This window comes from Biomphalaria glabrata, chromosome 1, assembly GCF_947242115.1.
Source record: "Biomphalaria glabrata chromosome 1, xgBioGlab47.1, whole genome shotgun sequence".
Lineage (NCBI taxonomy): Eukaryota > Metazoa > Mollusca > Gastropoda > Planorbidae > Biomphalaria > Biomphalaria glabrata.
The window spans coordinates 16,926,038-16,998,126 of NC_074711.1; the positions used below are offsets into that span (position 1 = coordinate 16,926,038).

At 33.7% G+C, this 72,089-nt stretch overlaps 5 protein-coding genes across 10 annotated transcripts in view; 4 read left to right on the forward strand and 1 right to left on the reverse strand.

Moving 5' to 3' along the window:
• The first annotated feature begins 26,131 nt into the window (after positions 1-26,131).
• Positions 26,132-37,213, forward strand: LOC129925600 (uncharacterized). Its single transcript, XM_056025200.1, has 4 exons — positions 26,132-26,274; positions 26,444-26,564; positions 28,921-29,087; positions 35,108-37,213. The coding sequence occupies exons 1-4, from the start codon at positions 26,229-26,231 to the stop codon at positions 35,353-35,355; spliced, it is 582 nt and encodes a 193-aa protein (XP_055881175.1). The 5' UTR covers positions 26,132-26,228; the 3' UTR covers positions 35,356-37,213.
• Positions 37,214-40,854: 3,641 nt separating this feature from the next.
• On the forward strand, positions 40,855-44,655 carry LOC106062848 (uncharacterized). The gene is made up of 4 exons (XM_013221158.2): positions 40,855-41,162; positions 41,445-41,565; positions 42,766-42,899; positions 44,010-44,655. Exons 1-4 carry the CDS (start codon positions 41,108-41,110, stop codon positions 44,393-44,395), a joined length of 696 nt encoding a protein of 231 aa, XP_013076612.1. The 5' UTR covers positions 40,855-41,107; the 3' UTR covers positions 44,396-44,655.
• Positions 44,656-47,370: 2,715 nt separating this feature from the next.
• Positions 47,371-59,339, forward strand: LOC106062843 (endonuclease 8-like 1). Of its 5 annotated transcripts, none has more exons than XM_013221151.2 (8): positions 47,371-47,430; positions 54,232-54,823; positions 55,165-55,284; positions 55,467-55,539; positions 56,767-56,947; positions 57,391-57,561; positions 57,779-57,834; positions 58,704-59,339. In XM_013221151.2, the coding sequence occupies exons 2-8, from the start codon at positions 54,285-54,287 to the stop codon at positions 59,103-59,105; spliced, it is 1,542 nt and encodes a 513-aa protein (XP_013076605.2). In that variant the 5' UTR covers positions 47,371-47,430; positions 54,232-54,284; the 3' UTR covers positions 59,106-59,339. The 5 variants fall into 5 exon arrangements, with proteins under 5 accessions (XP_013076605.2, XP_055881208.1, XP_055881183.1 ...); XM_056025233.1 differs by lacking the exon at positions 47,371-47,430 and adding an exon at positions 51,711-51,968 and having other exon boundaries at positions 54,245-54,823; XM_056025208.1 differs by lacking the exon at positions 47,371-47,430 and adding an exon at positions 51,712-51,968.
• LOC106062844 (uncharacterized protein C3orf38-like) lies at positions 59,333-66,266 on the reverse strand. Of its 2 annotated transcripts, none has more exons than XM_013221153.2 (4): positions 66,119-66,266; positions 63,560-63,696; positions 61,895-62,124; positions 59,333-61,718 (listed from the first exon to the last, which is right to left on the reverse strand). In XM_013221153.2, the coding sequence occupies exons 2-4, from the start codon at positions 63,678-63,680 to the stop codon at positions 61,095-61,097; spliced, it is 975 nt and encodes a 324-aa protein (XP_013076607.1). In that variant the 5' UTR covers positions 63,681-63,696; positions 66,119-66,266; the 3' UTR covers positions 59,333-61,094. The 2 variants fall into 2 exon arrangements, with proteins under 2 accessions (XP_013076607.1, XP_013076608.1); XM_013221154.2 differs by lacking the exon at positions 66,119-66,266 and adding an exon at positions 65,425-65,882.
• A 241-nt stretch (positions 66,267-66,507) lies between these two features.
• LOC106062847 (metaxin-1-like) overlaps positions 66,508-72,089 on the forward strand; it is a 10,508-nt gene continuing 4,926 nt past the window's right edge. The window contains exons 1-5 of the mRNA XM_013221157.2: positions 66,508-66,662; positions 70,234-70,303; positions 70,725-70,801; positions 71,346-71,438; positions 71,846-72,025. Of these exons, the coding sequence (XP_013076611.2) occupies positions 66,579-66,662; positions 70,234-70,303; positions 70,725-70,801; positions 71,346-71,438; positions 71,846-72,025 (504 nt within the window). The 5' untranslated portion in view covers positions 66,508-66,578. The remainder of the gene's footprint in view (positions 66,663-70,233; positions 70,304-70,724; positions 70,802-71,345; positions 71,439-71,845; positions 72,026-72,089) is intronic.

Below are 72,089 nucleotides of genomic sequence, written 5' to 3' on the forward strand. Positions count from 1 at the left end.
CCATAGGAATTTCTCCATCTGGCATGCGGACGACAAAGAGCATAGATACTGTGCATATTGGGCAATTTTAAAACGTCGTGATTGGAGACACAATCCCTCCAGCAGTTGCAGGTTATGGTCGCAGGCAGTGCAAGCGAAAACTGTTTAATTCATGCTCTTGATGCATGTATGTTCACCAGTTCTCTCTAACATAAAGAAGAGTTATCACTATATCGGGGTTTTAGATGAGCATTTTGGTTGCCATGGTAAAATTTAAGTTCTCCTTTCAGACCTTGCAATGGCCGATGGTTAAGTAGGTTGTCATGTGGCCAGCACAACGACCACTTTAATTTACCCAACTAAGTTCAGGTACCCATTGCAAGGTCTGAAAGTGGAACTATAATTTGATTTACCTTCATTGACTTAAGACTATTAAAAGATCAAATATTGTACTTACCAATGAGTGATTCAGTGCTAGAAATAAACAAACGAATCAAAACAAAGCTAAACATAATAGTTTTTCCTGTATGTGTCTTCATTATTAACTTTCACAATGCAATTTTTACAAATGTACACTCTGGGATGTGTTATTGAGCTAAGTGTGGCTAAACAGGATCAGCTTGGCTTGTTACTTCATTTACAGCGGATACTTACTGTGAAATAAGTTCCTTCAAGAAATGTTTATCGTCGATGTGTTGTAGTATGTACCATAATAAGACTTGGCGCCTACTTGTTAACACAGGTAGTGTGGCGTCTTTTGAAGAATGGTATTGTAAGAATCTTTTCAAAAACTCCTCAATTCTAAAGACGTATCCGCTTCTTCAACGGGGGATTTTTTAAAAAATGTTTGTGAAGCTTAAAGATTGTTAAGAAAAGGAACATTTTAACATTCTCAATGAAGAACTTATACATTCGTATTGAATGAAAGATGTAAACTTATAAAAAATCATAATAAGAAAAAAAATTAGATCAGTTTGTCTTCTTTGTATCTCTCACTGACTTTCTTTTAATTGTATATATTTATTTACTAATTATTTCTCTCTCTCTCTCTCTCTCTCTCTCTCTCTCTGTCTCTCTCTCTCTCTCTCAGTTTGTCATTTTTATGATGCCTAAAAATTGGAATTTGTAATAACTGCTTTAAAAAAAGGGGTAAAAATATATCCATGCAATTTTCGATCATTTCATTTTTTAAAATAAAGTATCTGGTAACCGAGCCTCGCTTGGTTGAATGATTTTTGAAGGAAAGTTAATATTGACCCCAGCTCATTTTGAAAAGATTTTTTAATGACGAAAAAGATCAATGGGGTCAATACTTCAATTCCGATAAATTGCATTTATGTTCTGTTAGTTTTAAATGTTATTGCACAAAGAAATTTGAGTAGAAAATATTTATAACACACCAGAAGTCAAATAAATACGAATATTCTTATGTTGCTTTATTTTGACAACTTTTATCAATATATACACAAATTATATTTGATAATATCATTAATAACATAGTCCCCGCTAACTGTATACCTTGTTTTAAATAGTACATTTTTAATAGAAAAATAGGCTTGCATAATAAATATTACATATAAAATTGTTGACATAATTAATTTTACAAATAAAATGGTTTGCATAATTAATTGTACAAATAAAATGGTTTGCATAATTAATTTTACACATAAAATGGTTTGCATAATTAATTTTACACATAAAATGGTTTGCATAATTAATTTTACACATAAAATGGTTTGCTTTCCGAGACAAAAAGTAATCATTTAACTTAAGCTTTGCAAGCCATAAAATTGGACAAAATAAAATTTTCAATGGCTCTTTTAGTTTTAGGAATCTAAACGAGACAGATGGACATACAGATTACAATAAAACTACTAGCGACCTTTACATCATCTGCCCCTATAGACCACAAGGGGAAATTGTTTTTTTCTATCTCTTACCGGAGTCTCAAAAACAAAATTGAAATCCTACCGTGTTAAGGGTAATTTGGATAATATACACGGAAGATACAGGTTTGCATTATTTTGCACTGTACTGGGGGCACAGTGTCGTTAGATCTTATCGTTCTTCTTGTCTTTGACATTTTTTATTGAAATGTGGGAATCGATTTTTACGAGCTATTTGAAACCGTAGGAGAAAAAATATAGAGAGCCAAAAGGAAGCTCTGCTGAGTATAATCTTACAATAGTTAGGGTTACAAGTGAATACAGCTAATAGTGTAAGTCCCTTCTCACTGAAATGTGTCTATAGACTACAACAAAGATTGATAATGTGGCATTAGTTTTATCTTGTCACATTTAATTAAATAACTTGAGTCTCTGGGTGGCTGCCATACTTTGGGCATAGATATTTTTTAGTAGTTATCGATTGACATTTTTAAAAAATGCATGTTCAATAAAAGTCTGTATCCTGTATTTTCTCAACAGTACCTTGATAATTTCTACCGTTTGAAACAAGAATTTAGTAAGTATTATTCTTGAGTGTTTTCTAGATGTGCTTATCCTCTTGCATAACATTTAGTTATAGCTGTTTACCGTTTGGCCAATGGTTACTTATTTCTATTTTAAGGCTATAATAAAACTATAAAACTAAAGAAGAAGTAATATTTTTAAAATCTATTCCTATTCTATAGTCAGCTTAAACCCTATAATCTTAAGGGAGCAGTTCTTGTATGTAGGTATGTATGTATGTATATATATTTATATATATAAACAAATCACTCATATATAAATTTTATTTTAAAAACGGCTCTAACGATTTTCTTTAAAATTTCAAGGTATGTGCATATTAGTGAGAAAAAAATTCTCAACATCGGGAAAACTCGAGGTCGACCGTTATATCGGTTTGAAAATGCCTCATTATTGAAAAATTAATTTTGGCTAGAATGTTTTATGAATGAAAATTTTCCAAGAGGTAAACGTGAAAAACGCTGATTACGTCACTAGGCTTACCGCAGTATACTAAAATATTTCTTTGCAAACAAGAACGAGTTTTAAAGAACCATTAGACCTAATTAAACATTTGCGCACCATCTTACTGAAGATTGATTTATTAAAGAACTATGTAAGAGAAGTAATGAAATTAAATGTACCAATGCATGATAAGTTATTGTGTTTTAAGTGCGTAATAAATTGTTTACTCTTTAATTGCGTAGAGCGGTGTAGATACCTTTTACTTTGTTGTTTATTTTGCTGGTGACCTCCAGCTGTCTCGTTCTGAGGCCGCATGCAACCATGTGCTCTCTTCTATGTCAGCTAAGGCAAGTTGGAGCCTAAGCTGGTCTTTTAAGCGTTTCGGTGTTACGTCGACCACTTTTTAGCTGACCAAAAAAGACTGCCTTTGGCATGCGTTCGTCTGAGATTCGTCTTCCATACAGGATACTGCTCTGTCCAGCGTAACTGTCGGACTTAAAGAATTTCCTCTATACAAAGGCGCGGATACACATTTGAGACCAAAAGAAAATCTGCTGCCGAGGACAGACGCAGACGCTAAAAGAAAATCTTAATCGAGCACCACGGACAATGGTTATGCTTGCCCTGGGTGTGGCAAAATATTTAGGTCACAGCTGGGGCTGCGTTCCCATGGGAAATATTGCAATCCTCATTCAATTCTCATTAATTTTCAAACTCGAAGACAAGCCTTATTATTATTATTATTATTTTGCTGGTGAATTATTACCAAGTGTTCATGATTCGGTGTCTACTGTCCCGTACCAAAACAAAGGAAATGGTCATAACACAGCTTCTCTACGCCTTACTTGCTCACACTAAACATGATATCCATCTAGCGGTCAACGAGTTTGCGTACGCTGCAGCCTCTTTTGATTTAATTATAAACCTCGGTAAAAAGTTTGGAGTTAGGGCCTTGATGACGGAAGGCCCAGGAGAGATCTGAATGGAGGGATCTGTAAAAGTAGGCCATATCCCTCCACGGGTGTAGCACCACTGGGATGGATGGATGGTAAAGTCCGGTATGAACTTCTTATAGTCCGAGAGTCAGGCTGGGCAGGACACGTATCCTGTATGGGGGACGAAAATATTGTTCGGCGTAACAGAGGTGCCCCACGGAAACGTTTCTTTAGAAATCTAATGCAATGATTATATCTATTAAGAACGAATGCGGCCAGTTTACTTTGTCACAAAGTGCCTGTTTTACGCTATAACGTAGAGATTTGCTTCACTTGATGTTTCGTACTAAAGCCATAATGAGTATACTAATTCCATAATTAAATGTCTGAACGTAACCATCTAAGAAATTACACTGCAAAGACTCTCTTCCAAGCCAATAATAGTAGGCCTACAATAGTTTTACGCAACAAATGGATTGTAAGACTATAAGTGAGCTGTGATTTGTCTAGACTGTAGGATGACTTAAGAGACTTTATATTTAATTGCCATGTACAATTACATTTAGAACTAACAGAACACTAAAGCAACTCTTCATATTTGTAGTCTTTATATGATCGTTCATTTTCGTAATAACAAAAATATTCCCAAAATGACTTCGGGCATATAAACTTTCTTAGAAAATTATTTAACCGAGCGAGGCTCTGCCACCTGATATAAATTAACCAAACGCTCAAATATATGAGCAATATTTCCAAGCTACTAACTGCGAAATTTTAACTTAAAAAAAATAGAATTCTATAATTTTTGTTTTGAGTTTCCAAGAAACTTCCATTACTACATTTCCATCCATGAAAAAAGTTTATAGTGGGCAATGTAACAAGCAACAGAAAAAGTGTATCATATTGTGTTCAAATAATAACCTATAAAAAGTACTAAACATTCAGATTTTTCGGTCATTGAAAAATAATAGAAAAATATCGGCCAGTATGGAAATGGAACCCACGACACTCGCGTTATTAGCACGACGCTCTATCGGCTAATGCTCCAATTATGATTCCAATCATCTGTGGAATTTTAGTTTGAAATAAATCATTCAATCTTTCGCTTCCAAGTCTCAATGTCTACATTTTGTTTACAATTCCATTCGTTAAGAAATTTTAAGTCAATAGTGTTAACTTTTGGCTTTCTTTATCATTGGCCAGGAAATATTAATTCTATTCACTTTTTATAATGTTGCAAAGGCTACGACATAATAATCTTTTATTCTGAAGGAACATCCGAAACATTTCAATAAATCAAATCAATAACGTTTTTTTTTTTGTCTTCCCTAACTGAAGAGGATGCTTTTTGCAATACCTCTATTCAGCTCGTAACTTCGCGAGAACTGTGTGGAAAACCTGGGTGTGTGGGACCTGGACACTGCTCTAAAAAATGGTCTAACGATTTTCTAGAAAAAATTGACAGTTGCTGTATATCATTGGGAAAAGAATTATTAACTCGTTGGCCACATTGGGAAAACTCTAGTTTGACAGTTATAATTTTTTTAAAGTAAAAAAAAAAAAAAGAAAATATTTTTAATTTGGCTGAGAACTAGAAAATATTTTTCTTGAACGGACTATAGTCTGCGGGTATTTCCGTATGTAGGCATTATATTACTCAAGAGTTCAAATAAATTACTGTTCAGGAACATTTTGCGCATCGTCTTCTATGTCTAGATCATTTATGTCTATGGTCTAGATCTTAAGGCCTATCATATTCATTAGAGTACTATAAAGTCTAGTAGATCTATACATTCGCTTGACCAGGATTTTTCCGGGAAGACGGATGACGGGGGAAAAAAATAATTTATCTAACATTCATTAGTTAATAAAAGCAAAACAATCGCTCTATAAGATATTTAAAGGAGTTATTGTCTTTTTTCTATATATATTTTTAATTTTTTCTTGTTACAGACTAAATTTTCCCGTTTTAGTTTTCATAAAAATCTCGATATCCAGAATAAAGGTAATAAAACTTGTTGTTTCTACAAAACTTATATCAAGTCAGTCTGTCTGTCTGTCTGGTAAAAAGTTTGAACATGTTTTTTTCTCCCACTTTCCATTCTCGGATCGAGTTGAAATTTAGCATTATTATACATAGTCGATAACAATTCATGCATGAAACAAAAAAAAAGAATAAATTATTTTATTAATTAGTGTTACTTAATTTTGTTTTATGTGACAGAAAGGGAGCTAAACCGTGCCATTTTGAGATAAATGGCAGTAATTAACGGTTCTTTCTCTTAGCTAAGCTTTGTTGTTGTTTTTTAAGTATTTTTTCCTTTTGCTTGTTTTTTCTGAACTTTTCCAAATATCAGTTTTTGAAGACATCGGGCAAGGAGTCTTAGGTTTACAAATAAATTTATTAGTTTCCATTTGTTCATCTAATGTTATTTTTATATTATTAGCTCAAAAATGTCATTTTGTAACATTTAACTATCTCTTATAATTCTGAGTGTGGAAAGAAAATGCAATCTCATAGTCAGTATTGGTCCTTACAGGCATTTCAGCTTTATAGTACGTTACAAAATAAATTTCATAGACCATTATACCACAACATTAATTTACTTATTCATAAATATGCAACAATCAAATCTGGATAATACTACAATATACTCTCCATTAAGTAAGCGCATTATTTTTGTTCATAATTATGTATTGCTTTTTATTAATTTGATTAATACATAACTATTACCCTTTTTTTTTAGATATCTCGTATATAGTCAGCATGTCAGCCTACGTTCGAATTGGATACTTAGGTTTGAGACTTTTGTGTTTTCTATGTGACAAGCTCAACTCCAAGAATACAGTACTGCCCAAAGAAGATAACGAGGGTATGTTAACTTTAACTAGATCTATGTTAACCTGGGTTGAAGAAGGCAGCGAAAAATAGTTATAAAATTTTAAATGTTTAAAGTACGAGGAAAATTACAACCAACTGAGTCTGTATGTTTTTTTGTTTTTTTTTACAAAGCTTCTATCAATTCACTTCGTCTTACTCTGTCTGGTACACATTTTGTACACCTTATTTGTTCCACTTCCCATGTTCCGATCAAGTTGATACCTTGCACAACTATTGATTGTCTCTAACAAAAAATTAATCCATTTTAGAAATTAAACAATTAATTAATTAATTAGTGGTAATAATTAACTGTAGTTTGATAAAGAAAAGGAAAATAAATCTTACAGTAATAGGAGATATGGCTGTAGATGTGCAGTTCTTTCCCTTATATAAACATGTGTTGTCTTTTAAAGTGTTTTTACAAAGCGTATATCAACTCACTCTGTCTGTCTGGTAAAACGTTTGTGCACGTTATTTCTCCCTCACCCAATCTCGGATCAAGCTGAAATTTTGCACAATTATTTCTTTGACCTGATAACACAAAAATCAAACAAAATAATTAACCAATAGATAATTAAGTATTGGGAATTTATTATTTTGTTTGGCATCGAACAAGGGAAAGAAATTGTACTTGACTGATATGGTGGTGTAAGTTAATTTAACCCCCTTTAGACTACGTCTAAAATAATTTAAAACAGCATTCAATTAACAGTGTTTTATACTAGACACTTGGAGCACATCATTAAATAGTGACATACTCTTTTAGAGATTTTACCAAAAGGGAAAGTCTTTTTTTTTCCTTAAGGACTTTGATGAGAGATTGGCTCTCTAAAAAAACAATCATTTAGATAATCATTCAATAACATCAGCTATGCCAGATTCACATTAAACCATATCTTTATAACAATGAGTTCATTAAATACATATGAATATCAACAATGTAACAATAATAACATTAATAAATCTTCGAATCTTGTGGTGTCAGTCGATCTAACAATACAACTAAATTGAAAACACTTTTGTTGTGTGTATTCTTCAGTAAAAGAAGTAAGAGACAGGCGGAAATCATTTTAAAATTTGGTTTCATCGATCCACGAATCTTCAAAACGTTTATGAAATAATTTGATTTCTCTCCTCTAATTAGGAGGCGCGGTGGCTGAGTGGTAAAGCGATTGGCGTCCAAACTGGTGGTCACAGGTTCGAATCCTGGTGAAGAATGGGATTCTTTTTTTATTTCGGGATCTTTAGGGCGCCTCTGAGTCCACCCAGCTCTAATTGGTACCTGACATTAGTTGAAGAAAAGGAAAGGTGGTAGGTCGTTGTGCTGGCCACATGACATCCTCGTTAACTGTGTGCCACAGAAACAGATGACCTTTACATCATCTACCCTATAGACCGCTTGGTTTGAAGGGCAACTTTTTCTTTTCTCCTCTAATTAAATAAATCGATTTCTTTTATTGCTTTTCTTTGACGCAACACCAGCAGCAATTACTTAACGCTTCATCTTACTAAACAACTCACAAGAAATGAAATTACTAGTTGAGCTAATAGCTAAATAAGACAAGGGAAATTTCCCGTCCAATGTGAAAGTTACCCACAACACGGGAACAAGTCAATGTTTTTTCCCTTACGGCGAAAATTGTTTAGTGTGTGTGTGTGTGTGTGTGTTTGCTTGTGTGTGTGTGTGTTTGTGTGTGTGTCTATGCACTATGGACTGAAAATTATTACATTACAGCCAATAACAAAACTGCAGGGGATGGCAGCGGGCAGGATTCGAATTATGGGCCATCATGACGTAAGTCTGAAGAACATACCACCCAACCAGGCATTCTTAAAAGGCTGAAACTAAAAAAAAACAATAGTCTTTTAATGAGATCATACAATTTTATGTTCTTCTTCTTCACAGCCACCACTTGCGATTCTAAAGATGAAGACACTCCAACTAACGCTGATACTCCTGATTCTGTGCGTACACAGGACCCGGACGAAAGCCAAGAAACTTAGCGTCTGTCAACTTCTGAACAAAATGTTTCAGAATAAACTCTCAAATGGAAAAAAAAAAGTTGAAACATTGTTGCAGAAATGTGCGACTAAAAATAAGTTCAAGGCGCAATTAACAGGAACTATGGTCAGGCTGCATCTCAAACATAACACACATACAACTAATAAAAGACAAATTATTTTTTAAATGTTTTCTTAATGTGTTGATGCCTTTGTTCCGTCTCGACTAATGAGCAGAGAGTTCCAAAACTTAGGTCCTAGTATTAAAACGAAATAGAGGTCAAAGGTTTGAAGGAAAACTAAGTACAGTTAGTAGAGCGGGGGGAGGGGGATCTCAGACTGACATTGAAATGGATCAGATTACAAAGTTACGGGGGTAGATTATATTAACTGACATGTACAGTAGACAATTTTATATCTATGTGATTAAGGAAGTTATTGGGCCTATGGTAAGAGAGTATTTAAAAGAAGTGCTGTAAAAAAAAAACATCCTTGTTTGTCAATATAATCGATAGACAGGAATATCTATTATTGACAGGTGTACAAATATGCCAATGGATCCTGACTTGTAATTTATTACAATTGCTTGTATCAGACTACCGTTATCTCAATTGGACATAACAATGATAAAAAAAAACTACCAAACAACAAGAAGACAGGCCAACCAGGAACACAAAAAAATCCTAAATAAAACTGTGAAGATGTTGTTAAGATAAGGAATGAATGGAGTTGTGTTTACACACAAACTCGTAGGCGGTCCAGTGGTTCCATCGCAGATTAATGACAAGGTTTTGACTGAGCTTTTGCCATTCTTACTAATTTCTATGATAATTTATTTTTTATGCCATTGAATAGAACACAAAAATACTAATACGCAAACACCACACATTCTCCAAAAAACGCATATAAAAGGTCACCAATATCCATCGTAAATGTACCAACGTTTAACTACTTCAATGGCATGTAAACGATGCGTGAGGGGAATACCTCCCTTCTCTTTCCATAGACAATAAATGCAGAAATAGGAATACAGGTGGAGCTGAGAAACGCCAATTATCAAATTACCAAGAGTATAAAAAAAACACTATATATTCATCACTCATGGTAAACCAGTAGCTCTGATAATAAATCCAATATACCAAGATGTGATAATTCTAGAAGTTATTGTATATTGACGAAATATGTCTATTATGAAATCAATTAAGATATTTAAAGAAATTTCTACAAATCAAACCAGAATAGAAAACTAAAATGCTATTTAACCATTGTTAGATCTGTATGAATATGTGAATATGTGTCCTCTGTTTGAATCTCTAAGCTTATGAAAACAAAAGAACAAAAAACACGTGAGGCTTATCACAAAGAAACACATTTAACCAGTGTAATACTATTAGTAAAGTCACTGAACTTAAAGACATTCCATAATACAAAATTTAAATTGGAACTAGCTATAACAAATAAAGCACAATACGATAACTTAGAAATACACAAAATACCTTAGTTTTATACCCTAGGACCTAGGACAAATTCATATAAGTACTCGTTTTTCATTAGTCATTAGCGATCAAAATCAATGATAAGACAATTTTAGTATTAGATTATTGTGTTTGTTTGTAGTGTATAAAGTTTTACATTCTTCGGATGCTAATTCAGATTTAAAGATAATTACTAGCTCAAACCTGCCGCAGAACGACCGGGAGAGGGGGGGGGGCAGCAGGCAGGGTTCAAACCCGGTATCATCGAGACTACTGAAAGAAAGTTTAGAGAGACCAGGCAGCCATCCATATATAATGAAGATTTGTCATTTAATTAAGAAGATAAGAATAAGAAACAACAAAAGCTGAAAGGATGCTTACACACTTAATGACTAAACTTAGTCAATGAGATAACACAGATATAGTTTGTTCATCGTAATTTAATGATGACCACTTTCATCATCCAGGGGCTTAGGGCTTTGCACTACGGTTTTGCGCATGTGGCTGGTGAGACCTACGTGAGCCCGAAATGTTCGGCTGCACACTGGTGCCCGAACTACAGCCCGCGGGCCGGATATGGCCAGCAACGTGGTTCCGACTGGTCCTCCAAAACATCGGAACAAAATGTAGAGAATTAAAAGAAATTGAAAAGGTTGAAAAATGTAATTTCTTTACGTTTTCACTATTTCTTTGACGGATTGTATTGCATTGTATTCTAGTGATTATAATTTTATATTCGTGGACGATTCCGCTGCTGCCTTGAGCTAGCCGTGTCATTGACATCTTGTATATGCGACACATGGTGTCATTTCTAAATCATTCTGTGTCGATTTATTTTGATATGAAAGCAAGTGGTACAGTAGCATTCAACCTTTGTGTGCTAAGAAATGGGAGAGCCAAAGAAACGAAAAGAAGACTGTGAATGTAGGAAAAGTAGATAGATCTTTACTTTTTTGTGGAACTACAAAAGCCAATATGTTTGATTTGTACGGAAAATATTACTGTTTTTAAAGAACATAACATAAAACAAGGTTACAAAGACAGGTAGGAAGGCAGGTTTCAATATTTTCAGAAAGAACATCAGAATGAAACTCTATTAAAGACAAATGACAGAAGAATGGATCAAAGAAGGTTGACAGATCTTGTGTGGTGCCCCAGCGGTCCAGCAGATCTAAGGATAGGTGAAAGTGAATGTGTTAGATGTGAACCTAGCCTAATTGATGTCTTATAATGAATATCTAAATGATCTCATTGTTTTATAAAGGGTCATTCAAATACAAATCTTCAGGATAAAACGATTTCCGTAAAAAAAAAAAATTGTTTCTTTAGTTAGGTGTTCTATGGTAATTGCTCAGCCCTCCAGTTCACGCGATAATATGAAAAACTACTTATTAATTGTTGTTTTAAATTATGCCCAACTTATATGTATATTAAATAGATTTTTACTTTAAAAAAAAAGGAAACATTTTTTGTTTTTGCAAATGTAATAGTTATTATGACAGAACTTATTTAGATTAGCAATACAAATGTAAAAACAATTGTTGACAAAAATTGCAAAAATATGTTAAAAATCTGGCATATAGTTATCTCCCCTACTAAAGAGCCAAATGTGTTTTGTTACTATTAATATTAATAGTTGTAAAAGTGTTGTATTTTTATGAAAAAAAAACTGCTTGCATAAAAGATTTTAAAAATTAGATAAAAAGTAGCCGTTGCATCAGAGCTTTGAATGGTCAAAAATATGATATCAGATTTTCACTATTTTTTCTACTTTACGAGATCTAAATGTGACGGTCAGACGGAAGGACGGACAGACATTCCACATAAAACTAATAGCGTCTTTTCCCCTTTCGGGGGCCGCTAAAAATACTTTCAAAAACAAAGCTTATATTAAGCTTGGTTGTATTAATTAGTTTGGATAAGTTATGTGCTAAAATTTCTAATTGATTAATAATAATAATAATCTAATAATTAATTAGAAATATTTTTAGCAATCTTTGTGGTTTTTAACTCAATTTCATGCTTCTAGCTTTCTCAATACGCTATGATCCTATCATTTGTCTGGACCAGTTGAGAATGGGTTGGGGGAGAACGAAGAGCTATACTTGTGAATATTACCGTCATCGATTTTTAAATGTATTTATAAAAAGAGAAGAAAAGTTGAAAGACCTGTATTAGAACTCAAGGGTTCTAGACTCCTCAAGCTTCCTCAGGTTGAAATATTTGCCACTGCATAGGGAAGTGCTTATGAAAATAGAAGGTTTTTAGTAACAAGAATTATTAGAAAAGTTGTCAAGCAGGACACATTTACTTCATCGCATAACTCGCCAACAAAATCTCTGTGGCAAGGTGCTGGACCATTTGATGATGTTTGCGCTTAGTTCTGTTCATCTCATCAAGTCACTTTCAAAGATTCTCTTACTGACAGTCCGCATGACGCGTAGGACGTAATCATCTTCTTTTTTGAAGTAACGTCTGTATTATATAAGATAAGATAAGATAATATGAAGACGTCCTATTTCACAGTGAAGTGCGCTGGTTAAGCTGAGGAAAGGAACAAAAACGACTTTCTTTTTGAGTTATGAAATAGAAATTTTAATGATGGAAATATATGAAGCAAGTTCCTCAAGTGAAGGACCTCCTATGGTTGCTGGATTTGGCTATTTTTGTGACCAAATTAAAAGTAAAGACCAGTTAACTTTGCATGCTTATGCTGACATGTGTGATTTCCAAACAAAATTGCAACTCTTCATTCAGCAGGCGGAAAGGGTGCTCCTTATCCTTATCAGCCTGTGCGGCTCTAAAAAAACGACCAGTAGCTAAATGTCTTTCCCAAAAGAAAAAAAATCGAATTTCTGAGGCTCTTAAAAGGGTAAAATCGGTGAATCTTTGTGAATTTTCATTTTTTAAAGAGTAAAATATTTCTTTTCGGCCGAGGTGTCAAGAGACCGACAGATCTCCAACTGGAAGTAATTGGTTTTTACGCCGTGTTGCCTACAAATTTCCGAAAACAAACGTCAAATGATCACAATAATTATAAGCACTTAATTGAGTAGTCAAACTTTTTCAGTAATAAAACTAGTCAAACCCATGTTACCTAATCGTCTTACGGGTGTTAGTAGGCTTGGCTTATTATAAGATGGTTTATACTGTTACGTATTTTTTAATCTTCTGGCTAGATGTACTAGTAGGCACACAAATAAAAACACTGCAAAGAACTTGACGACTAAACTTTCAGCTTCATATAACTTTATTGACTATTAACTCTAACAATTCGTCACTGTAACATGTAGCGTAGAAGACTGTACAATATCTGTCAGTTTACAGTTAGCTATACTTCGTTGCAATTCATCTCTTCACTTCGTTGCAATTCATCTCTTCTCAACTTGCATCGAGACGTATTCCATAGAACAGACCAACGACACACTTCCCAGTGTCGCTCCAGGTCTCACAAAGCTGAACCAAGTCGTACTCAAGTCTACTGAATCAGAGCCGTACATGTCTTACATCGACTGTATCGACTGTAACGGCTCAAGTCCACTGTAGTTCGCTGTATTGACTTTAACGACAGTAGTCCACTCCAGTTAACTCTACCCTAGTTAACTTGCATCGAGTCGTACACATTTCTCTTCCACTGTCTCGCACAGTAGACAACAGTAACAAAGACTGTACCGACGATTCTACCTACGACTCCATACGACTCACTCACGACTGACTTTCACATTAACTCTCTGGCTTATATAGAGTCCCTTATCGCTTCTCCAAAGTTGCACAAACACTGCTAGTATCTTCTGGAACAACACTTGAGGAAACGTTACATCCTATCTTTGTTTATGCATGTAGATTCCAGAAAACACTCGCTGCAGTGTTATCTTGCCGGGGTCACAAGTTGTGACCTCTATCTGTCACTGGACATATTGCTAGTACCTTCTGGTACATTCCTGAGAACACTAGCTCCTGTGTTATCTCGCCGGAGTCACACGTTAACCTCTTCCAGTCACTGGTCATTTGTAACAATACCATATTTCCTCTTATTTTATCTTTTCGGCGATGTGGCGTGCGATACAATTTTGGAAAGTTAAAATGGCCCGGAGGTCGAATAAGGTTGGGCATCACTGTCCTAGCACTACCACATCAACAAGTATTCAATCGTAATAGCATCTCTTTTAATTTCAAATCTAGAATCTAATGGCAATAATTATATACCCATCTCGCATGCATGACAGCCCAACAAAAAAATAGTATTTCAAAAGAATATCATTGTTTGTAATATTTTGTGGTTGTATTAATTTTGGACGTTATCCAAAAGACGCTCTCTAGTTTAAGGTTTATCTATGACCTAAGACTTATTTATGTGCTGCAAGAAAGCGCTAGGAAGTTTAGAGATTAGAAAAAAAGAGGTACATGGATTTTAAAGAAATACCTTTTAAAAATACAAAACGCTAAGCTCCAAACTGACAGCGGTTCCAGGAAGTGTTGTGTCGGTATGGTGTAGATATATTGAGCAGTGTCTTCTATCAGACAAGACAGTCGATACTGGTGGACATATGCTTACTTACTGGTATTGCTGTTTGAAGCAGGAGTCAAATGGGTTGGACGAGGTAATTAGGACGTTTCCTTAATCTTATTTTTATATACCAAACGAAAATATGTATGAAAACGATCGTACAATAAAATATTAGACTTTAAAATTCTATGACAATATTAAAATGTCATAATTGCAAATAGGTATGAAATCTTGCACGCTTATAATCTTTCAACATTTTTGTTTGCCGCTCTGTTCAGATAGCTACATAGAATCTTTGAACATTTTGTAATGTGTCTACAACCTGATATAATATAGCGAAATGTTTTAAGAATACAGATCACACATATAAAATAATTTTTTTATGTATTAATCGAGTTCCCTAGAATGGCAATGTGTTTGTACGCTTGACCAAATATTAAATTCTCATTTAGATTGATATTAAAGACACTACAACTTTCGTGGTTTAGTCCAAAGAGTTTAATACAAATTTTCAACACGTTTTATCTCCCACTTTTCATTTTAGGATTAAGTTGAAATTTGGCACAGATGTTCATAGTCGATGACAACACCTGAATCAATTAAAAAAAAATAACCAATTAGTTTAACTATTAATGGTAATAAAATAATTTTTTAACAAAGAAAAAAAGTGTTAAGCCTTGCAGTGTTGAGAGATATTGCAGTGATTTTTTCGTTTTTTCTCCTTAGATAAGCTTTGTTTATTTTTTTGTATGTTTTTTTAAGAATTTTTTTTATATTGCTTGTTTATTGGTTGATGTCTTATATAGTTCTGCTGTCTGTGTGAGGCGGAGCAAACTTATGTAGAGCTATACTTTAAAAATCTATGGCATCATTAGAACCTATTTAAACCATTTTCATCTTTTTAGTGCCGTTGCTGCAGCAGGTCCTGATGGATGGATTATCTTTGGCTATGTTGTGGCTGGAATTGTTGGTTTTTCTATTCTAGCGGTTATTGCTTCTTGCCTTGCCAGCTTGTGTTGTACCAACAATAAAGTCGCTGTTGTTCAAAACAGGCCTACAGGTAGATCAAAAAATTGTTTCAAAGAAATTAAAATGAAATTATAATGACTTTTTTTTCCCATTAGATTTTAAAATTGAAAGAATCAATGAGATTACAAGCAAAACAATGGTCAAGAATGCCAACAACACAATGACAGTCCATTCAATAGTTGGATTGAGTGGAGAACGTGTTTTCCCTTTTTTAAATGTATCGTACCTCCAAAATTTAAACTGTGGACAATCAAATGGCAAACACTTAGATATCATGTCCTTTTATTGTTTAAGAGAGCATATCGTCAAGATTTTCAATGCACAATTTTTATTCATATTCCAAGCATTAACATTATCACATAATTTTAAGACTTATGTTATTGGAAGGTTGTTTCCAAAAAGTGCCATTCCATTGTTATAAGCCAAGGAGAAAAGCATCTGAGAATTATCTTATATAATACAGACGTTACTTCAAAAAAGAAGACGATTACGTCCTACGCGTCATGCATTTAGGCATGCATATTAACCAATGACTTAAATTCAGCCAAGTCACTGGTTTTCCTGGCTAGCTCAGGCAACCCATTCCATGCTCTAATAGCACTAGGGAAGAAGGAGTGTTTGTACAAATTTGTCCTAGCATATGGGACGAGGAATGTGCCTTTATCTTTGTGTCTTTCAGAGTATTTTACTAAATTTTGTTTTTGTATTTGACTTTTTATTGGTTAATTTGTTAAAGAATCACATTAATCTAACAAAGTTTAAATGAAGGCGTTAACGAGGAAAACATAGTTTTATAATTTTAACTCAAGGGTTACATAAATATTAAGCTACTAGCTTGTACTAAATAAAGTTAGAATGGAGATTAGAAAATGTAAAGAAGAAATAAATAGATGGATATTGAAGATATATATATATATATATATATATATATATATATATATATATATATATATATATATATATATATATATATATATATATATGCTAATGCAGAAGAATCGTGAAAGAAAACAAAAGGAGAACAACGCGGCGCATAATGAGAGCGAATGAAAAGAATATACAAAAATAATTAGGGTATTGAAATTGTAAAAGAAACGCGTGAGAGAATAAGAGTACTAAGTTCAAAGTGCATATATAATTCATAATAATTGTTTTACTTCAAACCAATCATTCATTTTTCTATCACAAACAGAAATCAGGAGAGTACAAAATCCAACAGTCTTTGCCACGTCTGCTTCCAGAGCCAATGTTCCTCCAATCTAGTCAAAGAATTAGTTAGGAGTGTACATTTGGAGTCGCTACATGCTCTGTCAATCAGAAATTTCTAGTTTCAACATTCGTTGTATTTGATCTAGCATCTATAAACACACATATGTAACATTTGTTTAATTTATATCATTAACACTTTTGTTCCTGTACATAATTTTGACTTTGATTAGGATTTAAAGTTTCCTATTTGAACTGTAGATTTCAGAACCTAAGTATGTTTTTTTTTATAATTAAATGCTTCCTTTTAGCTGAACACAACTCTTGTCTAAATATACCAAAGAGTGTAGGAAAAATACGATATTTAACTCTTTTGCTGTTCAACTGTTTAATGACACACGCTCATTTCATCACCTTAATGTTAGAAATTCATGGGTGGATGAGCTGCCCAACACATTGATGACCCCAGTCTCAGCATACTCACACACAACCCACGGCTTGGACTAGTCATTCTTAAAAATTTCTACTTTTCTCAAAGGTAAAGAAACCACCCTTTTGCTTACCAAAAGTGATGCACATTTACGAGTCATAGTGGAGGAACCTGGTTGGGTGTCCGGGCGCTGATCTTAAAAACGGCTCTAACGTTATTCGTAGAAATTTAACTGTTGATTTATATCTCTGAGAAAAGAATTACTAGCTCGTTGTCCACATGGGGAAAACTCTAGCTTGACCGATTTAATTTTTCAAAGTAAAAAATAAATAAATGTAAAGTTGGCTTGACTAGACTTAGAAAACAAAATCATAGCGTAGTCAGCCATAAAGTTGCGAAATTATACAATAACATAGTAAAATTAAAGTTTCTTTTATTGAAAGAATATCTCAACTTTAATATTAATATTCAGAGTTCTAAATCAAAGTCTAGGTCTAGTATTAGATCTATTTATCCATATAATGTTAATATTAATACATACTAATAAAATTAAAAATTCCTGCTGGCTTAATTGGTAAATACATACTTTCATATGATGTTAAAATCATGGGTTCGATACCCCGTTGGAACCAAATTTTTTTTATTTTTTTTTATCATTTTTTTATTTTATTATATTTTTTGTTGCATAACGGAGGTATTTATTGCTTTTTTTTATGTAATTTTTTTAAACGTTTTTTTTTTCTTATTTTTACACAGCAATGTGTCAGAAAAATATCACACCCTTTAACTTTTCATTTTCTTTTCTTGTATTTTCATGTAAAACATGTAGCAGTTGATGTAAACATTTTGAGGATTTAAAAGTTTGAACATTTAAATTTAGAGTTGGTTTTGTTTAGAGATACCAGAGAAATATTGTGTATAGCTTGAAAATGACCAAAGCGAGGGATTATATATGACAGTTTTATTTTATTTTATTTATTGTTCAAATAGTTTAGTGATTTTTTTAATCTTCCGTATAATATTAATTTGTTGTAAATATTTGTTGATATATAACGATATCTAGTTATTGACTATTTCCTAAAGAAGTTGGCCTTTAGTTCTAGTACATATGTTTTTGTATGTTTTTGTATGTAAATAATTTACAATGGTAGATACAAGTCTTTAGTTGGGCCTATGTATTGGTGTTGAATTCTGTGTACTTTACTTCTATACTTTGATGTTTATTATGTGATTCAAAATGTTTCAAATTGTAATCCTTTGAAGAAGAAAATAGAACCCATTGAAAACAGATAAAGCGAAATGAATGGATTAAAATTTAATGAAGTGCAGTTAACATTTGGTTACTTATAAACTTCCATTTTTGTGCGTTTGATTTTTTTTTTATAGCCTTACGTTCCTTTTAGTCTAAGTTCTATATTTGAACTTTAAAATATTATTTCTTGTATTATTAAAGAACAAAAAATTAAATCGCATTACTGCTAATCAGTTCATTTTTATTTTTATATTGTGAAAAAAACAAACAATGACAGACAAAAAATCGATGCAATGTTTAGTACACATAGAAATGATTTATTTAATTTAGAGTACCCTAAGCTTTAAAAAAGAAGGGAGAAAACTGATGAATGTCATAATTTGCATTTTCACACACCTAGCATATATTTTGGGAGATGGGGAAAGCATGTCAATATCATAGTCTCAGGTATGAATCTAAATTTTCATAGACTGAATGTTTGAAATGTCCCATCAGAATTGAAGATTATTTCATCATTATTAGTTCATTATTTAGTCAAAACCTCCAACAAGGTGGAGGGAGGGGCGGCGGGAAAGGCGGGCAGGATTCAAAACCGGAACCATCGAGACATGTTCCTAGAAGGCATTTTCTACCACGTGACCAGGCAGCCTAGTTTACAGTATGCGTTCATGAAATAATCAAAACTATTAACATATATACTAGTAGTAGTAGTGGGAAAGGGAAGGTTGTATTCTATACATATATACCATTTTATAGTATAGTGAAAAACGATGTTTATTGTAAAAATATTTTTATTTTATAAATTGTCAAAAGTACCACTCGCGCAAAGAGGCTGCGCCAAAACGACCCGTACCTCGTGGTCATTTTTACATAATTTAGCTCTTCTAGGCACTCTGTTTTAATGCCGTCCATTAACTTTGGGTGTTTCTCAGTTTCTGACGGTTATATCAAACCTTTTAAGCTATGAAAAGCGACCCGCTTCATCTACTAGTAGCAATATACTTTATGAGATCTCCGTAGCCGATAAGATGATAGTGTGCTGTAGACTAAGACAAAGAACGCATGCCCTTGTACCTGAGTGAACTGATCACTCCATATGTCTATCAGAGAGTCCTCCGCTCCATGGACACAACGCGTCTAGCGATACGACGTTTCTTCCTCAATAGTTACGGTTTGCCGGCTTTTTCAGTTCACTGACCAAACGTTTGGAACTCACTCCCCATTGATCTCAGAGAGACAACATGCTTCAGTACATTTAAGAAGAACATTAAAGACCTATTTGTTCAAGACTTTTTTTTATATTAGTTTGTCATTTTAGCGCTCGTGTTTATATTTGTAGCCTAATGTTATCACAGCGCCTTGTGCCTACACCATGTTTTTCAACAGCGCTCTATAAATTTAATTATTATTATTGTTGTTATTATTATTATTATTATTACAATTATTATTATTCTCTCTATATATAATTCTCATCATGGCTCAAGAGTTTGGACACGCAAGAAGAAGTAAAGGAAAGATCACTCTTTTATTTCTGCAAGTCATACAGTACATCATAAAAATTCTATTTCCTACATAGATCACGCTCAATAACAAGAATTACCAAATGTTTTAAACTATCTACGAGTATTGTTGACCTCAAGTAATTTTTCATTAGTTTGAGGCGCAAGAAGCTTCTTTCACCAGATTCCAAAATTAGGGGATAATGCTTTTTTTTTTCGCGCGTAGGATTGGCGTTTTCCATATTCAATGACACCCCAAAATGTCAATTTTTGTCTATACATTTCAGGAGATTTGTATGAATTTTTTAAAGATTTTAATAATTTCCTGATATTTCCAGGACTTTTTCGTATATTTTGCAATTTCAGGAGATTTCCAGGAGCTCCTGGTAAATAAGGAGGCTGTGGGAATTCTGTTATAAGTTATAAAATGGTTTAATTTAATAATTTACACCTAGAATTAGCGCGGGTCCTTTGAAAATGCGAGGCCCACTGCGGTCGAATAGTTTGCATTGGCCTAAGGCCGGCCCTGCAAAATAACGCGTATGCTACGCTGTGGGTCGACTAGTTATACAATATTTTTGAAATGGGACAATCTTTCGTTCACACCAGGAATTATATATAGCTGTAGATATTCTCATTTCAATGTAAGGATTCTTAAATATAATGTACAAAACAAACACTACATTATAGTTCTGTCCTTTTCACATAATGGACAGAAAAATATTGGTGCTTCAATGTCTAAGAATTTCCACACCATTAGCATAGTCTTTTTTATTCAACATTATAGAAAATAAAAATGTTCCTTCAAGTTTGTAGATCAGTTCTAAGAAAAATCAGTGTAGGTAAACCAACTTTTCAATAACATAAAAGGTATGTGCTGGTTGTTTCCCTTGACTAAGCTGAAAACTAAAAGCGGAATATTTTTTCCTTACTTAAATTATGAAATTTTGATAACTTTTCAATAAACAGTGACAAATTTTTTATAATTGAATTTAAAAAATAGATAACATCTTGTAAATTGTAATTATTAGATTGTCGAGTACAAATTAAATTTTAGATTCCATTGTGCTTACAAGGAAGCTGGTAAAGGCCGAAAACCTGGGTTTTCATTGGAAGGGAAATTGATAAAGGGGTGAATTTCTATACCCGCTAATGACAGCAATAGCTGGGGTGGGGGTGGGGGGTCTATCTGGAAAGACTTTAAAATGTGTGTTAATAGTTCAAAGGATTTAGATACTGTTGCCACTCTCTGGTCCTTTTTCTTGCAAAGTGTCACACCAGAAAACAATATGATGAATCTGACTGAGCACCTTAAAGGACTTTCTTATCTATATTATAAAGTAGAATGTGTGGTGTATGTATGTATGTTACTTATGGACATCAAAACCGCTTGACCAATCTTGATAAAACTAGGCAGGAATGTTCCTTGGGTACCAACTTAGACCGTAGTGTATGTATTGTAGCCCTAAAACAAACTTAAGACCCTCAAAAAAAAAAAAAGTTGTCCGACTCTATTACAGCTATAGTATTTTATGGATCTAGGCCATGTCTACAATGTTGACATAAGAAAAGATAGAAAGGATTTAGACCTAGATCTAATTTTAAGAAATACACTTTGCGCAGATAGTTTTTTACTTTGACACATGAAAATACAAAAGAAGATCCATTGATTTCATTATATAATAAAATTAACCTTCAATTTTGTGTTTCAAAAGCATTTTTTACATAAATTAGTTCCTGATATCTGTGACTACAGATTTCCTGACGAACATTCTTTCATTAGACAATACCGTAATGAATCGCGTACTAAAAATTAATTCGTTTAATTGTTTACTTTATAATCCCATCCCTAGAGATATAAAACTCTAATTCAACTCTAAGATGATAAAACTTCTCTTCGCACAGATAGTTTTATACTTTAACACATAAACATATTAATTAAAGTCCATTCATTTCATATTTTGATCAAATAAACATTCAAATTTGGTTTTCTAAAGCTACATTCGCTTACGACAGCTGCGAAGCCGAGTTGAGATAGGCCTAGATCTATATTCATTCATGAATCGCGTACTAAAAATTATTTCGTTTAATTGTTCACTTTATAATCCCATTCATTTAACAAAGCTATCGCTCTTTTCGTTTTTAATAGATATGAATGTATCGACTTCGGGTAATCCCATTTTCGCAAACCTAATTTTATTTTCGTAGCGAAAGAGAAAAAACTTGAAAGGATCATTAGTTAAGTTTAACATACATCTAAATCCAATCCACTAGATTAGTAAACACAAACTTAGACCCGAAGGCCGCGGGTAAAGTCTGGCGAACATCCTTTCATTAGTCATTACCAAATGGTTACACATTAACAGTGATTAACACATCTCTCTACTGAGTCTATTCCTAGGCCTAGGTCTAAAACTCTTATTGAACTCTAAGATAATAAAACTTCTTTTCGCAAAGATAGTTTTATGCTTTAACACATAAACATACTAATTATTGTCCACTCATTTCATATTTTAATCAAATTAACATTCAAATTTGTTTTTCTAAAGCATTTTTAATACATTCGTTCGCTGTTCGCTAAATAAAGCTGCGTAGCCGTGTTGAGATAGGCCTAATATTCATTCATGAAAAAAGGTCACGCATGCGCAACACAGAATGAACTCTATGAAAGGCAACTAGATTAGTGTAGATTTAGATCTATGTCTACCTCAAGATCTACTTTTTACTTTAACACATGAACATACAAAATTAAGTCTATTCATCTCAATTTTTAATCAAATATATGTAGGCCTACAAGCAAATGTTTTAATTTGAAAAAAAAAAATAGATTTAAGCCTATTAGCTATTTTGATTTGATAGCTTCATTCACACCATTTTTACATTGACACATTCGCTTTACTTATTACATTATTATTTCGTTTAATTGTTTACAAAACACTCTCAGTGACTATATCGAAAGTAATGCGCAAATAAAGACCCGCGGGTCGCGGGTAACATATGTCTAGTATCTTCATAAACAATGACTGTCTTTCTTGACAATGATCTCATCCAACATTTAGATGTCATGTATTTAAAAATCACAAAAACAACTATAACTTTCACAGTTGATGCGTATCACTGAGAAAAGAATTACAAGCTCGTTGGCAACACTGGAAAAATTCTAGTTATAATTCTTCAAAGTAAAAAAATAAATAAATGTAAATATGGATGGATATTTATATCTAGGTCTATTAAAGCCAACATGGCGTAGTCAGCCGTGTTACCGTAATTATGCCGTAACTGAGTAAATTTAAAGTTGCTTCAATTTCATTAAAATTTATAAGCGTTATAGATCTAAACTAGATCTTAATAGTTCTAAATCAGAACTTTAGGTCTAATGTTAGATCTAGATGTCATATAATGAGCATACCAATAAATAATCGTATATGTAGTCCAATACTTTCCTGCTAGCTGAATAAAAAATGCGTAGGCCAAAGTTTTAGCTGTCACGGGTTCGAAACCCGAATTGAACTAAAAATTGTTTTATTTATTTTATTTTATATTTACAGTTCAATAATAGAGTTATTATCTTTTTTTTTAATATAAATTTTTTTTAATATTTTTTTTTTGTTTACTTCTTTACGAATGTTTCATTTTTACACCGGTACAATTATACTAGCTTTATTTCTTTAAGAGAATTATGGAAATAAACATTTAGACGTGCCACGAATAGCACACTGTCCTGGAAGTCATAGTACAGGATGAGCTGGCGAAATGTCTTGACGAGCTTGGTACGGAGACTGGGTGCAGGATGAGCTGGCGAAATGTCTTGACGAGCTTGGAACGGAGACTGGGTGCAGGATGAGCTGGCGAAATGTCTTGACGAGCTTGGTACGGAGATTGGGAAACCCTGAATAACTCGGCGTGATCTCTGGACCATGTCAGTACAAAGATATTCGATCATGGAGGCTTACAAATGACAATATCGGCAGGTCATTGCTTGATAATTGTATTTTTTTTTATTGTTAATTTGTTCATTCATTTAAGTATAATAAATGGTACGTGTTCAATTATTAATATAACGCTAGGATTTTTAAAACTGATTTCAGTACTAGACCATCTCAGACCGCAGTATGAGAATACAGCCTTTCAAGCCAGGTTAAATCCATATGTTGCGCTGGTAGAAGAAAAGCGTCTGAGAAAAAATCAAGGCCAATAGCACTAGCTCCAGCTGGAATAACCTCACCACCAGATGATAAAAGATGTCTTCTTCGAACCACAATGGACGAACTATATATATAATATATACATTCATGAGATAGTCTCAGACTATAAATATTGTTACGAATCTCACTATCCAGGCTCTCTGCAAACTGCACCTTACACCACCAACTTAAAGAACTTAACAACTCAGGGCTCCAAAGTAACGTAACACTTTAATAGTTGAATAAATAACAGCCAATACTGTACAATTGGCAACACGTACACTGTACAAATATCTCTCCGATAACACCGTTCCGCCGTATCAACTCTTGCACTGGCCTCTCCGTCTCGTTCCGGGCTTGCACTGGGTTTAACCGTTCAGGACTGACTTCACACACTAGGCTCGTTGTTTCGGACTCGATCACAGACCAAGATCAAGACGCCGTTAGTCTCAACTGTACTTGATAGTACTCCGCACTGAACCGTCGTAATGCTCCGTACAGAACCACACCGCTGAACTGTGCTGTAGTCGACCGTGTTCTGAACTCTTGTCGTGAACCTCCTTTCTGAACCTTGCTGTATTGAGCCCCTTTTCTCGACCGTCTTGACTGCGACACCTCCTCTCTTATATAGGGTCCCTACTGGCCTTCTCGAACCGGACAGAACGCCGCTCGACGTTTCTATGTGGTCAGATGACTACAACTCTCGTGACGCTCCTGAACTCTGTTCACGCCGGCGATCCTTCCCGAACCGTCCTGTTGATACTCGTTTCGGCTGACCGACGTAGCTCGTCACGGTTGACCGCTCGTCTAGCGCTGGCCTGGGGCGATTTGCGTCGGCTGACCACACACACACCACTACCCCTCTCTGTGCCACCACCAAGTTTATAACAATATATATATATATATATATATATATATATATATATATATATATATATATATATATATATATATATAATCCATGTTTAATGACGTCATACATTGTTAACACAAGTCTTCTCTACTTTTCAGGTATCGGTTAAAATGGAAAGTAATTGGGTCAATAGATGTGTATTCCCAGTAATGGATCAGCTGCTCCTTGTGGCATTTGTTACGAATGGGAAAAAAGCATGAAGTAACAAGAAGTTACTTGCAGAAACCGGCTCGTATTTCCCATCAACTTGTTGGATGTTTTGTCCCTCTTCACAATTTTTCTAGCAGGGCCGGCCTTAAGCATAGGTAAACAAGTTAGCCCCTTAGGGCCTCTTTCACAGGACTCAAAACAATATTTCTTAGAAGAAATAGCAAAACGTGTGCCCAATGCTAATGTTGGAGTACTTTTAGGTTTGAAATAAACTGTGTAATTTTATTTTTTCGCGGTTCATTTTTTAATTTTCCTATTTTATTAGGGGGGTGCCAACAAATTCATTTCGCCTACGGCCTCTAATTATCTCTGTTTATAGATATATATTAAGTATTTAAAACAAAAAATTGTCCTCCCACACTATAGTTATGGATCCATCTTTGCCACTTTTCACCTTAATGTTCTGAGATGCTACAACTTTGACGGCACATAGTCACAAAAAATGTATATGCAAGAAGTAAAAAAAAAACGACCAAAATGTTTAAATTTTATACAGAAAGAAGAGTGCCACAGCAATTGACCAATACATTGAACTAAAGCCACTTACTGTTACTTTATACTTTTAATAATGCCATATTTCTATGTTTAAACAGTTGTATCCCTAATTAACTGTTAAGAAGAAAATAAAACCAGAAAATTCTCTGTCATTGCAACGTACATTCTATAATAAGCAAAAAGTCTAGTGTTTCTAATAAGGCTTTCGTTAAAAATAGATCCATTACGCAAATATAAATTCTGTTCCACCCAGTTCAGCTCTTATCGAGAGCAAAGATAACGTGGCCGCCATTTGACCACATTATATTAATAAAGAGAAAATGGCCGCCTGGATTTTGATTTACGCTCTATTATTTTCCTTAATTGGTAAGTAAACACTGTTGTCTTTTTGTTTATAATTGTCCCAATGCATTTTTGAAAGAATCAGTTGTGGACAATTCAAATGTTGGACTATCACACTTCAGAATTTGTTTTTATTCATATTACAAGACAATTTACACCAGCTTTGTTTACTGCGACTGTTCAACTTTCACAGGCTCAGCTCTTGGAGAATACTGCTACTACAATTATAACAGTTATTTTACTTATACTTACTCATTATGGTGTCCCTTTGGTTGTTGTGGATCAGGTAGTTATCGCTATTGCTGCGTAACGAAGTAAGTTGATGATATATTTAATAGCATTTTATTTAATGAATCTAATGTATTGTCTTGCTTTAATTTTTCGTTTTGTTTTCGTTGTGTATTGATACAGACAAAACAAATCTAGACTAGGACTGGATAGATGATGTATAAACAGATATTTTCAATGTAATACTATGTATTAGAGGTACGAATAGACAGATAGATGAACAGACATATATGTATACATATAGATAGATAGATAGATAGATAGATAGATAGATAGATAGATAGATAGATAGATAGATAGATAGATAGATAGATAGATAGATAGATAGATAGATAGATAGATAGATACATACATACATACATACATACATACATACATACATACATACATACATACATACATACATACATGCATAGATAGATAGATAGATAGATAGATAGATAGATAGATAGATAGATAGATAGATAGATAGATAGATAGATAGATAGATAGATAGATAGATAGATAGATAGATAGATAGATAGATATAGATAGATAGATAGATAGATAGATAGACAGATACATATATAGTTCGTCCATCGTGGTTCGATATGACCACTTTGTCATCCAGGGGGCTGAGGGCTTTGCACTGGGGTTTTATGCCTCCTCATGTGGCTGGTGAGACCTATGTGAGCCCGGAATGTTCGGCTGCACACTGGGCAGGTTATTCCAGCTGGAGCTAGTGTCGTTTGTCTTGCTTTTCTTTTCTGGCGTTTTTCTTCTGCCTGCGTTGTTCGTTTTTCCTCAGCAACCTGTGCGCCAGTTTTCACAGCGTGACGCCATGATGCTCTGTCGTATGCCTCTGTCTCCCAGGTGCCAGGGTCTATGCTGAACGCCTTCAGAGAAGCTTTGAGGGTGTCCCTGAAGCGCTTTCTTTGCCCACCTTGCGAGCGCTTTCCTTTGCTTAGTTGGCCATACAAGAGTCGTTTTGGGATGCGGTGGTCTTCCATTCTGTAGACGTGACCTGCCCATCGCAGCTGGGACTGCATCAGGATTGTGTGGATGCTTTGCAGATACATACATACATACATACATACATACATACGTGCATACATACATACATACGTGCATAGATAGATAGATAGATAGATAGATAGATAGATAGATAGATAGATAGATAGATAGATAGATAGATAGATAGATAGATAGATAGATAGATAGATAGATAGATAGATAGATAGATAGATAAACAGAGAGACAGACAGATACATATATACATACATACATACATACGTACATACATACATACATACATACGTGCATAGATAGATAAATAGATAGATAGATAGATAGATAGATAGATAGATAGATAGATAGATAGATAGATAGATAGATAGATAGATAGATAGATAGATAGATAGAGATAGATAGATAGATAGATAGATAGATAAATAGATAGATAGATATAGATATATATATATAGATAGATAGATAGATAGATAGATAGATAGATAGATAGATAGATAGATAGATAGATAGATAGATAGATAGATAGATAGATAGATAGATAGATAGATAGATAGATTTGATTGGATCTAATTATCTCGTGTATCAATCTGTTTGGACGTATCCACAATTTAATTTATTGAAGTGAAATTATTTATTTAAATTACTGTCTTGGGGGAAAACGTGATTTAAAAAGGCGTGTGCCTAAAATTTGTTTAGGATTTCAATTCCAGACTTTAATGCACGGATGTGTTTTGGTGTATCTGATAAACGAAATGCGGAAGTGTTGATTGGAGAAGTATTTTAATACATGATATAGAGATTTTTTTAAAAGGGTGAGAGGCACTTGTCAGCTATGTAGAATCAAATCTAAGCTTGTTGGTTTGTAGCACAGATTAACTTTTATTTAGTTTGCACCTGATTTTTCAATGTAGCGTGCTTGACATTGTTCTTTTTGTCTATTTTAAAACCCCACCAGATCCCTTGACATTGTTCTTTTTGTCTATTTTAAAACCTCACCTGATCCCTTGACATTGTTCTTTTTGTCTATTTTAAAACCCCACCTGATTGTCCTCTTTTTATTATACTACACCTATTTTAGGTTCCGTTATACCACCACCCTATTTCTTCATATCGGTTTCTCTTCTTCATCTCCCTTACTGTATTTTATTGCTTGAACTGGATCTTAAATTTCAAATTTAAACAAAAAGATTACTATGATTACTTCTTGTGTGAAAATCCCCAATGGAAACTATAGAGTCCCATTTGTTTAGGATATTAGTAACGGTCAATAGATGCGTTCTTATTCACTAAGTGACAGACGTGAGAAGAGACTTCCTACAAAAATTATGTTCTTTATTTGTCACATTTCTCTTCTTGCAAACTGTCTTTCAACAGTGTCGGCTACATCGTTGGCCTTGTGATAGGGATAATAGTTCTTCTGGTCATCATCATTAGCGTGTCCTGTTGCTGTGTGAGGCAGAGAAGGCTAAGAGCCGCCCAAACGACCACTGTGGTGTCAGGGGCCACTACTGGAGCTATCATTACTTCTACAGGAATGACAGGTAGCCTACATGTTCTACATTAAATTTCACACTAGTTTAAGATTTAAGGAGGGCATTCAAAACTCATTTACTGCCGACTGTCTGAAAAACTAACCAGAAATCAAATTATTGAACATTTACTTTTACCTATCCCTTAGTCTGTTGGACCGTTGGGGGCACCACGCAAGATTTGTCCATTTCTCCATTCCTCTCTCTCTTTTGCCTTAGTAAGAACTTCTTTCAATGGCAGGCCCGTCCATTCTTTTATGTTATCTTCCCATCGCTTTCTCTGTCTGCCTCCTCTTCTTTTTCCTGGTACTGTTCCTTGTAAGAAGGTCTTTGCGAGCCCAGAAGACCTTGTAATATGGCCAAAGAATTTTAACTTGCGTTTTTTTACAATAGTTAGCAGGTCATTATGGGGTCGAATCGCTACAGTAGCCCTGTCTCTTATCTCTTGGTTTGTGATGCGGTCTTTAAATGTAATAACTACTGTCTATGTAATATTTTCAAGAGACTGAAAATAGATGTGGCACATAGGCCCTATCAATGGCTCTATGAATTAAATTTAAATTCAAAGCTTTTTTTTTATAAAGAAGTTATCGATCTAAATTACTGGTTATTCAGTGGCCCTAAGACGTATTCATGGGGATCTTGAATAGTTTCTCATATATTTTGAGTAATAATGTCAGACTTGTTATTATTTCATCCTAGTACTATTGTTTGGTTTTTGTTTTTGTTGTTGATTATGATCTGGCATCTTTTTTTTTTTGTTAAAAAATAACTTGAAAAAAAAAACAATTAATGTATTAAGATCTATATCTAATAGTTGACTGCTTTAATTGTCCACAAGATCTATATAAAGTTCAACAACTCTCGATCCATTCAGTTTTAGTCCTTCAAAAAGTACTGCATAAATTAATCATGACTTTAAATCTTTGATAAGCGAAATCTATTTATAGAACTACAGAAGCAATGTGCTGCTCCCATTTCCCAACATACCAAATAGTTTCTACTAATCTTTTGACTAATCAACACGCATTTTTACATGACGTCACTCGGCAGTGCACGGGAAAAAGTTTGACAGAAATGAAGATAACAAGCAAGGGAAGATAAGCGGGTTTGTTGATTTAGTGTCCTGTACTAACGTTTTCCTTTTTATCAGACCCTAGTTCATAGATGTGTTTTAGTGATAACACTTTGAAGTGAAATTTAGTTAGTGCGAGGGAAATATAAAGGTAAAAGTGGAGGATGATTATAATAATCAGCTGTTAATACCATCTACACCTCCGACTTTTGGCCTAAGATGTAGGCTACTAATGCTAAACCTGGGGTGTGGTGGCCAAGTGGTTGTAGATATTCCCTGGTGTAAAAGGTTCGAATCCTGTTGAAACCCTGGAATTGTATTTGAGATAATGTTCCGAGCTGTCTACACTAATAAAGGCCGAGAATCTTGAGTGTGCATAAAGGTCAAGGTGCTTGGCGGTCAGTTTTATTTCTACAAAGCTTATATCAACTCTGTCTGGTAAAAAGTTTGTGCACGTTATTTCTCCTACACCCAATCTCGGATCAAGCTAAAATTGTGCACTGTTATTTCTTGTACCTGATAAAACAAAAATTTAAAAAAATTAACAATAATGTAATTAACTATTGATAATTATTTATTTGATTTGGTATCGAACAAGGGAAAGAAATTGTACTTGACTGGTGTGGTGGTATAAGTTGAATTTGCCCTCTTTATGCTTTGTACCTCGCCGCTTTCAAGTTTGCAGCTGACAATAAATAAATATAAAACTTTCTATTTTCATGAGCGATTCGCTGGCACAGTGGTTAGTGTGTTCGCTTGAAGAGGCAAGAGGTGGCCTGAATTCAGGTCTTCAACATTTTTTTAAAATAACTGCATCTAAAAAGCGATCACGGTAACATTGACACAGATACACCCCTTCTTTCTCCATCTCCCCCCTTTCCACCTGGTTCGGACAAGTGATAGAATCATAGTGATAAAGCTAAAAGGATGACATTACACCAGTGATGCCCAAACTACGGCCCGCGGGCCAAATCCGGCCCGCGACGCGCTTCTATCCGGCCCGCCAAAACATTGGAACCAAATGTAAAAAAAAAATTTACAAAATTAGTATGTTGAAAAAATATTCTCACTCTTTCCTTGAAGAATTCCATCTTTATGTTTGGTATTCTAATATTTATAGTTAATACATTTTTTTTTATTCTAAGAACACAAGTGTTTGATTTTTTTCAATGACGATAAGACTTGACAGCTATTTTTAATTTTTTGAAAATTCCGCTTCTGTCTTGAGCTAGCCGTGTCATTGAAACCTTGTGTGTGAAAGAGAGAGCATTATTGATGCACCATTTTGCATTATGAAGCCAAACACATAAACACATATGGTGGCATTCTTGGTTTGAGCCGCGAAGACTAGATTTCTAAGTTACGACTAGAGATTGGGGGGGGGGGGGATTGACGAGAATATATAACAAAAAGAGACAAGAAAATGAGTCGGCGATAACAGCCAGCTACAGAGTTTCTCACATCTTAAGAAGACCAATGAAGCCTTCTTCCGATGGCGAATGTTTAAAAAAGTACTTGTTAGCAGGGTTGGAAGAAATGTGTCCTGAAAAGAAGAATGCAGTAGAAGCTGTCAACATTTCTCGCATGACAATTACAAGGCGAGTTTAAAATATGGATAAAAATCTCCATTCACAATTAAAAGACAGAGCAGCAGAATTCGTAATGTTTTCTATTGCCGCTGACGAGTCCACTGACATAACTGATACCGCGCATTTCTTGGTATTTATTTGCAATACAAACAGCACATTTTTTTATATACCGGCAACAGAGTAGTTAGGAGCTATGAGGAGCATGAATGGGACTACAACTGGAGAAGACCTGTTCAAAGAAGTGTCAACCATCATAGAGGTACTTGCTCTTCCTTGGAATAAATTAGTTGGAGTGACTACTGATGGCGCTAGAAATATGGTTGGATGTCACAGCGGATTGACAGTAAAAGTTATTTAAAAAGTGGTTGAGTCAAATGGAACTGAACCCCTACGGCTTTACTGAATCATTCACCAACAAAATCTCTGTGGAAAGGTTTTGAATCTGGACCATGTGATGATGATTGTGTTTAACACTGTACATTTCATCAAATCACAGAACGTTGAATCACAGAACTTTCAAAGATTTTCTGACAGAAATAGAGTCCGAACATGAAGACGTTCTATTTCACAGTGAAGTGAGGGGCTGGTTAAGCCGAGGAAATGTGTTAAAACGTTGTTTTTTTTCATTGAGACACGAAATTGAAATATTTATGACGGAAAAATAAAAAAAGTGTCACAACTGAACGACCCCTCATGGTTCTGGGATTTGGCTAGATTATGCGACATCACATCACATCTAAATGAACTCAACACCAAACTACAAGGGAAAGACAAATTGATTTCGCATGTGTATACAGACATAAGCGCTTTCCAAACAAAATTGCAACTCTTCAGTCAACTGGTGGAAAGGGTCCATCTTGTCCACTCTCCAACCTGTACCACTCTACGAAATGATAAGCAGCTAAATATGTCTTTCCCAAAAGAAAGAATGATTCAACTTCTGAGGCTCTTGATGAATAATTTCAGTGAAAGATGTGTAGATTTTCATAATTTAAAAAATGAAATTTGTCTTTTTGAAAATCCGATCGCTGCCGATGTGTCAAGTGCCCCGACAGATCTACAACTGGAACTGATTGACTTACAAAGCCAGACATCCTTGCTTGACAAATTTCAAGGGATGCAGACCATTGACTTTTACTCCATGTTACCTGCAGAAGCGTTTCCAAATCTTCGAAAACAAGCGCTAAGGATGATCACAATGTTTTCAAGCACTTATTTGTGTGAACAAACTTTCTCAATGATGAAACGGGTGAAAACCAAGTTACGTAATCGCCTCACCGATGAACATCTAGATTCAGTGCTCCGACTTGGTGTTTCCTCTATGCAGCCAGATGTTCAGAAGATGGTTTTTGATAAACTTCATGCATCACATTAATTTATGTAAGTAGTTCCACAAATAAAACTATTTAAAGAAGCTTATTGTATTTTTTTTTTCTTTTTGGAGATATGGCCCGCGACAAGAATGCAAAAAATTAAAATGGCCCGCAGACCAAAAAAGGTTGGGCATCACTGCATTACACTAAACAAAAATAACTGATAAAAATATTTCTATTAGCACAGATGTATTTATTAACTAATTTAATTACATGACAGATCCAAACTAATTGACACTTAATATAAGCTTTGTTTTCTGTTGTTGTTGTTTTTTTTTAAAGTATTTTTAAAAATATTTTCTTGATATTTATTTTACATAGCGCATCTTTCATGTTATGGCAGTAGAGCTTGATCAGTGCGCTTGGGTCCTCATGTTATGGCAGTAGAGCCTGATCAGTGCGCTTGGGTCCTCATGTTATGGCAGTAGAGCCTGATCAGTGCGCTTGGGTCCTCGTGTTATGGCAGTAGAGCCTGATCAGTGCGCTTGGGTCCTCATGTTATGGCAGTAGAGCCTGATCAGTGCGCTTGGGTCCTCGTGTTATGGCAGTAGAGCCTGATCAGTGCGCTTGGGTCCTCATGTTATGGCAGTAGAGCTTGATCAGTGCGCTTGAGTCCTCATGTTATGGCAGTAGAGCCTGATCAGTGCGCTTGGGTCCTCATGTTATGGCAGTAGAGCCTGATCAGTGCGCTTGGGTCCTCATGTTATGGCAGTAGAGCCTGATCAGTGCGCTTGGGTCCTCATGTTATGGCAGTAGAGCCTGATCAGTGCGCTTGAGTCCTCATGTTATGGCAGTAGAGCCTGATCAGTGCGCTTGGTGCGCTTGGGTCCTCATGTTATGGCAGTAGAGCCTGATCAGTGCGCTTGGGTCCTCATGTTATGGCAGTAGAGCCTGATCAGTGCGCTTGGGTCCTCATGTTATGGCAGTAGAGCCTGATCAGTGCGCTTGGGTCCTCATGTTATGGCAGTAGAGCCTGATCAGTGCGCTTGGGTCCTCATGTTGTAAAAAATGTTTGTAAAATGTTTTACATGTTTCGGATGTTCCTTCAGAGTTGAAGATAATTACTTCCTAGTCCAAACCTCCCGCAGGACGACGGGGGATGGGAGCGGGCAGGGTTTGAACCCGGGACCATCGATAAATCTGTACGACAGTCCAGCGTGCAAACCGCACGACCAGGCTGCCATGGGGAAGTAGGTTTCCATTCTGCACCGCAACTCAACTCCTCGAGTCGGGATTCAACTTCGAGCCTCCTTGATAGCTAGCCAAGTGGTTTCGCCACTAGACCACACATCCCACAATTATGCGATCGGGCTCAAGTCATGGGGCAAAACACCAGGATTTCTTTTCCAAAAAAAAAGTGGGTGTAGAGCGAAGGTTTTGCTTTATCCAAGCGCGAAATGAGTATTAGGCTTAATTGGTATTTTATATTTTTAGCGGTCGCCAAATGGTGAAAAGCCTCTATTTTTGTTGTATGGTCTGCCTGTTCCTCCATTTGCCTGTCTGTCGCGTTTAGATCTAAAAAAACATCTGAGAAGATAGTAAATATGTATATATATATATATATATATATATATATTTACTATTGTATTTTGTTTTTTTTTTAATGAGAAAAAATTCATAATGTCCAGAAATAATTACTACTATCTATATAACAATTATTAATATGCAGTCATTCCTATGATTTAGTTTGATTTAGTCTGTAGTATTTCATTAGTCTGAGAGCCCTTTCGTCCCTCACTCATCTATCTTGTATGTAGGGAGGTAGGATTGTGTAGTTAATAGTTTGTACTTCATAGCTTCCTAGATTCATGCTTAAAATACTGAAACCTCCCTATTTACCGACATTAACCAGATGGGTGGATCGCATCTGCGTTTGTGTGAAAATAATAAACTCACTTTGTAATCTTTTTTTTTTTAATCGGGATAATTCTGGAAAAAAAATATTTAACAAGATTTTGTTTTTTAAAAAAACTTAATAATATTTTCTTTTAATAGCTAGTGCACCGCAATATCCTATGACGGCATACAACTATGGATACACTCCTGAAAACTACCAACAGCCAGGGATGCCATCGCAGTATCCAACATATCTACCAAATCAACAGTACCCAGCCAACCAGGGATTTGGCTATTCTAATACGGATGGAGCCAAGTTTGAGCCGCCATCACATCTTGCCAGTCCACCGCCAGCGTATAATTCTGCCGTTGGAGTAGGTCTTTACGATACAGTGCAAAGTACTTAACAATCGATCACCAACAAATTGTGTGTAAATATGTTCTTGTCCATATATTGTAAAGCCGTTACTTGTGATGTCATTATTCTAAAAAGTGTAAGTTTAATCATTGGTGCGCTTTTTAAGAGGTCTTCTTCTGTTGAGCATTTTCTTTTTATTTTCATAATTATTATTCCTTCAACAAATATATAATGTTCTTAGAGATCTACTGTCAATTTGTTTTTCTATTAGTCTGAAGAATAAAATTCAATTAAGCCTAGATGTTTATATGTATAAAGCAATTAAGAACATCCTTTGAAAAATGTTTTATTATTCATTTGGCCTAATAGTTTTGAAAAACGTTTACTGATGTTATTTATAGACTAGACTTGATTCTAACAATTAATGTTTAATGAATATGTAAATAATATTTAAAAACACATTTAACTATTGACTTCTAACACGTTTTTAATGTCATGTTGTTGTTTTTTTTTATATATTTTTCAAAATATGGTAAGATTGACGAATTATATGAAAGTGTAATTTTCTTTGAAAGCTATGTTCAAATTCTAAACGAAATAATTCATGGTGCCCTTTAGAAATATATATGCCTATATATTCTACCAGAGTTGTCAGCTCTAGTGGAAAAGGACAAAACAAAATGAGAGGTTGAATCCATCGCGTAGTTTATTCCAATACATTTGGAATCAAAACTATAATAATAAGGCGAATATCTTGGAACCTGAAGTGAAAGAAGAGTTCAGAATTAGTAATTTCCTATCTTCCCAAAGGAGAACGGAGAAGATGAACAAAGTGTGTACCAAGTAAAGCAGACACAGGGCGGGCTCTTTTCTTATTTAAAATATACTTCTAATATTCTGCAACAACTCCCTCCTTGGCTGCTTAAATTTCTCGCTTTTTTTTTTTATTTTCCCAAGATACTAATTTAAATGACGCCACTAACTTCCTGCAACCAGCAATGTCCTCGTATACGGTTAAATATTTTAGTAACATTGGGGCTAGTTGAAATTAAAAAAGAATGGACGCTTTTGATTACAAACATTCCAGGTCCTTGCCTTTTTTATTTGAAATTCATTTGATAAATGATAATGTTGATTTAATTGTGTATACCTTGCTAACAACTATGATATGCTCATATTTATTTATAAATACTATTGAGTGTAATTGTTTTTTTTTTTAAAACTAGGTCTAGTGAAACGATGGTTTTGTTTTTGACATTTCGTTAACAAAAATTCAAATTAACCGTAGATCTACAAACAAATCATCAATTTGGGGTCTGAAATGACAAAGCGAAATTGGAAACTAAAACATATCACATAGCATTCTTTTTTTCCTAGGAAATAGTGTCCAGCTTTTCCACTTTCCAGTTTTCCAAAGTGAAAAGAGCTACATGTAGTCATTAGCAGCTTTTGTTGTTGTTTTTTTTTTGTTTTGTTTTTTTTTGGCTGTGTGTTCCAATGTGTGAAAACTGGAGCTGCTTTTGTATAATGCAAACAAAAATCTACGAAATATTTTGTATATTTCTGTACTAAAAATACATTTTTTTTCTTAATTATGGATTGATTTGGGTGAGAGAGTGCGCCAAGTGAATATTATAGAACAAAGTAACTCTGGCGAGAAATAGGGTGAATATATTCTACAATGTACATGCTCTTGAGACTATTTTGTATGTTTGGGTGTGTGCTCTAATTAAGAAAAAAAAAGTGAACATCTTATTTTATTAGGTATATTGCAAGATATCCTCAAAATTTTTTTTATTAAATTATTTATTAATATTATCCTACATGCGATAAACAGTTATTTATTTCATAACATTAGCATATATAAAGAATATATTTTTTATTAAAACTTTGTTATCAGTACACACCTTTATTGAAGTTAGTGTTTGTGATGTGCCGTAAATTAGTTATCTCTCTCACACATAGTACAACACATTCTTGTCATGCCAAAATAAAAAACGCTATAGATTTACCGTAAGTAAAAGTTTAACTTAATGTGTAATTTATAGCTATGTTGCTGTCAGTACAATTATCTTTTTGGATCAATTCACAATGTCACCGAAAAAAAGGCTAAATAAACTTTCAATAATACAATGGATTGCACACTATGAACGGTATCAACAATCCAATTAAGGAAAAAAAATATTAGTATTTGAATTATATCCACTGCTAAATACAGGGCAGAATAAACTTGGTCGTAATACTATTCAACATTTTTAATAAAAGAAAATATAAATAAATAAATAAATAAGCATAAATATGTGTTTTAACTTTAAACAATTTTACAATCACAGATCACAAGCCAACAATCAAGACTCAAGACTTGGTAACACATGAATTTCGGTTCTAATTGATCACGTCGTGTGCAGAGTTTGTGTGAACAAAAAACGAACAAAAAGGGAAAAAAGTTACAGTTATTAAAAGAATAATTTTTAAACAAGCAAAATATTTAAAATAACTGCCATATATCTCAATACTGCAGGAATAAGCTCCCTTATTATGCACAAAACAAAATTAATTAATTAACATAAATACATTAACTAATTGGTTCATTTTTTTTTATTGATTCATGTATTGTCATCAACAATAAATCGTTATTCAAAATTTTAACTTGGCCCGAGACAAGGAAGTGGGAGAAAAATGTGAACAACACATAATAAGGGAACTAGCTCCACATATAGGACCTGCAGCCAAATCTCTAAATAAGTAGTATTCATTTCCTTTTTCGATACAAACAAAATAAGTAATTACCAATATATAATTAACTAGTTTGGGTATTTTTTTTTAATGATTCATGTTTTGTTAGGTACAACATATAATTGTGTATAGTTTCAACTTGATACGAGAATCGGACGTGGGAAAAATAACGTACAGAAGATTTGTACCAGACACGAAACAACTTGCGAATCTCTAAACGTCTTCTAAATCTTCGTGCACTAGACATCTTGCGTATCTTAGTGCACTAAACCTTTTTCCGAAGCTTAATGTATTATACATCTTCCGAATATTCGTGAACTAGAGGCCTGCAACTTCCGAATCTTAGTGCACTTAACATTTTCCGATTCTTTGTGCAAATATAAAGATAAATCGTGTCCACACCATAGACTATAAGTCACTATATATATATCATCGGCGTAGCCAAGATTTTTTCGGGGGGGGATTTTTTTCTCCCCCCCCCCCAGCTAAAAAATTAATATGTATGTGTGTGTGTACATAATTAATCCCTTCTTTCTTTTGGAAGACGTTTATTGTACCCTAAAATAGGTTCTTCCTGGAGTTAGTGGAAAAATTGTAGACTCTCCGCCAATGCCAGCAAGGGAGTCTGGGGGAGCGCTGGGAGCTCCCCCAGCGTGGGTCGGAGTCCCGCAGCCAAGCACTATTTCCGCTATTGAAAGCCAACAAAATGCATATTCTGAGGTATCTACAGTGCCATTGTCCTACTATTTAAAGTTTTATTTCAAAAACCTTATTACTTCTTACTGACTTAGATCCTCCCGCGTCGTTAGGCGCATTGGGCGGCACAAAAAATCTGTCATGGCAATGTCTGAAGCCTCTTCCCACCTGCTCTGAGAACCTCCATGAAAGTGTAGCGCCAAGTTGTACTAGGATGTCCCTGTTTGCGTTTTCCTCGTAATGGCCTCCAAGTCATCGTAACTCTTATTATGCGTAATTCATTTTGTCGGATAACATGTCCCGCAAACCTCATGCGACGCTCTGTCACAACCTTACTAAGGGGTCGACTCCCAGTTCAGCATAGGAATTCCTTGATTGGGACCCGATCTCTATAACTGACTCCTAAAATCCTTCTTAGCCATCTATGTTGAGCCACATTTAGACTTTTTCAATTTCGTCAGATGACTATTCACTGCACTTTATTAATGGATCCCAGCCACTGTTAGAAATGTGTAACCTCTATGGCTAAGCGCTTGGAATTAGGTGACTGTAGTTTGCTTTAGATTTTATATCAAAAAGGGAAGTTCTATCGTCAAAATCATTTTTTTAATTCAAAACCCCATTAGCTACGATCATAGAATTAGGTGATTGTAGTTTGCATTAGAATAAAATTGAAGAGAGAAGTTTTCAACCTCAAAACTCTCTGTATGGAGATATTTAAACTCAAAACCTTCAGGAGGAGCTTTAAACTTTTAAAAAAGCCCTCTGGAGGAGGGGGTTTAAACTCAAAACTCCCCTTGACTTGGCGACGCTCATAGAATTTTGAGTGTGTAATTTGCTCTTTTTTTTATATTGAAGAGGTATTTTTTTAGCTTCAATCGCCGCTGAAGAAGGGTTTAAACTCAAAATGCCCTTTGGCTACGCTCATAGAATTTTGAGAGTGTAATTTTCTTTTTTTTTTATAATCAAGAGGTAATTTTTTAGCTTCAAACCCCGCTGGAGGGTGGGGGTTTAAGCTCAAAACTCCCTTTGGCAAACGATCATAGCATTTTGAGTGTGTAATTTGCTTTTTTTTTATATGGAAGAGGTATTTTTCAGCTTCAAATCTCGCTGAAGAGGGATTTAAACTCAAATCCCCTTTGGCTACGCTCATAGATTTTTTAGTGTGCAATTCGCTATTTTTTTATATTGAAGGGGTATTTTGTAGCTTCAAATCCCGCTAAAAGGGGGGGGGGGTAAACTCAAAAGCCCTTTGGCTACGATCATAGAATTTTGAGTATGTAATTTGCTTTTTTATATTGAAGAGGTGGATTTTTAGCTATAAACCACGCTGGAAAGGGGGGGGGGGTTTAAACACAAAACACTCTTGGCTACGCTCATAGAATCTGGTGACTGATGTATGGATAGTCTTATATTGAAGATGGGGGGGGGTAATCGTAAATTTCTGAGGGGGTTTTAAAATCACAATTTTCCTTAGCTATGCTTTTGGACATTGGGGATTCTCTTTTGCATTCTTTTTTTTTTTCCGCTTTTGTTTTATAGAAGAGGGGGGTTTGACTGCAAAACCCCTTGGTAAGGGGTTTTAAGCTCAAAACCCCCTTGGTTGCGCTGGTGGGTGTCGTGGGTTTGGCATAGAACAAACTAAATGACATGACGAAGGCAACTCGTAGAACGATTCCAAACTGTTTATTATACACTAAAGACCTGCAGTCATACATAAACACGTGGTGTAGAACCAGACACAAACAGGGAGTGGAGACGACGTAGGTCCAGTAACATAAGGACACTACAGCGACAAGAGATGCCGGTAGAATGGACAGTGCCCACGTTGTTCTGCCTTTTACGCGGACACAAGGGGGAAGGGTCACGTGGATATCGGGGTGGCCGGTGTGTCCTGAAAAGGTATCCACTCCACTACACAAGTAATTGTTTAGTATTAAAATCTCACCTTAAATAAATAGAATCAAAGCAAAAAATCAGTCACTAAATTCCGATCCCCCCGATCCACGATGATGTATTTCAAATGACCTACTTTTCATAGGAACACAAACCAAAAAAAAAAAAACAACTATGCGCCCCTTTTAGTTACCACGCGCTTGTGCGCATCGCTATTGAACATGTCTGCTTTGCAGAAGTCAATGGAATGAAATAGCTTGAGTTCATAGATTTGTAACAAAAAGTTTTAAGATGACTCAAATCGATACAAAAATAATCTAGATCTAGTCTAGATTTTACTACGAAATACTTTACTACGCAATACTTAAGCATTAATTAATATCACCGTCTAATTACACATAGTTTATTTTTCCCGCCATAAAGATTTGAGTATAGAATTTTGTTTACAAAGGGCCAACCCAAAAAAAAAAGGTATGCTGACCGAAAGGAATATCACCCTAAGTGATGAAACAACATCGACTACTTTCGGTAAGCTCTTACTACTTCACTTCATTTTGAGATTTTTTTAAACTTTCGTCTTTGATTCCATAACAATAAGCCATCTTTATGGTAGCATCATTTAAATGGACTTACAAGTTTCGGACGTTCCTTCGGAAACGAAGATTCTTGCGTCCTAGATCAAATCTCCTGCAAGAAGGCACGCGATGACAGCGAGCGAGATCGTAGTGACGACAGTCCGAAGCGCGTAGCACACGGTCTAGTAGGCATCCAGGATTTGGTGTATAAAACTGTCCTTGTGTCACACTATAGGTGAGGAGATGTGTGTTATGAAATATCGTCTGTACTATAGCACAGAGATCAAGAACATAACGTTCCACTGTGACAATGGATGCTGTGGTCGACTCAATAAACAATACTGCTGTCTTAGTACGTAAGTACTTGGAAAACTTTTGGTGTTTGAATATCTTACCTTAGACTGAGAATATCAGAAAAACTTTGGTGCATAATCTTTACTTATAATGTCATTATTATACGCCCATTTAAGAAAATATTAAATACTACTTATCAGTAGAATATGTTCATATTGTTATAAACCTGGTGGTGACACAGATGGGGGTAGCGCTGTATTTGTTTTTAGCCTACCCAAAACGCCCCAGAGCTGCGCAGGACGAGCGGTCAACCGTGTTGTAAATATTACGCACGCCAGTCACGGCGAATGTGATCATCCTGAGTGGTCAAGCGACCTTCCTTCCGAGTCTAGAAGGCCAGTAGGGACCCTATATAAGAGCGAATGTGTCAGTCTTGTCACTTCACGTTACCTCGCAATGTGACCAGTACGAGACGAAGTCAGTCCGGAGAAGAGGCTAGGTTTTTTGGACAGTCAGTGTAATGATGTTGCCAATTGTACAGTATTTGTGATGTATTTGAAATGAAACTGTTACTGTTACTTTGGAGCCCCGAGTTGTGAGGTTCTTTAAGTTCGTTGTGTGATGTGGTGCAGTTTGCTGACAGCCTGGATAGCGGAGAACGTAACAATATATTTCGTTCTTCTGATACATTTACGTTCATCCAAATTCATTGATGGTTCTCGATCATTTGAACAACATATTTAATGCTCGAAATGGCACTAGGAAATGTTTAAGAAAAATAAGTCGTTTCTGCTTGTCCGTTTATCTAGGATAAGATTATTAATTGTATCTATGTGTCTCTTTGGTTAGAATTTTTAGAGTTTCATGTAGTTATGTTACTTTACTTTTCTGTCTTAAACTGTTTTAAGTTTACTTACCAAAATGATTGAATATTTATCATAACCGCGGAAATTCATATGAATTACAACTTTATTTCGTTAAAATAGTTTCAGTTCCCATTCTTATAATTGCTGGCTATTGAAAGTAAGAATTATTACATATTGATAGCTAATGGGCAGTAAATCTTATTATAAATATACGACATCCCCTACAGGATTTTTAATAGTTCCATGTAGCTAAGTCCATATAAATGGCTAGACCAGTGTTTCGATTTTCGATAAACAAATTGGGTATAATGTATTTGTTATCTTATCTTCTTATCTTATATGATACAGACGTTACTTCAAAAAAGAAGATGATTACGTAGAATTTTTTTTTTCCAGGCCAGCATTTCTTGGTTTCATTATGACCACAGCTATTGTGGGCTTTTTGTGTTTGGCAGCAGTCTCTAATTATGTCCTCAACAAGTGTGACAAGCACCTGAGATTTACCAAGAAAGGAGTGGATAAAAAGACGGGTATTGCTTACATTTGTATAAGATTTCTATTTCTCACTTTGGGAAAGTGGGCTTTCTAAAAATCAAGGGATAGGCTTAGATGGCGTAAAAATATGACTTAGGTACATAGGGTATAAAAATAACTTTAAGGTGTCGGAGTTGGGATTTTTTTAATTTTTTTTTTTGTGGCTTCCAGACTAAAGTTTCTTCCAAGTTTCTTTGAAAAGTTTAATTCTATAAGAACCAGAATCTTTATTTAACTCGAGAATTCAAAAACGTCGTGAGATAAAATTAGCCCCATAACCTTAGATTTCTGCGTAGGCTACAACAGTTAATGTTAACTAAATGACAAAAGTAGGCTACACTCATCTTTCAAATAGTTGTTTGTTTATTTGTTTTTTCGGTTGTCGCTACCAACTGTTTGAAAAAAAATTACATTAGCTCGCGATACTTAGTGAGTATAAATTGGATGATGCTGGAATTATGTCTTTCCCACATGAAGAAATGGCGACTTAATTGCTATTTCGCTACTGACGGAACTGTTTATAGATATGCCATTAGATTGTTTATCAGCTCTTATTACTTCTAATGTTGGGATCGTGAGGAAGAAGTGGAAACTGACATATTTGTTTTCTTTGTACACTTTGGCCACAAGCTTACCTAAGAAATAGAAAAGAGTAGTTCTACTTACATTATCATAGGAGCTTTACTTCTGTATTCATGCAGAATGCGTACAGTTTCAAACCGGTTGGATGAAAGATAATCCATTATTTTCGGTATTTTTCGCCAAGTTAAGGAGAAGACAATGACAGTTATGTAAGCCTATAATGCTGTCTCGGCTTGGTTCCGAGTTTGTAAGCAAAATTTATAGAGCAGAAGGCATGTTAGACTTAAAACAAAGTGATATATTGACCAAGCTGTTTTGGGGAAGGATTTTGAAGAGAATGAAAAGACTGTAGACGGCAAAGGGATGAATTTGTGTTTTGTAGTTGACAGATTTAGAAAATTACTTTTGTACCGGTTTTACGTTTCTAGTCGTATTTTGGAGCCAGTCATTTACATCCTCTCTCTTATAATGATATATAATGATATATAAACTACGGCATTTTTTTTTCTGTTGTTTTCTCGTAGGTCCAAGTGTACCGGGTTCTCCAGTATACCGCCCACCTCAGTGGACTACGGCAAACAGCGGAGTACCGTTACCTCAATACTCTTGTGTTCCTCCACAGCCGTACAGCTACGCCAACGCAGCTGGTTATGGCTACCCTATGGCCCCGCCTTATTCGTACATGGGGGCCACAGCTGGGCCTCAGGTTCCCTTGTATCCAAACGTGGGGCCTTATGAGGCACCAAAACCGCCCGTGTATCCGAACATGCTTCTCGCTGAAGACAACCACCAGCCTGCCCAAGCCCAGGTGCCTTTAGTAGGGGACCAACAGCTCAACCCGCCGGCCTATCCAGGAACTTTGCCACCTTCAGCACCCGTCGGTCAACACCAGGGCGCTGGCAATTTTTAAAGTATTTTGCCGGTTTTCTATCAGGTGCAGAAAAAAAAAGAGAATAATACTGTAGTTTATAATGTTGTGTTTACTTCCAATGTACCAGTCAGGTGTGTCTAAACACCAAAAGTGTTTATTCACTGCTGAACTAGCTACTGATTTTACGCACTAAACGTTTTTCAATCTTACTTCTTCTTTTTTTCAACCAACATTTGTTTATTAACTGATTATTAAATCTAAATTTATAAAACGCAATAAAAGATGAAGTTTAGTTCATATTTCTACGTCGTCTATTTTGGCGCCATTTTAGTTTTATATGTATTAGACCTACCCATAGCCTACATAAACTATGTCAGGGTTGAGATCGATGTATGTTGACACCAGCTTTAATTTGAAATATTTATATATACTGGCATTACCCACTAGCTTCGTCCGTTGATTTGTTCCCAAGCTATATATTGTTTATTTTGCCACGAACCCCTCCCTTTTTTCTTACTTTTAACAATATAAAATTAAACGCTCTTCCATACCTTACTTTGGACATTTAGGCCTAGTTCTAGTATCTATTACGTTGAATCGGACCAGCCCGTAGATCCGAGTATCACTTCTCTCCCCTCCCCCAACTCTCCTTTGTAACAAATAGTCTAATTTACACCATATGACTATTCTCCTGTTTTTCAATTCTTGTTCGAAATATTTCATTGCTTCTATGAATTTTTTTGGCCTGGCCTCTCTTTTCTTATAGCATCCTGTAAATGCTCACTTAATACTTTAGTTGTACCCCCCCCCCCTTTCCTTATTTGTTTGCACTTTGAATAAAACTATCCGCATTTCAGCAACCCTCCCTTTCGGCCAGTGTATTCTAGTATATGTTGGAACGGCCCACTTTAAATCACCCTCCCAAACACACTTACTTCTGGCCTGTGAATTCTATATCACCTTTCTCTCCCCACCCCCTTTTTCCCCTTAGACCTGGGCTGGATTAAAGGGCAGGCGGGGTTACTGCCCAGGGTCCTCCACAAGATATAGGCCTCCACAAAAAGGTTTTTAAAAAATCAAAATTTTGACTTATGTGGTGTTTTTTTTTTTTTCCAAAAATGTTACGGTCGGCAACACTATCGTTGTTAACTCCTAAAATGCTGAGCTGTTTTACAGTGGATGCATAAAAAAGTCATAGCTATCACGCTAGTCTAAAGGGTTAGAAGTGTCAGCTTGTAGCATGCGAGGAATTTCTAAATTTTTATTAGAAGCCACGCGCGTTATGCAACATCAAAGCTCAAGACGCAATTCCGTCACCAAGAGAGAAATTTAAAGTGTCTGGTTTTATCCCAGTGATTGGTCAATTTTGTGTTTCTCTCACTGAAAGATTGCATGCATTCGAAGCTGTTCATTAGAGACTCGGATTTTCTCAATCACCCAGAGGAGATGGACGCTGCTAATTTGTATGCAGCTGCAGATCAATTTGTAAAAGTTTACTGAAACAATTTAGAGCCTAGCCTTGGTAATGAGTTGGTTCTATTTATATCTTTTATAGACTTATAATAAAAATAAGACTACGAAAAGGACAAAGGAGCTCTTCATACTATCGCATTCTTCAAAATTTCAGAGCTACCTTCTCAAACTTTGTAACTACACTAAGAATATACTTGGTTTTGATGGTCTACAATTGCACTGCTCGTTTTCAAAAACAAATTATAAAGGACGTCGATGTCTCTATTTCAGTGAAATCGTTAAACAACTTTTCGTTGAAAAAAAAGCAGGAGATTTTTATTCGTTAATGCCGAAAGTTAGCTTTTAATTAAATTGAATTTGAACTCGTTTTATTTGGTGGCAATAGATTTTTTAAAGACTTAAAGGAAAAAAATAATTTTAAAAATAATTAGGTGTCTGCACACCTCTAAATCCGGCTCTGCCTTAGAATATAGTCCTACATACATTATAGTCACAACCAGTGGGCAGTTTAGACCATTATCTCGTTTCCAAGTCAAAAGACGGACCTACCTAACGATTGGTCTCAATCTAAAGATACAGGATAGGTTTAGATGTAAGCGTAGATAATAGAGAAAAAAAAGTTGAAAAGATGTCTGCTTCCAGATAGAAACCTAATTTATGGTTACCAGATAATTGGAGGACAAAAAAACATGACGAAGAAAACTGTAAAAACTAGACTTAAAATTCAATTGATAAAACATCAGTAAATCATATGCCATAAAACTAGGCCTACTAGATCTATTCTATATCATATTTATGACGAAGCAAGATTTACTTCAGATATTTATTATATTTTTTATTACTTTGTGAGAAAGATGACGATGGAGATTCTATTTTTCTCTTTAGTCCAGCTTTGATCAACAAGAAGGCTTTTTTTTTTTTTTCATCATAAGTAAAACTCACATATCTTGAGAAATTGTTATTATATATAGTTACAGGTTTCTCAAGAACATCCTTGAATATAGACGATTATGGTGACCAATGAAAGGTGACCAGTGAAAGTCATGTAGGAGTTTGTCAAAGACTTTCATCTTAATTTCAGGCTGAATAAGTGTTCCTACAACTGAATTTACTTAATTACTTAGACTTAGATCCTCCCCACCGTTCGGCGCATTGGGCTGTCTCCTCAAAGATCTGTCACTGAAAATGTCTGAAGTCTCTTCCCACCTGGTGTCAACTGCTCTGAGGTCCACCATGAAAGTGTGTCGCCAAGTTATATGAAGACGTTTATGTTTGGTTTTCCTCATATTGGGCAACATGTCATTGCAACTCTTGGTATGCGTGATTCATACAACTGAACAGCTTTCGCATAAATACAACAGTCCTTTTGAGTACTATCTGCATAACAATACATTATGAATGAGGGAGAAGAAATAAAAGACCACGTTTTCTTTTTGGGGATGGGTTTGTTTTTCACAGTTTGAGAAACGTTGAAGACTGACCCTAACGAAAAAAAAAAAAGTTATTATGCGATAAAAGATCGTATGCACTTAGCTATATATTCTCATGTGTTAATCACACTGGTCTATATATTTCAGCCAAAACTTTGCTCTTGATAAAATGTACCCAGACTTAGATTTAGATTATCATTATAAATTATATTATTATCTTATAAAATAGTAATACAGACTTTACTTCAATAATAGATCTAGGAAAGGCCCATCAGCGAAATGGCATATAAAGCGAACACCTCCCCGTAATTTTTATCCATTCTTATTTATTTCAAAAGTAACTGCAGAACTAATAAGATTGTATTACAAAGAATCCATTTTTCTACATTTCCCACATATTCACTTTTGTTTTCCTTCATACATTAAAGCATAGCTGAAGGTCAAAGTTGACATGTATGGAAATTTCATTCTCAAAACGTTTCCGGATAAACGAGAATAGGTCCGAACTTAAGGCGATTTTAAAGCACCAATGGACATTGGCCGAACAAAATTTACATAATGTACTTCTAAATAGATGAGGAAATAGTTAGCTATAATAGCTAAGGCTATTTATTCCGTTGAAAAAAATATATTATGGGGTGTTCGCTCAAAATGACCTTTTTAACTAAAAACCTATACAGCGAAAGCCCATATAATAAGCTTAAAAGGCCATTTAATGATAATTTAATGACTGATTTAATATGTTTTTCTTTTTGTCTTATCTATTGTTATTGTTTGTAAACTGAAATATTAAAATAATAGGCCTATTTTTAACCTTAACCCAATGTCTTCGATTTCGAAGATTAAGGATGAGTGCATTACTACGTGTTTCACATGACTACGCCCAGTTGCGACCAGCATATTTTCCCGCATTTTCTTTCCGTCTAAAATGTTTGACTCGCAGCTCTCCAACAGTCTCTCAGATGTCATATGCTGGCAGTTACTTTCCTCTGTGCCAGTGAGGGTGAAATGACGCTTCAATTGATCTTAACAACGCTTAATTAGGCCTTTACGGCTTATACGGGGGGGGGGGGATGGGGGTGACCTCTGTTTTGCCGTCCTCCTTTTTTAACTGGCTGGTTAACCTCTTGTTACTAATTAATGATATTAATATGTGCATAAATGTTTAAAAGATCAGAATTCATTTTCACAGCGTTCCCCCACCATTCTGAGATTAGGATTTCAGGAGATTTCCAAGAGTTTTCCAGGAGAAAATATTCGATCTCAGGAGCGGAAAAAATGCGAACTATATATTTAGTAATAAATATAAGAATTATCATATAATATACATGTATAAAATTACAAGATCTCTCCTGAGCCTTCTTTCGTCTCCATACCCGAAACCCAAGCTGTTGTAGATCTGCCTCCCATACATCATCACTCCATCGCATTCGGGATCTGCCTTTGGGTCAATCAGCGTGCGTGTGTGTATGTGTGTGTGGGGGGGGGGGAGATCGAATTGATGGTGATTAAGTGCACTGAACATGTGTTCTTAAAAAAAAATAGTCGCAGTAACGAGAGTTTATGAAATGGAGAGTAAAACGACGTGGACTAGCCTATAGGGAGGAGGCGAGTTAGAATTTTGTAGTTTCTTTCTTTCTTTAAAAAAAATATTTGATCGCAAGTTTCGTAGGCTATATAGACATCAGTTCCAAGCAGAGAAAGGAGATGTGAAGCACAAGGAAAGTGAAAACAAATTTAGGCCTAATTCTTCAAGGAGGACAATAGTTATAATGCTTCATGGAAGAAGTTAAATGATAGAACTAATTGAAGCATAATTTCCTATATTTTAACATGCTATTTCGCTATTTTTTACGGCCTTTCGCTCATTATGACTCCCGCGAAAATTGCGTTCGCTGATTAGGTCCGACCCCTACCGTAAGTTGACTTGAATTATAAATTTAATAGCTGATTTGGAAAAAAGAGTCAAATTTAGTTTTATCGCCCAATAGCTGAGGAGTCCGCAGATGTTTTCATTTTTTTAAATAAGTTTAACCATTGCGGAGTTATAAATTCTAAACTAAAAACTGGCACAAAAGCGTTCGCCATTGGTCCTTTCCCATAGATAGACAAACCATTTACCCTAGTTACCGGCAAATTTAAATCACGAAATCCGTGTCTCTTTCTTAGTCTTAATTATATAGATATCAATGTCTAGTGAGTTCGAAATCCGCGTATAAACACCGGAAGTAGTATTCCATTTTTCATATAAAACCTGCATAGGTCCATAAACGTTGGTATTTTGAATTTCATAGTAAAATTACATTTTTATTTTTTTTTTACAAAATTTGTGTTCAATGTGCTCTAGAATGTTAATATTTTCAAATGGCATGTCCCGATTATTCCAGTGTTGGCTTGTTTTTATTAAAATGAAGATCAAATGACTGCATATTTTTGTTTTTATGTTTGTCAATTGAAATAATCCGTGTTTCATCCTTTTTAAAAGAGGCTCATCTGGGTAATTACTTAAAGATTCGTAATTGATAACTTAGAAGCATATTTTCAATCAGATTTAATTAGAAAAACGTCCTCGAGTGAAGTCCTCTCGATTCACTCAAATATGTGACCAATTATCGATAGTTGACATTTTTCAGCACTGAACACTATATTTTTGGACAAGTTGGCAGAAACAAAATTATCCATGAAAACAAGAGCTTTGCTAAAACATATATACATCCATCACTGTCAGTACGTATTTAAATCCATCTCAATCGGCCCCCTATTTATAACCATCTATGATTTGAATAATTTCTTTTTAAAAGCAATTGATTAATCTAAATATAAAATTAATTATTTTTACATAAGGTAAAATAATTTTCTAATTATTGCAATTCAATACAATATATGATTTAATGTAATCTATACAATTTTAAAAAATTCTTAGTTATCTTTTAAATAAGTTTGTACCACTAGTCATAAGTAATGTTCATAGAATTTAAGCTTTGTTTGCATCATATAATTATCAACTACTCTAGTTAGGTTATTATTATTTCACTATAATTTTTTTTTACTATTATTATTATTATATTTTATTACTATTAATTTTAAGATTTTTTGATTAAAATATTATATAGCTATTATTGTTAAATACAAAAATATAAGAAATTGAATTACATTTTTAAAGGCAATACTATGGTTTGTTTTTCACATTTAGGTGAAACATCAAGGACCCTTACACTGCATTAAAAATTGCTAGATGCACCAGTTTCTATTTAACTCTCAGATTAATGCTTTTAGTTGTCCTCTAAATTAATTATCAAACCATGATATCTCTACTGTTAGTAAACTCCACTCAATTTTTAAATCAAACTATACCTCAGTCTACACTGGGCATATTAATGAGTTTCTCATTACAAAGGGATTTATCAGGCCCATTAGTATGTATAAAAAAATGTGCTTCACCACAATACTTGGGCTGAAAAAATCTTAGTTTTTTTTAATTTATTATCATGAAAAGCACCAAATGCTAAAATGGCTATTTTTAGATGGTAAGACAAAAGTCAATGGCAACAACGCTTGCATTATCTTTGCACTAAAAAAGAGATGAGCAAGAGATAAATTTTCTTTTTGTTTACCAAGAAAAAGATGTGGTGAAATTATTATGGATTAATTAATTTAGTGTGGACAGATGAGCAAGAAATGAAATGGCAAATGAAATAAAAGCTGCTTTGAAAGATGTTGGTGTGCCTATTCTTAAAGAAAATATATTGTTTAGAACAGCAAATAATCTAAGAATCTGTGAGATTACCCATAGCCTATTAGAATAATTATGGAATTATGGATGATGCTGAGATTATATAATTATTCTTTAATTGTGATACTATTTTACATTTCCTTAAATGTATTTTAATTTTATTTGATTTGATTTGCTGATGTCTAAGTGATGATTGTAAATATGCTATTTTATTTCCAAAAAAAAACAACAAACATTTGTTGCAATAAAAAAATCTATTTTGATTAATAATCAACCCATAAAATAGAATATCTAGATATTTTTCTTATATAAAATCATGCATTAGGTATTAATATTTAGAATGCATCTATTCTTTTCATAATATTAATTATGTTCTTCATTAACTTGTGTTGCAGATTTGATATAGATTTAAAAATTATTTACTTCATTCTTCAAAAATTACTTAAAATCAAAGCATTACTTTTCAATTTTGTAAATAATATTTTCAGCATAATAATTAATTCATACTTTAAAAGTATAGATACCAGACACTTAAATAAAAAAAAAATTCTCTTTCAAGATTTAAATCTTTCAAAATGAATTTTTAACAAACATAAGTACTTTTCAATTACAAATAGTGTTTTACTATATATTCATTAAGAGTACACTTATATATCTTTAAATAATAATTATTAATCCTATCAATACATTCAAAATTGATTCAATGTTACATGCAATAAAGAGAAACTCAAAACAAAATTAGAAAAAAATTAGATAAATTGGCAGCACAAACAAAAAAATACTCTTGACCTATTTCCCAGTTTGATTCAACTTCCGGTAGTGAACAGAAATGACATGGATCTAAAAAATCAAGACTTTCCCCCTCTCAAATAAAAATTAATATCTCCCCTTCCACTTGTCATACAGTGATAAATTTAGTATGGTTGGAAATATTTTTTCAAGCCCTATTCAACCATATAGGTTTTATTAGTATATTGTGAGTTTGAATTTTTTATCGAACTACCTATTATCATATGCCATATAGTAAATGACTAAATGTATAGCAATAGGAGCCTTCCATAGGCTGCATAGGATTAGGCATTAGGCTATTATGATTAGGAGGCCGCGGTAATAGGTTACCTTAGTCAAGGCTTAGTTAAGTCTAAAGCTATGCCAACTACATAGAATAGATCTATGTTTCTAAAACTAAAGTATACTTAATTAACTTATAATCTAGATCTATATAGATCTACTTGTTAGTGTTAGTCTTTCATCACTTAGAGTTAGAGTCTAGACTCTCCTAGACTCTAGATCTAGACTAGATCTAGAATTAAGTAGAATCTAAAATCTAGATGATATTAGAATAATTAGATCTAGACTCTAATTAAGACTAATTCTAAATCTAGTTTTTTTAGTTTAGAGCTTTGGGATGGAACTTGATTTGGATGGATAGTGAAAGTACTGAGTGGTGAAGGCCTGTGAAAACACAGTAGCATAGCTAAAAAAAATCCACAAAATGTAGACTAGAATTAGTTTAGATTATCTTCTTCTTGTCATTGGTATTGATCTATATCTAAATTATCATTTATTAAATGGACCAAATAATCTTAAAAGTCCCAAAATAATATATAAATGTTTGCAAACAAAACAAAATATTTGTTACCATAAAAAGAAATGATTAGTTCATTGAATACATATAATATATGAATATAGTTCATCCATCATGGTTTGATGATGACCACTTTTGTCATCCAGGGGGCTGAGGGCTTTGCACTGGGGTTTTATGCCTCCTCATGTGGTTGGTTAGACCTATGTGAGCCCGGAATGTTCGGCTGCACACTGGGCAGGTTATTCCAGCTGGAGCTAGTGTCGTGGGCCTTGCTTTTCTTCTCTGGCTTTTTTCTTATGCTAGCATTGTTCTCTTTTCCTCAGCAACCTGTGCAACAGTTTTCACTGCGCGACGCCATGATGCTCTGTCATGTGCCTCTGCCTCCCAGGTGGCTGGGTCTATGCTGAACACCTTCAGAGAAGCTTTGAGGGTGTATACTATAGGCGACTATAACTATATATAGAGATCTAGATTCTATACAGATCTATAATTAAATAATTATTTTGGCAAAGACAAGACTTATTTACTTCAATAAAAATTTCAAAATGATCACAATGCAATGGAACTTATATAGTTAGATAGTTGAACTTGAGAAATGCTTTCTAATGATACCAATTTTATTTTGCTGAGTTAATTGTGAGGGAAGTTATTACAATTTTAGTGGTAAAAAATTAGCCTTCTTTAGCCTTTGTAATGCAAAAAAAAATTTGTGACTGAAAAAACTGACAGTTGAACTTTAATTATAACTACATTATAAAAATTCTGAAAGATATGGGGTTGAAACTTCACACTCTTTTTCATTAACTTCAATTCTATTCTGTTAAAGTAAATGGTAAAATAAGACCCAGCAATAAAATCTTTGAAAAAAAGTGAATTGATGTATAAAAAAAGCAGTCGACAAAAATTAAAAATGTATGCGATTTTGTCATCATATGAGCCCAAACATCATAAATAAAACAAATCAGAGATCTGTATTGTGTTTAATAACAAATCAGAGATCTGTATTGTGTTTAATTTTGTATATTTAAATAGATAATTTTATGAATCAGAAATAATCTAGATTAGATCTAAATATCTAGACTAGATAGATAATAACATCTACTAGACTCTAGATCTAAGCTAGACTCTAGGCAGTCTAGAACTTTTCAGCAATTTGGTTCTTTCTTAGTAGTTGTATTAACATTGGTCACATCATTTACATTTCATTAGTGGATTTTGTTAGATAAAACACATTTTTAGCACCTTTGTCTCCCATACATATGTTAGAATAGCTTGATACATATAATATAGATTTGTTAGAATAGTATGATACATATACATATATAATATGTTAGAATAGCATGATACATACTTGTACACTGCATTCTAATTTCTATTCTTCCATTTTTCACACAATGAGAATATGGGACAGCTTCTGTAATAACAATTTATCCAACACAATAACCTTATGGTACAGCAAAACACATCATACTCAATTTGAATAACACAATAAAATAGATCAGAATGCAGTGGATTATTATAAGTTATTAATAAAATACTTCCAATCAGCTTTCATACTTTGCTTCAACAAGTATTTTATACACATAGTGATACAGTGTAATGTACTCCTGCTTTACCTATAACTCTATAACATGTGTATTCTGTGATCTAGTTTTTGCACATAGGTTTGGTGTGTGAAGTTAGCATATTTTCCTTGCAACTACAATGCCTGAAGGACCAGAATTACACCTAACTAGTTTGTTTATCAACAAAACTTGCAAGGATCTTATATTTAGTGGTAGAGTTCTGAAAAACCCCATTCACAAATGTGCTGACATAGACTGGGATGTACCATCATATACTATTACATCAGTATCCAGAGGAAAGGAAATTATACTACAGCTAAAGGAGTGTAAAGACAACAGACACAATACTGAAACTGAAAATGTAGAAAATAAGAAACCTACTTCTAAAAAAAGAAAAAATACAACTTGTAATGGGGAAAAATCACAACTGACAAAAGCAAGAGACTCATTATCAAGCTCAGAATTAAATATTCTTTTCACATTTGGTATGAGTGGCAAGTTTGAGCTTACTTCTGCAAATGAATGTCCAAAACATTCGCACCTGAGCTTTATTACCAAAAAAGAACCCAAAAGGGCTCTCAGCTTCATAGATCAACGTAGGTTTGGAAAATGGTATGTTGGAAAGTCTTGGTCACCTGACAGAGGACCCTGTGTCATAACAGAATATGAAGAGTTTGTGTAAGTAAAAATTGTCCTTTGCTATACCATCCAGCTTAAAATGTAAAAAACTCATTACAAACTTAAATCTTAAAATAGAAAACAATGTCTTAATGTTAAATAAGATTCATTTTAAATATATAATCACTAAGTGTAATAAGTCAGTAATAGTTGTTTGCAGACTATCTTGACCTATTATCTATTTTTCACTTCAGTACATGATTAATTTACTTGTTGACTTGTTCTGATTTTTTTTTATTTAGATTAAAAGTTACACAAAACAATTGTGCATTTTTACTGTTGTAAAAAAAGAAGTTTTGAATTATAATTTTGTAATATTTTATATAAAATCTTTTAAAAAGAAAAAATCTTGCAAACAATTTGGACGATACAGTTTTTAAGAAACCAATATGTGAAGTGATGCTGAATCAAAAATACTTCAATGGTATTGGAAATTATCTTAGGGCTGAAATTTTGTACAGGTTAGTACCCTAGTAGGCCTACAAAAATATATAGAATTCATACATCTAAATGTTATTCTTATGGTAAATAGCCTCCTATTTCAAATTAAAGTAAAATTAAAATTGTTATTATTATTACCATTTAATCAAAAGCAGTTTATGTTTACAAATTATCTCCTTTTCCATTTTAATTACAACCACAGATGCAGAATCCCCCCATTTGAGAGAGCCAATACAGTGCTGAAACTAAGTAAAAGTAATGAAGACAGTGAAATGGTGAGCTCTACAAATTAATCTCATAATGTGAATTAAAGGATACCAAGAGCTTGAGAATTTCTTTAATTTTAATTCAATATTTGTTATCCATTTTTTTTTTAAATTTTCCTTTAAATCATCATCATCAAACTCCGTTTGAGTGAGGGGTTGAGAGGCTCAAATCCTCTCTTGCAAAAGCCCTGGACAGAAACCCTGCTGTATTGCGTAGTGCATGCATGTCACCATACAGGTTGAGAATTTTTGGTTTCCCAGACCTGTCGAGATGGAGATCAGCAAGTCTGGGGCAATCAAACAGAATAACTTTATAAACATCTTTGTGTAAATCTCTGAACTCCACAAGCTTAAAAATGTTATCAAAAATATTAATGATCAAAATATCATCATACAAGAACAACAAAAATATTCTGTTATAAAGATCCATCCATCCCTGGTCTGCTTTAGCATATTTTTCCATTCTATTATAGAGAAATGTTTACAAAACATTATTAGTGTGACAGAACAGTTAGACTTTTAGCCTTAGCACCTGATTGAGATTGAAGCATTTTCTAAGGATTGTAGGTGTCACGTAACATAAAGCAGCTATTGTATTACGTTTATTTTTAGATTGTATATTTGCAGAGCAATGTCATTGTTGTATGTTGTTGACAAGTAATGACAAGTTCATTTAAAATGATGAGGGTTTTTCCTTAAGCTTTAAAAATAGTTTAGAATGATACTAGAAGGAGGCAAGATGTAGTATTTAAAGACTTCTATATTCATTTTTGAGAGATCTGTGACAAGAGTAAATAAATTCGAATTTAATGGTATGGTACATTTTATATAGTGTGTATATTATTAATGTAATTCAAGTTCCAGAAATAAACCTTTATATTTATTTTAAAGAAGTTTTCAGCTTATACCTTGAAATAGTATCTTCGGCATCTCAGTATTGTTTGAGAATCCTGAAACTATCTAATAGAACTATACGAAATTAAAACATCAGAAATGCATTGTCTGATGATGATCGTAACATCAACCAAGACATTATGACAATCAGCCTCAAAAGTATCTTGTCATCTGGCACTCAAACATATTGTCACAGTAGGACATCTCTTTTTAAACCAATAGAAACAAAGGAATTAAGCTTTACTTGCCTTCAGGTTCTTAAAATATCAATGGAAATGTTTACTTATTTCTATATAGAAAGATACATAAAATTGTTACAAAGTTTTTATTTTTTTAACTCAGACTGATGTGGGAAATGTTGGCATGCAACTCAAAAAAACTACAGCAGACAGTCCAGTTTCTCATGTGAAGACAGATTTGCTGGTTGATGAGCAAAGTAATTCTCATATTCATGAACTTCATCCTCAAAGTCAAGAGTTAGTGAGATTGTGTCACACATTACCATTAGAGGTTGTACAGTTAGGTAATTATTTATGTATACTTATTCATTATACAATTTGTTTAGTTTTTCCCCATGAAGAAAAAAAAATACTTTTTTTTCACTGTCCATCTCATGTCTATTATTGTAAGATGTTAAGAAATAAAATTTCAATTTCTGAAGATCCAAATTCGCCCTAGTCTTTATCTTTCTTACAATAGGTACAACAGCTACTTTTGATCTTCTGAAACGTAGTGTTTTACTTAAAATTTTATTTTGCCATCATCCTGATGGGGTTTGAAATAAATGTTTAATATGATCCTCTAGCAGAATACTCTTAGGTTATTATAATTAAATATGCATTTTATAAGCTAATACCTATTATTTTATTCTGAGCTTGGCTTAGCCTCATGTGGCCAGCAAGGTTAACAAAATTTGTATTTTGTATTTTATATTATTGAAGTACATGTGCAATCTCTGCTTCCCAGGGTGCACAAAATACACACTTGCTGACATGTACTCTGAAGATAATGCTGATGGGAGCCCTGGTTTTAATGACTGGTTGCAGTGCTACTACAAGCCTGGTATGAAAAACATGTCTGACAGTAATAAAAGAACAATCTGGTTCTCTGGTCCAGCAGGCCCATTTGCACCTACAAGTAAGCAATGAGAAGAAAGTTTACAAGCCAAAACAATTATTTTTGGGAACATTTTGTCTTAACTAATGAATAAAAAAATATTTATAATACATTTTAATTCTCTGTTTGCATGACTTGTAAAGAATAGAAAAAAAAAACAAGATTACTATTATAACTCGATATAAAATTTAGAAACATTTATAGTTGCTGGTAAAAGAAAAAAAATTTCTCATTTCAGATTCAAAACCACGCATAAAATCTGTAAAATCCAAGAAAGGTCAATCTGTTAAAAAGGTATGTTTAGTAGACTTGCAAAAAAAAAAATTTTAAATACTGGTTACTCTTGATAGTCCAACACTTCATAATATGACACTCTCACTTGTCTTATGTGGCTGTGACAATGTATTTATCAGTGGCACATGTGTGTTAGTGACATGCTAGTGACCCTCTTTATTGATTCCATGCTGTGTTAAGTGGTGATACGCTCTTAAGTGTATTTTTCTGTGATTACTAAGTTACAGTTTACTTGCAGTGTTTTGTTTAGTGTTGAAGTTTTGTTATGTCTTGTATGATAGCAAACAAAATCAGTAAATGTAAGCATAATCTCGTCCTGAAAATTTGAAATTTTTAAGAGGTATGACCGTAGTGAAACTCCAACTACGGTACTATTTCTTTGAATGATGTCATCAGGCAACCAACTGTTAATAATATTATGAAAAATAGTGACAAAATATAACATTTTGTGAAATCTATTTAAGTCAACACAACCAGAAAATCCCTTAAATCTAGTGAATATCCCCAAATATGCTTGTTTAAACAGCAAAAGAATAGATATGCTACGATTTCTGCTAAAGGTAAAGGCTGGTTTGAGAATTTTAAAAAACAACATTTCCTAAGTTATCTTTGAAAGTGTAAGAAAATATCTTATTACATCATAAATAGAATTTTCTTGACATACAAGTAAAATTCTTTGATGTATACCTAACCTTTGGTAATCTGTTTTCTGCTATAGAACACATCCCACACCCCCAAGCTCCTTCCTGTAACCGATACACTAGCAAGAGTCAACTGATTTTGTGGGGAAGAGAAGCAAATTATTAAACATTTTTTCAACAAAAGCTTCATATTTAGAGTAATTAGCTTTAATTTTTTTTTTTCATCAGCCTAAAGACCAAAGTAAAAAATCCACAGTTGAAAGAAGAGAATCCCAGTGTGAAATTGATAGCAGTCCTCCAGAAATCAAACAGGAAATACAACTTAAATCTGACAGAAAAAGAAGCAAGTCAAAAATTAAAAGAGACATTTCTCAAACAGAATTTAAAACTGATTCAGAACCTACCATCAAGTCAAGAAAATGTGAAAAATCAAATGAAACATTCGAATTTAAACCTGACAAAGCACAACTGAAAAATCGTGGACATGAGAAAATATCAATCAATGAAAAAACTATGAAGAAAGCCAAAACAATATGTAAACACAAGTCAAGTCAATTAAAATCAGAAACAGTCATTAAGACAAAAAACAAACAAACACCTAGGAAATCGACAAGGTATTCTACAGTTTGACAGATTTCTTTGCATTTAAACACAGAAAAAAACAACATTTTATTGATTCTGAAAATACTTTATTTACACAAAAAAAGCTATGTACATATCTAAGAACATTAAGTTCTTTGATGTAAATTTAGTTTTTGAACTAAATATTTACATATTCAATGTACAAAAGTGATGTTCTTGCAAGACTTCCACACCAAATTATTACCAGCTGATAGTAATAAACTTTATTTTTCTTAATTAAAACATGTTGGTCTTTTTTTTTCTTGATAGTATTTATTTTTGGCAATACTACAGTACATACATAGCACAATTTAACCACAGTGAAGAGTATGTTCAAAGAATGGTTTCTCTAATTTAGTTAAAGTTTAAATACTTTAGTAGGATACAGAGAAGTGTTTGGAGACCAGAGACTTCGTTAACAAAATGTTAACCAAACAGTTCAGTGTGATGATTTTTATGCTTCTTAAACAAAGAATCAGCTAGATAGCAGACAGCATGATGAATGCTGGTAAATAGTAATTTTAATGTGAATTACAATTACTATTAAGTGCAACACTAATAAATTTATTTTAATGTTTATGATCCAACTGGATACTATCAATCATCCCTCTCTTATTTTATTCATCAAATCTTTTGGTGAAGGAACATTTCAATTCAAAAGTACAACATATGATAATGGGGATTTTTTCACTCAGCATAGGTCAGCTACTTTTTCAACTCTTATAAATCATTTCCGAAAAAAAATAATAAAAAAGACATTAAAGATAGACATTGAAATAAAAAACAGTTTTGCACCATTATCTTGCCTACCCCTGTTTGATCTTTTTGCATGCAAAATACCATAACTAAGTCAAGCAATATGATTTAGTAATACATTAAACAAAATAAAATATATTCCAGAGCAGTGGCGCTACATGAATAATCCTAGGACACCAATAGAAACTTTCTAAAGAGTTTTGCTAAAAACATCTGTTACAGGTAGTTGGAGAAAATTCAATATAAAGCCATCCCACATGGTTACACCAATGTCTTTACACTATAACTAAGAAATTTGCAAAAGCAATTCTAACAGTACACAGAGTTAGATCATGTTTTGATAAATATCACATTTTAGACAATTTAATGTCCTATAAGTGCACATTTCTTTGTGTACTCCCTATATTTCAATGTCCTGATGACATGAGCTATTGATAAATTTGTAAATTAAATTTGCTTGAAGGCAAAACATGCTGCATGCTTACTATTTTCTTTCAAGTAAATCAAATTTGAATTACAGCATATGCAAGCATATGCAACCCTATCCATAAAGCATCCTCATGGGTTCCTAACACACTAAGCAATCCCAAAGTGAGTGTATATATATAATATAGTATATAATGGCATCACTTGAAAATTTTAGGCCTATGCTTCAAAATGAGATCAAAATAATAAAATGATGATCCCACAAAATTACATGAAAAATTGAACCCTATATCATAGCATGTCAGTCAAGAGAAGGAAAAGTAAAAAGATTAAATAACAATGTAAATATAATCTTCACTAAGTTTCTTTACAGTTTGGTAGCACAACTTTCAAGAAGCCAGATAATAAAATATATTAAAGAAAATATGTACAGAATCACATTGGTCATGACTATTGATTCAATAAAATAATTTCCAAATCCAGTCATCTTAACATTGTAAAATAAAGTATTTAGTTTTCATAGTCCCTGTACACATTCCCAAGAGTTTATATAATTTGAACCGTTGCTAGAGATGTGAGTGATATAAATGCATCTGCATCAAAGTACTAGGCTAGTGAGTCAATGGTATAAGCATATACAGATTCAGAGACAGGCTTGGAACAGTCATAGTACTCACACTTATCTATAATTGTACTGAATTGCCATGCTGAGGTAAGAATGAACTAGATAGCACTACTAGGTATCAGGTATCTCAAGGTAAACAAACAATCTGCAGCAAATACATTGATGGTAGATCTACTTATAAGATGTTATACTCAACTCAACATGGCCTGCTCTAAGGCCTTGACAGTATGTTGTTCAATTGCCGATATCTCTAAACAGTCTTGAAGCCTTGGCGATGCCAAAGGTGTAAGTTCATCCATTTTAAGGCAAGTGATCTTGATCTTCCATATGTCTGGCGAAAGAGGATTTCTGATCAAACCAAAACTTTGTTGAAATACACCCACACATTGATTGTTTACATGCAGAGTTCCACACACTAGAATCAGTTTTAACCCATGAGAATCAGATTTGGTTTTAACCCCATCTGCACTGACGTTGGGCAAAAACAGTATCAAATCTTGCATTGGAAATTTGAGTAAGCGTTCACAGACAAGTATGTTGCCATTAGCAATATCTTCCACTTTAGAATTTTTTGTGTTCACACTCAGAAAAAGTTGGGCATTTTCCCAAAAGTGTTGCGGCCCAAAATGTGTGTGATCTTTATTGAGAACTGGATTATAACTATTCAGCATGTCATAAAACCACTGTACAAAACCCTCAGCATTTGCTTGATCAGGATTTGTAGCTTTGATCTCCGTATTGTTAAAGTAGTTCACATTCAGATTTACAGTGATGTTAGTTGGGCTATGAATCATTGATGGTTGAGGCAGGCTAATCTGAGACCAAAAAAAATCATATTTTAATTAGAAGAACAGTAAAATTGCACAAAATAAAAGGGAAAAGAAAACATATACGAGTAAGAATAGTTAAAATTTACTAAGAACAGTTGAAAATAATCTCTAAAAAAGAACTGTACAAGTGTACAAAAGTACATTTTCATTTTTTTTTCTACCTGACAGTTAGATGAGTTGCTGTTAGTTGGTGGTGGAGTTGCCTGTTCATAAGCTGCAGCTCGGATTGTGGTCTGAATAATGTGACTAGCAAGCCGATCCTTTTCAGCATCTTTGGGTACTGGCAAGCCATTTTGGTACATATATTTCAAAATAATATCTTTACTAATCTTTCTTCTTTTGAAGAATTCATCTATTGACTGTGTAAAAGCAACAACTGCCTTCTCAGCTTCTGCAAAAATAAACAACAAAGAAACTATTAATTAAATAAATAAATTATCAAGCATTTTAATAAAATTAAGAGTCATTATTTTGAAATAAACTTTCACTTATAAAACAAATAAACAATTGTGATGGGTGCCTTCAACTCTTGATTACCATAAAGCTAAAGTTATCTTTTGCTAATAACAACAAAAGTTTTTCTATAAAATTACATTCTAAGAACTCAGTAGCTAAAAATAACTCTTAACATTTCCACTGACACTAATTAAAGATAAAATTTAATTTTTCCTTCTGGTTCTCGATTGTCACACATATCAGAAAAGATAAATTTAGAGCAGGGTTTTAAAAGGGACAGATAAGAAAGTTTTGGCAATAAGTTGTAAACATGCATTATATTCTCAGAGTGGATTTATTCTTTGCATTTTACAATATTTTGTTTTTAAAGTCAAAGAACTTATAGCGCTGCTCATTCTTAAAATCAAGTTTGTTTGATTTTAATTATTCAGAGTTTCAATGGAGGCATGGTGGCTGAGCACTTGGCTTCCAAACTGGGGTCCCAGGTCCTAATCCTGGTGAAGACTGGGATTTTTAATTTCAGGATCTTTGGGCACCTCTGAGTCCACCCAGCTCTAATGGTCACATGACAACCTTGTTAGCCCTGGGCCACAGAAACAAATGGCCTTTACATCATCTGTCTTATAGATCGCAAGGTCTACAAGGGGAACTTTACTTTTATTCAAAGTTTCAGATTTTAAATTAAATTCTATGGCTACATATGAGAAGAAAAAACTCTGAATTCAAACCTCTCCTCCCTTGCACTTGCACTCAAACATGGAAAGACTAAGGAACAGTCAGGAGCTGGCAACCCTTATGCAGTCTGTAGCATACAGTGCTACACCCTGGCAGAACTGCGACATCTCTGATCCCAAACTGTATTGGCATTTGCCTTTTTTTTAAATACATCAGCTGCATGGAAGGGGGGTGAACTGCTGTGTGGGCTACATTGTTCTGACCATAGCTGATGCCCAAGCATTCATCTCATTTGATTTCTATGAAATGATCCATAGTTGCTTCACAACTGAAGGAGGCCATGGACACATAGTTTGTGTAAAACAAAAAGGTCACGCTAGTAGAGGAGTGTCTTGAACTCAAGTCCCCTAATTGAGATTTATCTCCAAGTAAGCAAACTCAATTTCTTCATTAGATGTTGACAGTGTCAATATGTTGCCTTAATGTGATCACCTACTTTTTACTATCCAGCCAACTATTCTGCAGTAATATCCAGCTGGAGCCAAATATGGCCACATAGTGAAAAATGGCCCGATATTTGGCCAGAACTAAGCACCCTAATTTATAATATAATTTTATTTATATTTTTTTAAATAGGCCCTAAATGAATGAAATTTATACTTAAATGTATTTTCATTTTTTAAAAAAAGCCAAACCTTTTCTTGAATTCACATCTACTACTCTGCAAGTCACGGTTGAAGATAAAGAAAATAAATCCTCATCAGGAAGAAGTTTCAAAATGTCTCCACAAAGCTTTTTCTCACTCTCAGATAACATTCTTCACCAGATCATGCTGAATAGAAAATGACAGGAAAAAAAAAACAGTCAAGATATATTTTAACACAACGAAAAGCTACCATAGAAGAATTTTAGTAGGTCACTGACAGAGAAAGGCTTTTTCTGCATCAGTTGTGATAAAATATGCATTATAGTTAGGCCTGGTTAGACGTGGTATACAACTCCTTATTTATTATTAATATTTATTTTTTATTATTTATTATTTATTAATATAAATAGTTTCATACCAGTACGGTATGAATCAACCTGGAAAAGGAATGACTAAGAAAAGTAATCTTTTATTTAACAAGTCTGTAATTTATAACTCTCTTGGACTTTGACAGAATGAAAGAAACAAGTATTATTTCTAGATAGATCTAGACTAGGAATGGTGCATACATAATATAAAAATTACCAGCAAAGTGTGAAATGATTTCTCCATTTCCTACTTTGCCTAGGCAATGTATAGAATGCCTAGGCAATGTATAGAATGCCTAAGCATTTTATAGAATGACTAGAACTGCTTTGGACAATGTGTGAAATGTTGATTTAAAGTATTTTATTAATGATATAAATTTATCATGCTAGTATTTCTTTTCACTAAGTCTATATTTAATCAAAACTTGTTCTTTAAAGCGTGAAGTTATTTTATTTACAACTGTTTAAGTGTACATACTTTGTAAAATATATTTTATTTGGTAAAATACACATGATGTTTCATATTTTGTTTAATGAAATATGAAAGAAAATAGGTCCAATGTATAATCAAGCCAAATATGACTACTAAGAAGGAACCACTTGACTAGATATTGAATTAAAAAGCTGATAATAATGTGATGACCATAGAAAACACAATTTAGTTTATTATGTTAAACAAGGTTTCAGCGCAATTTATTTTTTTGTCTAAAAAAGTGCTTGTAATGAGAAACTCATCTTGAAACTAAACTTTATTATCAACTCAGTGGCTTATTTGACAAAAAAGAAATGATGTTTAAAATAATTATAAAAAGGCATTTTCTCATTTAAATTCTTACCATAAGGTTGATCTAACTGACTTTAAGTCCAGTCTATATAGAAATAAAAAGACTATAGAATAACATTACCCGATAAAAAACTCACTGTGTTTTTTTCTCAACATAACTTATATTTAAAAAAAGAGCAGCTTTTAAAAGTATGAATTACTTTGATCCTATTTAGCAGTTGTATATAAAGAATTTAACCTTTCCAATGTCTAAGTATCTTTTAACTTCTCATTTTAGTTTAGTTAGAAAAAACTAAGCAATTTTATTTTTACTAATATGTATTACTATTTTAAAATATTATTAGTAGGGTTAAAGAATTATGTAATAAACTGAAACTAGAAATTGCATCTAGCATAGGGTAAAGAAGACATAGGCCTACAAAGTTATTTTAGTCATAAGAAATCCTGAAATTCATTTTTATTCTTTTTTTTTTTTTTTTTTTTTTTTTAATTTATAAATATATTTCTAATTAAGGCATTTTATACTTTGCCTGATGCAGAACTAGTCATTCTATAAAATGCTTATGTAAAGCAGGAAATCCTTTCATACTTTGCCCAAAAATGTCCAGCATTTATAGAATGACTAGGCATTCGATAGAATGCCTGAATTGTGCATTTTTCCGGTAACATATATATGTATATATCCTTTGTGGTTAAAGAAGAGCACAATTCTCATTTCCTATTAATTCGAAGATGGCTATGGAGTCCAATCTTGCTACATACATGGTATGGGTAGGTTTGGTCTGCTGCAGATATGCCTGCTTCTATTCTCAGTTTTTTGTGTTTAGATTTGCATTCTTTGATGATGGCTTATCTCCTTGCCTCATATCTCGAAACTCCACACTCACAGTTTCATGCCACAAGGAGCAAGCGAGAGGTAGCATTTCCCAGCCATGAATGTCAATCGAACACTCCTTGAGGGAGCTCTAAGCGTGTCTCTGTAATGCTTGAGTTGATTCCACTGATAACGCTATCATGAAGGTAATATAGACTAAAGAACTAGTGACGCCTAATCATTTACTTTAACAGTGTGAGTATGAGCAAGGTTAGGCCAGTTAGGGTTATGAGTTTATGATGAGTATCATCATCATGAGTATGAGTTGGCTGCTATGGTCTCAGTTAACTCAAGTAGTAGATCTATGTATAGTCAAGTCAATGTAGATCTAGACTAGACTCTAGTCACTCTACTATGCTAATAGTACTTAATAGTAGTAATAGTTGATATATATAGTAGTGACAATATACTAATAATACTATAGTCTATATAAATCCAATCAGCCGAATAGATCTAGATCTATTTCTATTCATATTGATTTTCTAATTCTAAATTGACTAAATTTTAGTTTAGTAAATATAAATAATTATAATATTATTATTATGATTATGTAATTGTAAATCTAGAATCTACAAATCATACCCAATAAAAGAAAACAAAAACGTTGCCATCAATTCAACAATAAACAAAATTACGGAAGTGTTTATTCTTAGAAGTTAGAAGTAGCCTGGAGCTAGATCTATTATTTATTTAATATCTTGATAAATAGGAAAAATCCGAAAACTCTATTACTATTTAAAAAATTAGAATCTCCTGTTTATATTTTTTTTAATCGACATCGGAACAAAATGTAAAAACGGGGTAAAAATAATAATAGATCTAGATCTAGATCTACATTTAAATTAAAATAAAGTAAAACTTGGCTCTATTTTTTTTTTAAATAGTTGCTTAAATGTTTAAACGTATTGACCCTACTCTCTAGATTTTAGTTTTTGGTGCTTGTTTTTTTAAGTACAGTATCACAGACCTATATAAATATACTATGTAGATCAACATTGAATCTATCTCCTATGTTTTGCTAACGACGCAACACAAGGACAAAATGGCGGCGGAGAAAATGAAACTAGAAGTTTGGAGAGGTGACTGGGGCTTGCCGTCTATAGACCCTCATTGTCTGGCAGTATTGGTAATCTTTTGTCGTATAAAAGACATTTACAAGACTTTCCCTTTTCTCTTTAAACTCTGTTTGATCCTAGACCAACTTACCATCTCTAGATTAGTCTACAGTAACAATCTAGAAAATCTATGACAAATAGCCGACTGTTATCACTATTCACTATTACTATTTCACTGACTATAGTATACTTAAACTTAAAGTATACTAGACTCTATTATTTACTATACTATAGTATTAATATTATAAATATACTATTATTATTATCATGATTATCCTAGGGCTAGACACTATTACTATAGTTACTTATAGTGCTATACTAAGACTATACTTATAATACTATACAAGTCACAAGTCACTATTATTTTTTATTTACAAGGCTAGTACTGAGTAGTACAAATCTTCACCTTTCATCGCCTACACTAGTAAAGTAGTAGTAGTAGACTAGACCTAAGGACTAAGGGCCAATAAGGGCACTATGATTGTGACTATTCTAGATCTTTATTCAGTGAACTGTCACACTATGTCTCATTCATATGTGACTATTGTATTAGCTAACATTAAACTTGATTAAACCGAATTTAAAGCATCTAGAGTACTACTACTAGACCTGATGTTATTCCAGCTAGATTACTCAAAGAACTAAGCAATGAGCTAGCACCAGTATTCAAAATACTTTTTCAGGCATCTCTTAACCAGGGCAGAGTACCAACAAAGGACTGGAAAGAAACTAATGTCACCCCCTTTTTTAAAATGGAGAAAAATCTGACCCAGGAAACTAACCAGCATCACATGTAAAATCCTAGAACACATAATAGATCTATGTAGCAACATCATAAACCACTTAGACTAAGTTAGACAAACATAATGTCCTTACTCCATACCAACATGGCTTTAGGAAATATAGATCATGTGAAACACAACTAATAGGACTTATTGATGATTTTTCAAAAGGTTTAGATAATAGTGAGCTAATAGATGCTATCTTATTAGATTTTCCCAAGGTTTTTGACGAAATTCACCACCATAGTTTGCTTAAAAAATTAAAATATTTTGGCATTAATGGTCCATTGCATCAGTGGATTGAGGATTTCTGATAGGGAGAGAAAAACTGTAATAATAAATAACTCTAAATCAACATCTATAACAGTAAACTCCCCTGTACCTCAAGGAACAGTCTTAGGTTCACTACCATTTTTAATTTACATAAATGATTTACCAAGTTGCATTAGTTCAGGAACAAAAGTCAGATAAAAACAACACAAGATACAGAAATTTTACAAAGAGAATTAAATGAATTACAGAGATCAGAATCAAATTGGAGCATGTCTGTCCACTCAGAAATATGTCAGATAATAAGAGTACCGGTAACAAAAAGAATAAAACAATTCCACTTATCTTATTCATGTTAATTTAAACCAGTAACACAGACTAAAACACAAAATACCTAGGTGTTATAATAAATAAAAAACTGTCATGGAATCCCCATATTGATGAAACTATTAAAAAAAAATCAAACTTGGGTTTATTAAAAGAAATTTCAATAAATCAAACTAGAACATAGAACTAAAATGTTATTTAACCTTGGTTAGGCCAGTAATAAAAAATATATGCATCCTCTGTTTGTGACCCTTCAACTCAAGAAAACAAGAAACTGGAATAGACACAAAATAGAGCAGTGATATTCATAACAGCCAATACTGTACAATTGAGTAACACCTTTAGTAAAATCACTAAATTTAGGAAGCCTTCAAGATAGCTTTTATACCGTACATAAAACACTGAACCATAATCTTCAAATACAAAAATAACAAATTCTAATAAAATACTCAAAAAGACACAAAGATAAAGGCATTTTATATTCCTTGTTCCATATGCTAGAACAAATTTATATAAATGTTCCTTCTTCCCTAGTGCTATTAGAGGATGGAATTTGTTGCCTGAGCCAGCCAGGAAAACCAATGACTTGGAAGAATTTAAGTCACTGGTTAACATACATGAATAGATGCATGACGCGTAGGACATAATCTTCTTTTTTTAAGTAATGTCTGTATTTTATAAGATAAGATACATGATATGATGATTAGTCATTAGATTTAGATCTGTATTTAACTATTTTATAAAAGTAAAAGATAAGATCTAGATCTAGACTGTCAGTATTCTAGACTTCTACTCTACTCTCTAGTGTCTGTAGTTGTAGACACAACAAATTTTGATCCAAACTTATATGATTTTGTAATTATTTATTGGTGTTGGATTTTTAATTAAATTACTTGAAATATATATATATTAATATTATATCTATTCTTGGGTTTGACAGTTTGTCACTGCTTTTTTTATTTATTCATTTTGGAGTTTGTAGCATTTCAATAACGATTGTAAATTTTTAGAATCTGTAAGGCTAAATTAATAGATCTATAAATTATAGAAATCTTACATCTAGATCATCTAAATCTACTTTTAACATACTCTCTTTTATTCTTCGTTCTCATATTACATGTCAGAGGGTTCAGATCAGTAATCCTATATCTGAGATGAACTGCTCAGTGGTTTCCAGATCAGGCAGTTCTCCGTATAATTTTTCTTTTATACAAGGGTTTTAGGACCAGAGTCTTGTTCAGGTCTCTTGATATAGTATGCAGCTTTGAAGGACATGGTCTCCTTGAGGCAGATAGCCCGGCCCCCTACCTGTGTGGTGGGATTCCACAAGCTGGATGCTATATCTATTACAATCATTTTTTTAACTCAAACATAGATGAGGTTGCATGTCAAGGTGTTATGCGCCACAGTCTGTAATTTATAAGCCTCTTTAATCACAACTGAAGATATACTCAATCAAGGCAAACGCAACGTAACACTCTCATTATATTAAATCCTTATCATCTTGTTGTCCTGCCTTTACCTGTGACAGCTACAATGATTGATGACATTAATTTATAATCCACAACCCTCACAATCTAATTCTAGTAAATCTTAAAAGTAAAACTCCAAAATTTTAATCCCTTTGATTTGGAGTCATTACAAGTTATCTCTAAATTCAATTTCACAAATTATCAAACCATAAAAATGAGGAAATGACCAAAAAACAATGCTGTCCCAATTTTGTTCTCACATTACCCAGACTGAGCTACACTGTGTCTAAACTCCAAACATCATCATTTCTGTTTTCTTAAAAAGGCTTTAGTCTTTCACTGTATTGTGAAGTTTGACCATATACGCTAACTGTAGTCCCTAGTTTCTCCATCTTTAAATGAACATATTTTTCTATTTAGTTTAGTTAGAGTTTATGATTATGTCCACACAGTGCTCCATCTAGTCTTCCAGCCCATGACTTGTGAGGAATCTACATTTTTGGAAAAAATAAATACTTGTTTACATACCAGTATATAAAAAGAATAAATTATCTAAAGTAATGGGTCTATGGAACTTATTTTCTAAAGCAACAACTGAGCTCTTGAAACTATAAAACTTTAATGCTTGCCTATTTTCTTTTAGATACACTAATTATTATTTTCTTACATGTCGGCATTATAGACTTATTGAAGTTGTGTCAGAATTTATTTTAAATTTTTTTTTCTTTCAGTCTTATTGTAAATTTTCCAGAGTTCCTGTTGAAGTCATTAAAACTGGAAATACCTGGCGATCACCAACAGGTTTATATTGAATGTTGTTTTGATTTAAAGAATATTTATGTGTCTTTTAAACAGAAATTTTCATATCCTTATTATCACTATAAAACTTTAAGCCGTTCTGCCCTTATAGCCTCATAAACAATCCTAAAAAAAATAGAGATTTATTGTTATTATTATTATATATTGAAAAGTCTATATTTTCTTGAGTCACCTCACAAGTTTAGGCAAAAGCAAAAACATAATTTGAATAATATTGAATGATAGTGAGCGGGGGTGGTTAATGGCAGTTTTGAATGCAACTTTTTACTGTAATGAAAAAGACCCTCATTGATTATTGGCTATATCATTGTATGTATAAGAATTATGCTTGATAACTCATTTCAGTCAACTTTCTTTTTAATGAATAAATCATTTTCTTACCATTCTTTAACTTTTTGAACAGGAAATTTTCCTGTATTACGTCACAGGAAAGCCACTTTTAGCAGAGTAACAGATATATTTACATATCTTAGGAAGGAGGTAATATTTGAAGCCTTCTTTATATACTGTAACAACAACACATTTTACTATTTCATTTTTATTAAAGAAATTGAAAATCAAATTAAATGAAAATTTGATAGAAATCATATTAGAATGGTCACCTTTTCAGCATACTAGTTGATGTGCCTATAAATAATCATGTGTAAAATATAAAATAAATACTATATGTTCTTACTACATGAGACGGATGCCCAAAATTTTACTGGGAGTGAAGTTGTTTTTTTTTTCTTGTTTTTTTTTTCTTTCTATTTGTTGAAAGCTTGAGTATAAACATAAGCAAGGATGTCTCTCTGTATAGTCATAAGTTAGCTGTCAATTTATTATTGCTTGTGTAGTTTTGATATATTTGTTTACTTCTGATGTAAACTATCTAACTGTACTCATAACTATTTAAACCTCAACTGAACTTTGTTTCAAATATTGTTTCCATTTTTATTTTCACTAAAGAAAAATTAACTCTTAAGAACTTAGGCAGTGACAAAAAAAATTTTTTTTAATTTATTTTATTTACTTTTCATTGAAGCATTGGGGGAGTGACTCACATTTGTCGACAAAAGAAAGTGCTGATGTTGTTGCTTTTTCTGCGATGCTTGAAGAAAAGCTTCTCCCAGCTTTGGTAAATATTTTATTTTTACCCTTAAATTCACTTTGTTAGCCCAATTCAATAGAAACATTCTAGGATGAAAAAAAACAAAAGAACTTAATGAAGATGATACTAAAATAAACTTGGACAATAATATGATGGGATGTGGGCCTGAGTGGCATAAACCACTTAGCAACCAATCCAGGGGGTCTAATTTGATATCCCCCCCACACACACACACACACAGAGGTTCACACAAGAAAGCATGCTATACAAATATAATTTTAAAATACCCAAAATTATAGTAATATACCAGTATACAGTAATGTAAGATTAACTCCCTTGACTAAACTGATCTTTTTTATTTTATTAAATTTTCTTTACAAATGATTTGTTTTCAATGCTCCTTGGTAATCACATAATTGTTTCTTTTCCATTAGCTGCACTTGTGGTGGATAGACGATAAAACATATGTTGACATCACTCGTCCATGGTATGCAAAAGCTGTGCCGTTTCCCCTAAGTTTGTTCATACCACACCAGAAGCAGAAGAGAGCTGAGCTACGTGTGTTACTCACTAAAGGGGGAGACCACATCACTGATGCTGAGACAGAATCTAAAGTAGGCTAATTGGTAGCCTTTCAATAGCTTCTTTCCTCCATAAGAGTCAAGTTTTTCTTAAGTC

Coding starts and splice junctions, on each gene's coding strand:
- LOC106062843 (XM_013221151.2), top strand. CDS start 54,285: ATGCCTGAAGGACCAGAATTACACCTAACTAGTTTGTTTATCAACAAA. Junction 56,948..57,390: donor ATTAGAGGTTGTACAGTTAG/GTAATTATTTAT, acceptor TCTGCTTCCCAG/GGTGCACAAAATACACACTT. Junction 57,835..58,703: donor AAGGTCAATCTGTTAAAAAG/GTATGTTTAGTA, acceptor TTTTTTCATCAG/CCTAAAGACCAAAGTAAAAA.
- LOC106062844 (XM_013221153.2), bottom strand. CDS start 63,680: ATGTTATCTGAGAGTGAGAAAAAGCTTTGTGGAGACATTTTGAAACTT. Junction 62,125..63,559: donor AGATGTGAATTCAAGAAAAG/GTTTGGCTTTTT, acceptor TTATTTTTGCAG/AAGCTGAGAAGGCAGTTGTT. Junction 61,719..61,894: donor GCAACTCATCTAACTGTCAG/GTAGAAAAAAAA, acceptor TTTTGGTCTCAG/ATTAGCCTGCCTCAACCATC.
- LOC129925600 (XM_056025200.1), top strand. CDS start 26,229: ATGGCCGCCTGGATTTTGATTTACGCTCTATTATTTTCCTTAATTG. Junction 26,565..28,920: donor CGCTATTGCTGCGTAACGAA/GTAAGTTGATGA, acceptor GTCTTTCAACAG/TGTCGGCTACATCGTTGGCC. Junction 29,088..35,107: donor TACTTCTACAGGAATGACAG/GTAGCCTACATG, acceptor TTCTTTTAATAG/CTAGTGCACCGCAATATCCT.
- LOC106062848 (XM_013221158.2), top strand. CDS start 41,108: ATGCTGACCGAAAGGAATATCACCCTAAGTGATGAAACAACATCGACT. Junction 41,163..41,444: donor AACAACATCGACTACTTTCG/GTAAGCTCTTAC, acceptor GTCACACTATAG/GTGAGGAGATGTGTGTTATG. Junction 42,900..44,009: donor AGGAGTGGATAAAAAGACGG/GTATTGCTTACA, acceptor GTTTTCTCGTAG/GTCCAAGTGTACCGGGTTCT.